General features: G+C 47.3%; 5 protein-coding genes and 1 long non-coding RNA gene across 19 annotated transcripts; 3 read left to right on the forward strand and 3 right to left on the reverse strand.

The window, feature by feature from the left end:
* Positions 1-25,628: 25,628 nt before the first annotated feature.
* Positions 25,629-29,058, forward strand: LOC112895458 (protein disulfide isomerase-like 2-2). Its single transcript, XM_025963408.1, has 11 exons — positions 25,629-25,864; positions 26,517-26,601; positions 26,768-26,865; positions 26,951-27,006; positions 27,304-27,421; positions 27,524-27,551; positions 27,674-27,765; positions 27,983-28,139; positions 28,224-28,348; positions 28,472-28,571; positions 28,659-29,058. The coding sequence occupies exons 1-11, from the start codon at positions 25,686-25,688 to the stop codon at positions 28,725-28,727; spliced, it is 1,107 nt and encodes a 368-aa protein (XP_025819193.1). The 5' UTR covers positions 25,629-25,685; the 3' UTR covers positions 28,728-29,058.
* Positions 29,059-29,989: 931 nt separating this feature from the next.
* On the forward strand, positions 29,990-31,535 carry LOC112892629 (developmental protein SEPALLATA 3-like). Its single transcript, XM_025959760.1, has one exon. It carries the CDS (start codon positions 29,990-29,992, stop codon positions 31,313-31,315), a length of 1,326 nt encoding a protein of 441 aa, XP_025815545.1. The 3' UTR covers positions 31,316-31,535.
* A 320-nt stretch (positions 31,536-31,855) lies between these two features.
* LOC112895886 lies at positions 31,856-35,239 on the reverse strand. Of its 2 annotated transcripts, none has more exons than XM_025963886.1 (3): positions 34,924-35,239; positions 33,658-33,755; positions 31,856-32,719 (listed from the first exon to the last, which is right to left on the reverse strand). In XM_025963886.1, exons 1-3 carry the CDS (start codon positions 35,059-35,061, stop codon positions 32,137-32,139), a joined length of 819 nt encoding a protein of 272 aa, XP_025819671.1. In that variant the 5' UTR covers positions 35,062-35,239; the 3' UTR covers positions 31,856-32,136. The 2 variants fall into 2 exon arrangements, with proteins under 2 accessions (XP_025819671.1, XP_025819672.1); XM_025963887.1 differs by having other exon boundaries at positions 33,658-33,765; positions 34,924-35,050.
* A 3,115-nt stretch (positions 35,240-38,354) lies between these two features.
* On the reverse strand, positions 38,355-42,783 carry LOC112895734. Of its 13 annotated transcripts, none has more exons than XR_003229257.1 (8): positions 42,348-42,783; positions 41,881-41,969; positions 41,656-41,747; positions 41,345-41,413; positions 39,970-40,251; positions 39,438-39,483; positions 39,148-39,283; positions 38,355-39,042 (listed from the first exon to the last, which is right to left on the reverse strand). It is a non-coding gene; the product is annotated as an uncharacterized LOC112895734 (long non-coding RNA). The 13 variants fall into 13 exon arrangements; XR_003229249.1 differs by having other exon boundaries at positions 42,270-42,783; XR_003229259.1 differs by having other exon boundaries at positions 38,355-38,873; positions 39,013-39,042; positions 41,881-42,783.
* A 2,509-nt stretch (positions 42,784-45,292) lies between these two features.
* Positions 45,293-46,267, reverse strand: LOC112892630 (ubiquitin fusion degradation protein 1 homolog). The gene is made up of 2 exons (XM_025959761.1): positions 46,063-46,267; positions 45,293-46,002 (listed from the first exon to the last, which is right to left on the reverse strand). Exons 1-2 carry the CDS (start codon positions 46,265-46,267, stop codon positions 45,293-45,295), a joined length of 915 nt encoding a protein of 304 aa, XP_025815546.1.
* A 6,967-nt stretch (positions 46,268-53,234) lies between these two features.
* LOC112892631 lies at positions 53,235-53,573 on the forward strand. Its single transcript, XM_025959762.1, has one exon. It carries the CDS (start codon positions 53,235-53,237, stop codon positions 53,571-53,573), a length of 339 nt encoding a protein of 112 aa, XP_025815547.1.
* The last annotated feature ends 16,934 nt before the right edge of the window (positions 53,574-70,507 follow it).

Raw genomic sequence — 70,507 nt, forward strand, 5'->3', positions numbered from 1 at the left:
GCGTCCATTACGTCATATCTGATCTCATCAATCAGTCCATCAGGCAAGACAAGCCGAAGTTAAGTTTAGGTACGAGCCGTGTGGGGGCTGTACTGCCCCTGCTTGCTTGCTTGCCCTTTCAGAGCACGCCCTGCACTTTTTTCTTCAAATGTGGAAAACCGGATGCCAAGCAGCAGGACTGAAGGAGGGATACGACTTCATGGTAGACTTCCTCTCATCACTTGAAGCGATGTATTATCATTTTTCTTCAATTTTTTCCTTTCGAATTTGAGTTACATTAGTGCAATGGCCCCTTCCTCAATGCAAGAGAGCCTGGAGATGAATTAAGCCATGCCCATTCCTGCTGTGCCGACATCGAGCCTGACCGGAGCATTGGCTGATGCATGTTGTTCTGACATTTTATATATGGCTTTGGACCTCATATTCTTTTTTTTAAGGGACAATGGAGAAAGAACCTCTACCTGAATTTCATTGAAGAGCCTTGAGCAGGCCAAAACATTACAACATTTTTAGCAGGGAAAATAAGGGAGCGATACAATCAGAAACAATAACTGAGAAGATACAACCAGACGCTTCGAAACACAAGCCATGATGACAACTGATGAAACGGCCACCGATCGCCTGATCGTAACCATCATTGAACAACATGCTCGCCAAGTAAGCTATGGTCATTGCACCTCCACACCATCTCTTGTAACTACGCCGTTCCGCTGTCACCCTCTCGATCTGAGGGTCAGGCCAGCGGAATGGGGAGTAAAGATGGTGGGAGGCGCGCACACCAAAATTCACTGGACATGATGATCTCCCTTGGAGCTTATTGTAACACCTTTTGCAGCATATCCAGGATCCACATGCTGTCGTCCAACGCCATACAAGGGTAGGAAGCCTTGAGGGGAACGGCAATATAGGTGGAAACACCACCCGGCATAAGATTTGATGGTACCATCAACAAAAAGAGTGCCAACGTTGCAGAGATGCCAAATGAGGGACACTCACCAAGCCACGATGAAAGTCAACAACCATTACCCGCTAGAATAAAGAAGTGTAGGAGCAATGGAGAACAGGAGGCACCCGAATGCATAAGCATCACCATGTGCGGTTGTTGTGAATGGTGGCATGAGGGGATCTTCGAAACGATGCCTTCACCAAGGGGATGACGTCGAATAGATACCACCATCGCTCGACCGGAAGACCGAAGAGATTTTCACCCAACCCTCAAAATAGAAGGTTCTACGATGACGCTTCCAGTGAGGAAGATAATGGCTAAGAACATATCACCGCTGCCGGCACCGGCATTAAGCCAGGCGAACCGGTTGCAACCACCAAAGCTCGCCTGGCCATGGTTGCCTTCTTGGTTGAGGAAGAGGACTCGAGGGAGGAGGGAAATTTGTGGGAGGAGACCCCGCTGCCGTCGTCCTTGTGCCTGCACGGCGGGGACGTGCTTCGGTTGCGGCAAGGTGTTGGGAGACAAAAGAGAGGGGCTATAGGTATGGCGGCAGCGAGAGTCGCCCTTGCGGGCGACTTGAGCGGCAGCCCCTCGGGCCTACTCACAAATCTTTAATTTTCAATTCTGTTTTATCTCTGGACCTCATATTCTGACTTTTTATTCTTTTCCATCCTATTTCTTAGGCCTTATGGTATGAATATTGTGTCAAAGTGACGGAGGCTGTTAGTAGGGATGTGGCAGGGGCGGAATGTGAGGTAAAGTTGCGTCGTTCATTGTTTGTTTGAGTATACAACTTTTTATATATAATAATTTTTGCCTCTACCTGAGAATGTAACCATTACTATAAGCCCGTTTAGCAAGGCTGCAGCTCATCTAAAAAGGGCTCCGAATCCAGCTTCTCTCGTGGAGGGGCTTCTTTGGTGGAGCTGAACCCGTTTTGAAAAATATTTGGCAAAACGGCTTCACCTTATTTTTCATGAATGGATTGAAGAGATCATATATTCAATATACCCTTAACTATTTGATGTGTTTGTGCAGCTAAATTCTATGTTTGCACTTAGTTTACGATTTTAGTTCATGTGAAAATAAATAAATGGTTGGCGAGGGGGAGACAACAGGAGGGAGAAGGAGCGGTTGGCGACGTGTGCGGGCCGATGCGGTACGCATCTGGGGAAAAGCTAGCGGTGGCCAAATGGTTGTAATTTCTTCGAAGTTCGGTGGTAAAAGTTAAGTGCTGGACGTGGGCCTGCGGGAGGAGCCGGTTGGAGCCACAATTCGTGGCTCCACCACCACCGTAAAAGTAGTTTGGGCTTCACTAGTAACTTTTTGCACGGAGCTGCTCCAAAAACCACTTCTTTGGCAGGACTTCCGCCGGAGCCGGCTTTGGAGGTGTTTTTTAGACCTGCCAAAGAGGTTGTATATTTATTACAAACATTTCTTATGATGAGACTCAGCCCATAAAGAGCATCCCCTCCCTCCAAGCATTCTAGTGCTACTGCTGACGACGGTTCAAATTTGCCAGAGGTAGTAGGTAGCACTACTAGCAGACAAGTGGCGTGACGCCAAGCACGCAAATCGCTCCACTACACCGTGCGGCTTCTTTCCCAGCACGAGGTGACACCAGCTCGGCAGCTCGGCGACCCGTCGAACAGACAACCAATAGGTCCCCTTCGAAAAGGGCACGCACGCACACGTCGGCCGGTCTCCGGCTACATCGGCATTGCTTGATGCCGGGGCTCCCTGACTCGCGCGTGCCGTCGGCGTGAACCACCCGCTCCCTGTAGAAACAACGTTGCGCACGCGGAGGAAGCGATGGTGTTGTGTCCGGCCAGTACTGTACCGAGGAGGCCACACCGGCGGGTCACTGGCCGGTGGGACCGAGCGTTGGCCGACGACGACGATATGCCTTCGCGGGCGGCAGCGGATGCCCCGCATGCCAGTCGTGGATGAAGCAGATGGCTGGCGGAGTCGGAGACATTAGCCAGCGGTGGCACCGTACTGTGGTTGTCTTGGCCGGGAGTGGCCGTGTGGGCTCGGGCAAAACTGCACGTACAGGCGCCGCGCGCGGATCGGAGCTAGTACGGATGAGTCATGAGTGAAACGCTATTCATGCATAATGGGTGGACGAAAGCGTCGGCCGGGTAGCGCTTGTCGATTCTACTGGGATCCTGCCAACCAACCTGCTCATCATCGTCCACCACCATGGATGTGGATGGAGGATCAGATACATTCAGTCACGTGAATCTTTTTGCTTGCATGCACAGGGCACGTACACACGGTATGCCAGCCCCTGTGTCGATGCAAATAAAATCCATCGTCTCGTCCAGCAGTCGTGTGTACCACGTACATGGGTTTCTGTGTAGTCGTGGCGCCAACTCCTCTGAAAAGCCGCGAAAGCGTGTGCCCTTTCTGTCAACCTCAGCGAGCTAGGCTTGCTATGCTCTTGCTAGCCGCTTGCTTGCACGCATGCATGTCTCATTGTCTCTCATGCACACGCAGAGACAAGGCACGCAACACTCGAGGCAGAAATTTACGAGCCCGAACAACCAACGAGGCCAGCTGCAGAAGCAGAGCTGCTGCACTCAACTAGTTTTGCGCGTCAACTGCTTTTGAGACACCCTCACCTGTGACTGCGACTGACCACAGTAAAAGTCGAGAGCTTCGGCTTTCACACCTTGCAAAGACCAATATCCCTCTTCAACCTCTCCGCTAGCTTTCACACTTCACCCCCGGCCCTGGCTGACCAAGCTTTGTACATTCTCCTCTCTTGGCTGCGCTGCGCTAGCTCTAGCAAGGTGGCCGGATCCATGGCGTGGGTGCTGCTGCTGGCCATCATCTGACCCCCTTCTGCTCGTGGCATGCATGGCCAGAGATGCCCAGCTCAGCCGCCGCGCGCGCCTTACTGCTCCTTTTCTTCCTCCTCGTCCTGCAGATCCCGTCGCTGCTCGGTTCTCGCTCGTCGGCGCAGCACGCTGCCGTCGCGGACCCCGCCGCGACCGCGGCGGGCGGCGGGCGGCGGCTTCTCCCTGTGCCCGCAGTGCACGAGCAGTCATCGGTGGAGAGGGTGGCGACGCATCCGCGGAGCATGGAGAGGAGAGCGAGAAGAAGCGGCGGCGGCTCAGCGTTCGTGGACGCGGTGAGCAAACATCAGGTGCCAAGCGGCGCCAACCCGGACTCCAATTAGCTTAACGATGTGTCGATTCAATTCGCCTGGCCGGCCGGAGACCTGCGGATTAATGTATCTCGTGTATGTATGCTTGTGTATACTATGTATGCTTTAATCTGTTGTATATATAGTTCAGATTTTTTATTAAAAAAATCGATCTTCGCCTCGTTAATTTGTCTTATATGCCCTCCGTTGGTTTCATTCAGGATTTGTAATTTATTTATTTATTTTTGAGGAAGAAAACTGGATCTTGTGATGTCTTGTTTCAGTTTAAGGGAACCGGCGGTTAATAATCAAATTTGCTAACAACAAAAAAACTAATTTTCCATAGACGCTTAATACGTTCTCTGCTATATCATCGGGACACCATACACTTACAACCCATCATGTCTTGCGTGAACTCCTATTAAACTCATTTTTTTCTCCACTACACTTACAACGCATCGTGTCTTGGTGTGAACTTCTATTAAACTCACTCTTCTCTCCATCTATCATATTTATTCTCTATTTATTTTTATAGAAAGATACCACCTCATTTGCAATGCACAACTTATAATGTCTAGCGTATTTACATGTTGACATTGGATCTTATATAATATAAGACCCAATTTGTTCCTCTCTCCACTCTCTCATTTATTATGGTGCCACGTAAGCTAAAAATTTTATATGATGGTATAATTAATGGGCAAGTTACCTCAATGCCACTGGAAATTTAAATCATCCCTTCAATGCCATCCCCCTCGATGCTATCAAAATTTTAACCTCATCCCATCGGTACAGCAAACTTCAGTACCATTGCTGTGATTGCACTATTACAGAGATGTTAAATAAAAATGAAAAAGACAGTACTACCCCTTAGGTAAAAGATGAAATATTCATGTTGTTCCCTTTTATGCCACTGTAGTTAGACAATCACATAATCCAAGATGCAAGAATTGAAGCTTCAAGCATGTTCCGGATTGACATTTTAGCACATTATGGACTACAGAGAGATAGTGAATCAATGAGTCAATGATTCTATCAGACCATCTCACCGTCGGAATAGAGACCGGAAGAACAAGGAGACAGCAACAGTAGATAATTTTCAGATCCAATCATTCAGTATAAGTAAAATCTTTTCCAAAGAATGCCTTAATCTGGATTGGACTTGGATTTTTGAAAACAATACGCGGCAACGCACCATGGCTACAGAGGCAGAAGGGATCGCCGATTCCGATGTAGCTCGATTTGTGGAGCTACAGCTGCGGCTTGGTGGTTGCTTCATTGCTTGGGTAGTTGGGTCAGCTTGCGGTTCTGAACTCAATGGCTATTGATGCTGGTCCTCATGCCACGGCGCTGCATCGCTGAGGGGCGGAGGGAGGCAGGGAGTGGCAGAGGAGGAGGAAACGAGGGACGGAGGCGCGTGGTTGCAAGCTGATGGCGCTAGCCGGCGGCGGAGTGCCAGGTGGCAGCGCTGGCACAATGTGCGGCGGAGCGAACGGCTGAAGGCCCGATGCAGATCCACCGACGCCTAATGCGAGCCTGAGCAAGATGCAGATCGCCGTGCGGCGACGCGGCGTGGGAGCGGGGAGCGGGAGTGGCGCCGGGACAGGATAAGGTAGAAGATGAGATGTGGCCGATGTTGAGATGAAGTTGGTGAGGGGTAAAAATGGAACAAAACATATCACAAATCTGGTTTAATAGTATTACACGGTGTTTTGCTCTAAATATAATGGTGATGGGCATGGAAGGGATGGAAAGACTAGAAGTGATAGTAGTAAAGGGATGGGCTAAATTTTAATGGTATTGAAGGGATGAGTTAAATTTTTAATATTATTGAGGGAGTTTTCTCATATTTAATTCTATGAAAACCATTCTACATGGAGAGTGGGATGCCTAAGTATATATTTTCTCTCGCAATTCATCATCTAACCATGGAACATTTATCATGGATCTATGTCCCAGGACCGACCTTTGATATTTTATTATATCGTCCATGATAGAGAAATAAGTATTTTAATATTTTCATGGAGCATGTTCTGAGTTCAAACATCATGTGCCTCGAGTGTAAGTGTCATTTTTATGATTTCGGTACATGGTTTAGATAGCTACTTAGTTGGTCAACTATGTGGCAATGGCTGACTAGTGGGTCGGTGTTATTGGCTTACTGGTGGGGTCCTTGACATCTGTCGGTGTTTTATCTGTAACCTATTGAGAGATACCCTGAGGTAGTAAATTGGTCAGCAGGGGATCGCTGGACCTAGAGTTTGATGGTAGGGTTCGGGCCGCTAGAGTGTTGTATATTATACCCTACGTTGTATTTTGCCTAGTTTAGGCTTGACGTGCTTCTGCCGATCAGTACTTATGCCCTCCTTTATATATTTCAGGTGGCGGAATTATTGGTTGGTTACAGAGTAGGAATCCTAATAGAATTATAACGTATGAGTGTTAGTAGAATTACAAAGTAATCCTATTAAGAGTAATTCTATTAAAAGTCCATCTTTTCCTTCCTTGCGGTACCAAGGATCTTATCCCGGTAAGATCCAAAAGAAATAAAGTTTTTTCTACCAATTAAGCTAATTTATGAAATTATCCACGAGCGCGGCGTGAGATACTTTTTTTTGAGAGATGAGATACCTGTTACAAAATACTTTTTGCGGTAATTGTAAACCATAGGTAGACACGCGGTGCAAAAAAAAATTGGCCACATCTGTGCTACAGTTGCTGTTACGGTTGCCAAAATATAATCAAGAAGTTATTGGATTGTAGGAGCGCAAGATGCGTTATTGGATAAGATGCTACAGACTACAGTCATCCTAGTGAAGCGGCACCATCCCTTTATCCTCTTTCGGCAGCTCACATCGGTGAAATTGCAGTGCGCCTGCTAGCTTTTAGCATTATATATGTTCATGCTAATTTATTATGACTTTTTTATCTATATATATGATCTTTGAGCTAAAACTTTAACAAAAAAATTATATTAAATATGATGTCTATGGGACTATGAAAGTGTTATTTAAACAAAACTACTCATATCTTTCTATTTTCAAACAATGTATTTTTTAAAATAAATTATACCCACCAACAACAACCGGATGGGTGGATGCATATTTGTCTGACGGTTTTGTAGCGCCGACTAGCAAATTTGTGTTGTATGTGCATCCGTATGGTTTAGCTCTCGAGGACATAGAAGTTATACTGGTTTGAGCACTAACGCCCTACGTCTGGTCTCGATCAAATCCTGTTACTGAACTCAAGGACTCGATATTTGCAGTATAGATTTACAAACGATATGTCTGGAAGTTAAAGACGACCCTCGATCGCTAGGTGGGTTTAAAGGAAATATCTAGCCTTGTCTCCTAGCGAAAAAAAAAGCCTCCTTCTAGCAGAGTCGAAGCTAGATCCAAGAGCACCCTGGTGCACTTCTTCTTATGTCTATAGCAATTCTATAATTATCAAGTAATGCACAACTAAGTAGCTTTAGATTTCCATTTGGACCCTGGTGCGTGCACCAGGGAATATGAATGTGGCGTCGCCCCTGCCTTCTAGGATGCTGGCTCTCCCCTTTTATACGCCCAAAGGAAAGCCAGTTACACAAATCGGTCTGGAGATGAGTGGGTTCTACTGGTTAGGCCATGTCGGTCTTCTTACATCGCTCTCTCCGGTCATCCAACCAGGCCACAAAAGTGTGAACGGAAGTTCGTTTTATTGGGGATGAATGCTTCCGCAAGCAATGGCAGAACCGGAAATAAAATTAAAGGAGGCGATACAAACATATAGAATAGTCAATTTAGTTGACGAATTTTGACACGAAGCTCAACTTCGCCACTAAGCTTTCAAAATGGCTATTTCAGTCCTTAAACTTCTCCATCCGGTTCAATTTAGTTCTTTATTCTACGAGGCATACCTTGTTCACATATAGTCAACTATGATTCATAAAAATATAATATTTCTTTAAATTTAATCATTATAAAAGTTTCACCTTGATGAAACTAAAATGATGTACAACTTTTACATGTACAAAAGTTTCAATTTTTTGAAAAAAATTTATGTAGACACAAATTAAAATTTTATTATGTCATCTTTAAGTATGTGTGAACCAATATTGCTGCTAAAAAATAGGAACACTTGGATGTTGATACGATATGCCAATGTGGTAAGACACGTGGAACGAAGAATTAAAATAAGTTGCATGAAGAAAGTTGGGAACTGAAACGGTTATTTTGAAAGTTTAGAAATGAAGTTGACCCTTGATTAAAAGTTCGAGAACGAAATAATCTATTCTGCCAAAGAAACTCGTGACTTTCTTTTAATTTTGCATTAAGTTTCTAAAAAATTTAATCAAACTTTATCAACAAAATAGATGCTATACATGATTTTCAATTGTTAGGGGGCCATGGCCCTTGCCAGCCCCTCGGTTCCACCACCGCAAGTGAACGGTTTCAATCCTTAAATGACTTAGCCAGGCTCATTAGGGCACGAGCAATGTATATTTTCAAGATGATCTTAAGAAGGAATCTTGTGTCAGATGGCTACAACTATTGCTCCTAACATAATGCTAAAAGATTGCTGCAATATACATGTGACCTCCTTTATAATTAAAAACTCATCCATATCCTATCTTGATAAGAGCGAGGAGGGAGGGGAGAGGGGAGAGAAATAATTTTTTATTTTTTATGGTCACACCTTAAGCTTGAAGCTCACCATAATAACTATTGCTCTAGCATTTATTGTTTAAGGTTACCTTTTTAAATATTGTGGCTGCCCTTAGTGTGAACTTGGCCAGAACTGCACATTGCCCTATCTTGTCAACTGTTTGACAAGACGGCTTTGAGGAAGCACGTAGGCTCTGGTATGGCGGTGATGATAGCCTACCACGATCAGTAGTCAGCGTTCCTGTTGCGGTTGAAATCATCTAGATCCCTAAATTGTATTTTGGTAATTAATGACAACTATAAGTGGACTAACTGCTTCATTGAGATTTATGAGAGTAGGATGGTCCATAGATGAATAGTTAAAAAGAAACAAATGGCGTAATGATCTAAGAAGAGACTCAAAATGGACAGCTCAAGGCAAAGGTATAATATAGGGATTTTATTTTTGCCGGTACAAAGAAGAGTAGAGAAGAACTCAACCGGATTTTTAGGCTAGATAGCTGTACTATTAAGAGGGGTCAATGTTCGTTTGGTCGGAAATTTGCTAAGTGCCTTATGATCGAGTCTTTGCATTGCATACCTTGAGAAACATCGCACATGAGAGAAAAGATGCACACATAACGAGAATTCCTGCACTTCACGCCTGAACCGGACAGTCCGGATCGTTAGACTGGACAGTCCGGCACCGCCGGACAGTCCGGTTGCTGACGGCGGACAGTCCGGTTTGTCTCCAGCATCTGAGGCAGAAGGTTTCGTCCAACCGGACTGTCCGGTTAGGCTGTAACGGCTAGTTCAGACCACGCCTTTTTTGCAACAGTTGACCGTTGGGGGAGCCGGCGGACTGTCCACCAATAGCTGGCAGACTGTCCGCCAGAGTCGCAGAAAACCCACCAACTCCTCCAAACGGCTAGTTTGTATTGGTAGGCTATATATACTCACCCCTTGGCTGCATAAGAACGAATTTAGCACTTGAGAAAGACACTAGAACATCCTTGAGCTCTCATTCACTCATCTCTCACTCACCATTGCTTAGTGATCGCATTCTTGTGAGTTGGAGAGTGTTTAGTGCATTGCATCAAAGAGGTTGATCATTGAGGCACTAGTGGGATTCCAAGCAAGCGTCGTTGGCTTGTTACTCTTGGAGGTTGCCGCCTCCTAGACGGCTTGGAGATCGTGTGTGCTACCGAGCACTTAAAAGGAGATTATGAAGTTGCCGTAGCCAAGTTTGTGAGATGTTGAGCTCGCCTCGCCGGAGCGGTGAAGAGCATCTTAGTGGAACTAAGGTTTGGAGAGGTTCTTTGATCGATTGGCTCAAAGACAGAGTGAAGACTTGGTAGAGGAGCAATCGAGTTCATTGAATCCACCTCAACGTAGATTAGGGGTGACCGGCAAGTCATCGACACCACGGGATAAATTCTTGCGTCTTGAGTATTGTTTCTTACCTTGCAATTCTTTACCGCATCTACTCTTGTGCAAGTTTACATTCCTAGATTCTAGCTTTGCTTGATCACCCTAGGTTGCAAACCCAACTTAGCTCAATTTAGACTAGAAATTTAATTCTCTTGCTGTACTAATTAAATTTCCCCTAAGTGCTTTGTTTTTAGTTAAAACCGTCTATTCACCCCCCTCTAGCCGGTGTCCTTGATCCTACAGCGGTCTTCTCGAGTGGCGAGTCCTATCCCTTGGTTGAGTGGCGAGTCCCATCCCTTGGTCGGGGAGATCGGATGATCGGATGAGGACATCACCCTCTCCCGAGGGCTCTTGCTACCTGGGTGGGTCAGTGGCGGTCGGACGTTCTAGGTCAGCCAGTTCCTACCGTGGAGGTGAGTGAATCTATGTTAGAGATATTTAGTTCCCTGAGATTTATTTTAAATCTTTATGACATCGAATGTTTCAACCCTAAAACTAATTCCACGGGTGATCGCTCAAAACCAATCGTCCGGTTGACAAACACGCTGCCCGGCTGTTATCACCATAATTTAACCGGGTCAGAAGTGGGCCATGGAGCAAGATGGGCCTAGAGGACAGTCACGATAAGCTTGCGAATCGAGCCCTGTGCGGATAATTAAGGCCAGAAAGGCCGTGTAAATTAGGAATAGGCAGTTAAGATTCGTGTCGTGTTAGGTTAGGGATAGTTAAAGAGGATAAGTCTGCGGACTATAAATATGTATAATGAATAAACAAGAAGGACAGAATCATTCATCAACAACTCTCGGCGTATCGCCTCCCCTGTTCTAGGGTTTTCATCGGGTAAGTGCCATGCGACCCCGGTCACGTTCTGCGTGATCGGGGTAGCATTACCCTTGCTCGTTCGCTTATATGTTGCTCGTTCTGAAGCCTTGTAGATGGCGAGTAGCATTAGTTATCCTAGCACGCATAGAGTGATGTTATTCTTTTCGCATCTTAACCTTGCTTTGTTCGTTGCTCTCGTGTGCTTGATCGTCGTGTTCGTTCGCGGATGCGATGGTTATATCTTGTTTCGTGTTTATCAGTAGATCCGATCTGTTATGGTTAGTTTCTATTTATTTACAGGCTTAGTTCAATATGTACATGATTAGGCCTTGCAAACGAGTTGAATGTTCCGGCAGTATGCTTTGTATCGGCTTATCGCTTGAATAGAGGTTGCTCCAGGAATCGGCTTTTCGGTTGTTTCTTTAATCTCTGTTTAGATTGTTTATCCCGATGCTTTTGTATATTTGTTAGGCTCAATCACGTGTAGGATGTTCCAATCGTGTAATGAGGGCTTAGTTATCGTGGGTTGGATTAGATTGATATTTATGAAGCAAGTCTTATTTAAATATACATATATTTGTATGTTACATGTTCCAAAGATCTGATCCGGTATTGATGCAATCGGCTCTCTATAGCCGATACCGGGGAGGAGGTGATGAGCCGATCACGGCTCGGACTAATCTTTACGTGTGTTTGAGTACGCAGGAGTTTGACACGTTACACCTTCCTGGTCGGGTGTAGGATCAGGTGGCACGCCTAGCGACTTCCAGCCAGGGCGCGCGCCGGATCACTGGGCCGTTGACCGAGGGACCGGGGCCCACCAGCTGTCCCGGAAGCCTCCCGGCTTCTCGTGTTGCCTGTCATTGCTCGCCGGCGGGTTTTAACCGACAACACATTCTGGCACGCCCAGTGGGACCATCTTCATCGACTTCGTCATCATCAACACCATCTTCATCGACTTCGTCATCATCAACACCATCTGCATCAATTTCATCATCACCGTCGACTTCGTCAATCACAGACGGCGGAATGGCAAGAGACGATCCGATCACCTACGAGGAGCTCTCTGCCGAGCATAAGCAGAGATATGACGAAATCAAGGCTCAATTTGAAGCCGACCTCATCGGCTCTTTCGAAAGGACTCGTAGCCACGGTGTCAGGTGGAGAGGGTTTTCACCTGAGGGTGCTCTCGATGGAGTAGATCTGTCTATCCCATCTGAAGATCGTACTAGAGCTTTGCGGCAAGAGGTGAATTATGCGGTGGCCCATTCATTGCACCGGCATTCTAAAAGTTTGGTCAACGCTTTCGAGCGTGTAGCTTTGCGAGTGGTCCAAGAAATTATGAAGCATCAGTATTCTCCGACAAGACCTACTTTGGGAAGCCACAAGGGAGAGTTGCCGTTCCAGACCAGACCTCCATTGCCTTATGCGCTCGCAGTGGTGGAATCACATGGTGCTCCAGCTTATGTGGTTTACAAAATGGGAGGTGATCCCATGGATCACCAGTTCTTCAACGAGCCACCCAAGGAAATCCCACACGGTTACATGGGTGCATACATACCAGACAGCAGTAACCCGATACATTCTACACAGAAAGTAGCTGGAGGGGTTTCCGGAGCCGACGCGGATAAGCAAGCATGGCTAGCAACTTATGCTACAGGGCCGAGTCACGACAGTATGCACTCGGCCCCTGGGTTACAAACAGCGGAGCAAATAAGCGCCATTCTGAGGGATCAGTTTGGCATATTACCGAAGAGGAGAGCGATCGGCTATACCAAGCCGTATCTAAGTGATTATAATCTGATTCCATTGCCGCCCAAGCATCGGCTCCCTGAGTTCACCAAATTCAGTGGGGCAGAAGGTTCTAGTTCCATCGAACACGTGAGCCGATATTTGGCACAGTTGGGTATGATTTCTGTATCAAATCCGTTGCGAGTAAGGTTCTTCTCGCAATCGCTCACAGGACCGGCCTTCGGGTGGTATACGTCATTAGGTCCTGACTCTATCCGTACCTGGAAGCAGCTGGAAGAACAATTTCATATTCAGTATCATTCAAAAGCTGCAGAGGCAGGGATTGCCGACCTGGCGCAGGTACGACAGAAGCGTGGAGAAACTGTGGCAGAATTTATTCGACGCTTCAGGGAAATGAAGAACAGGTGTTATTCAACACGGATCTCAGAAAAGGAAGCTGTGGAATTGGCCTCATTGGGCTTATTGAAGCCGATCAGAGATCTGGCTTTTCAATTGGAATTCACTTCCTTGGTGCATCTTGTCCAGAAGTTGACGACGCACGAGCAGCGTCACCCTAAGCTGTACCAAGAAAAATTTAAGTGCCAAGTAGCACTAGCTGATGCAGAAGAAGCCGATGACTCCGGGGAAGAGATGGAAGTATCGGTTGCAGAATGGGCTCGTGGTGCAAATCCCGTATCGTGCAAGTGGGTAGAGCAAACAGGGCCGGCGAAGGGGTTTGATTTTGATGTGAGTAAAGTGGAGCAAATTTTCGACTTGTTATTAAAAGAAAAGCAGTTGAAGTTTCCACAAGGATACAAACCCCCCACGGTGCAGGAGTTAAAAGGAAGATCATATTGTAAATGGCACGATTCTTTTACCCATGCCACCAGCGACTGTAAGGAGCTCCGTCGGCAGATCCAATCGGCTATTGAGCAAGGCCGATTGATCCTAGGCCAAACCGCTATGAAAGTCGACACTCAGCCGTTCCCTGGAGTCAACATGGTGGAAAATTACGATCGGACTGCAAGGCGACAACTAGACTTCGCGCTTGGCATCAACATGGCGGGGATGGCATCATGCCGCCAGGGCAAGAACGGAGAGGCTGATCCTAGCGATTGGCCCCAAAAAGAGAAGAAGGAGTACATTACAGAGAGATAAGTAAGGTACGTAAGGAATCAACGGCCGACCTCTTTTGATCTTCTCAAGAAATACGAATACCAGTACCAGCAGCGCCTCCAATGGGAATCTGAGGAGGAGGAATATGAGCGCCGCACTGGAAAGCGCCTAAGGAAGCATGAAGATGCCCGCGATCATTGGCACTGCCCGTTCTTCAGGTACTATTGGGATTCAGGTATGAGCCGGTTGCCTACTATCAGGGATTGCCCGGAGTGTGGATCAATGAAGTCAAAAGCAAGAGATTCGGTTTTCCAGCAGCTAGGACCTGCTCCAACCCGGCAAGTGCGGGTTCGGTCACCAAGAAGGGGAGATGAAGAAGAAGATAGGTATCATCGTCCATGTTGGTGCCCCGATGGACTTAATCGTTCCCAGAAGCGCAGGGTTCAGCGGCTGTGTAGCTTGGAGGAGGCCGAGGCCAGGTACATCGAGACTTTAAGGAAGGCGCGACCGGATCTGGCAGAACAAGTCCATTATGTGCAGAAAAAAGAGTCGCGCCCACCTAGGAAGGAATGGCGGCCCAAGTCAGCAAAAGCCGATAAGAAGGTATCGGCCGATGCACACATGGTTTTTGTACTTCCTGCAGAATTCCATGCTCGGACCCAGGAGGAGTCATCGGTAGCCCAACTTGATTTGGGACCACGGCCGGTGATATTCGAGAAGCCACAAGCCAAGAACTACAAGCACCTGAAGGCTTTGTATCTTAAAGGGTATATTAATGGTCAGCCCGTTAATAAAATACTGGTGGATACAGGGGCAGCAGTTAACATCATGCCGTACTCAGTTCTGCGCCGTTTGGGGCGGTCCACTGGAGATCTAATCAAGACCAACGTCACGCTAAGTGATTTTAATGGGCAGACTTCAGAAGCTCAGGGCATCCTCAGTGTGGATCTAACTATTGGAGAAAAGACCGTCCCGACTTCGTTCTTTGTCATCAACAGTAAAAGCACCTACAATGTTTTACTTGGCAGGGATTGGATTCACACCAACTGTTGCATCCCCTCCATAATGCATCAATGTTTGATCCAATGGGATGGAGATGAGGTGGAAGTGGTCCAGGCAGACGACTCGATCGAAATTTCGCATGCTGCTATGAGCATTTGGGATGCAGAGGATCAAGAGCCGATTTCAGGGATATGCCTAGAAGGGTGCGATCGCATCGAGGCTACAAAAAACGGAGTAAGGCTGGTCTTATCCACCGGCCTTACGGAGTAAAGGGGCCGCAAGGAGCGACACGCTGTAGCAGAGCCATAGAGGCCGATTCCTGCAATCGGCCCCAAAAAATCAAATTTGTGAGGACAACTGTTTTACATAGTTGTTATGGGATGGCCAGCGCTGGCAGCCGGCCTTGTTCTTTTTGTAAAAGCTTGGAAACTAATGGGATGCGTGGAACGGCCGATCTTAACGATCGGCTGGGATTCTGTATACTGTCTTCCTTTTCCATCTGCAGTATTGATTTAACGGAGGAAGGGAAGTTAGGGTATGGTTTTCACATCGGCTGATGAACTTGAGGAGATAGATATTGGTCCTGGGGATAAGCCACGACCAACGTTTATAAGTAGGAAGTTGCACCCATCTCTACGAGAGCCGATGATAACTTTGCTGAAGGGATATGCTGATTGCTTCGCATGGGATTACACAGAGATGCCTGGGCTGGATAGGAGTATAGTTGAGCATCGGCTCCCTCTTAAGAGCGGATTTCGACCATTCCAACAGCGGGCACGGCAGATGAAAGCTGAAGTCCTGGTTGAAGTAAAGAAAGAAGTAGAAAAGATGTTAGAAGCTGGATTTATCAGGACTTGCAGGTACGCTGAATGGATCTCCAGCGTTGTGCCCGTACAAAAGAAAGATGGCCGATGGCGGGTATGTGTGGATTTTAGGGATCTCAATAGAGCCACTCCGAAGGACGAATACCCAATGCCTATTGCAGAGACATTGATCAATGCTGCTTCCGGCCACAAGATTTTAAGTTTCATGGATGGTAATGCAGGTTATAATCAGATTTTCATGGCCCCTGAAGATATACATAAGACCGCGTTTAGAGTGCCTGGAGCGGTGGGCCTGTTCGAGTATGTGGTTATGACTTTCGGTTTGAAGAATGCTGGTGTTACGTATCAGCGTGCCATGAACCACATTTTTCATGATTTGATCGGCAATCTAGTAGAGATCTATATAGACGATACTTCTATTGCTTCAGTTGGCGATACTTCTATTGCTTCAGTGGTGGTACAATTATATGATGGCAAAGAGAGGGTGGTCTTTTATCTCAGCAGAAGGTTGTTGGATGCAGAAACAAGGTACCCCGATATGGAAAAACTTTGTTTGTGTTTATTTTTTACGTGCACCAAGCTTCGTCATATCCTGCTATCGGCTGAGGTAATCGTCATTTGCAAATTGGATGTCATAAAACACATGCTATCAGCTCCTGTTTTGAAAGGCCGATTGGGGAAATGGATGTTCGCATTATCAGAGTTTGATATCCGATATCAACCTGCAAAAGCGGTTAAAGGGCAGGCGTTGGCGAATCTCATTGCTGAAAGGGTCAATACCAATATAGCAGCACTTTCAGTACGAGCCTGGGCTATGTACTTCGACGGATTAGTTTGTGGGGACGGATGCGGTATTGGCGTCTTATTTGTATCGCCTCGGGGGGCAACGTATTCTTTCTCGATCAAATTACCTGTTACCTGTACCAACAACCTCGCAGAATATGAGGCAGTATGTAAAGGCATGGAGTTGCTTCTAGAGGCCGGAGCTGAAGCAGTGGAAGTCTTCGGGGATTCAAAGTTGGTAATCTCCCAACTTACAGAAGAATACAGGTGCGAAAGTGAGCTGCTGTTCCCGATGTGGGTCCAATGGCAGGAGCTAATAGCCCAGTTCAGGTATATAAATTTTTATTGGATCCCTAGGGCTCGGAATGCAGAAACCAATGATCTAGCGCAACTGGCTTCAGGGTATAAAGCCGATGGGTCAAATCATCAGGCGTACTTCCTGGACCAGGGAGATTGGAGAGCTGATATCTTCAATTACTTAAAGGATTCGGCTCGGGGGGTACCCAAGAGGATACGGTACAAAGCCATGAAATATGTCCTCATAGGGGATGATATGTTTTACAGGACCTTAGAAGGGTTATTGCTTAAGTGTTTGGGGCCGGTCGAATCCAATCGGCTCCTGCATGAAGTTCATGAAGGAACGTGTGGGACTCATCAATCGGCTCACAAGATGAAGTGGCTAATTAGACGATCAGGGTACTACTGGCCCACCATGCTTGAAGATTGTTTTAAGTATTATAAAGGGTGTCAAGCATGTCAGAGGTTCGGAAAGATCCAGATGGTGCCAGCGTCCGTAATGAACCCCATCATTAAACCATGGCCATTCAGAGGCTGGGGTATGGACATGATCGGCAAAATTAATCCTCCATCTAGTAAGGGTCATCAGTTCATTCTAGCTATCACGGATTATTTCACCAAATGGGTGGAAGCGGTCCCGATGAAGTCAGTGGCATCTAAGGATGTTATTCAGTTCGTCAAGGAACACGTCATTCACAGATTTGGGATTCCACAGACCGTTACAACAGATGGTGGCTCGGTTTTTATTTCAGAAGAATTCAGGAAGTTTGCTGCTGATATGGGAATCAAGCTGATTAGATCGTCCCCATATTATGCTCAGGCAAATGGACAGGCCGAAGCGTCCAATCAGAGCCTTATCAAATTGATCAAAAGGAAGATCGATGAATACCCCAGACGCTGGCACGAGGTCTTGTCAGAAGCACTCTGGGCATACCGTATATCATGTCACGGGGCGACAAAAACTTCCCCTTACCACTTGGTCTACGGGCAGGAAGCCGTGTTACCATGGGAAGTTACGGCCAGGTCAAGACGTGTGGAATTCCAGAATGATTTATCTGCTGAGGAATATGCTACTCTGATGAGTGACAATGTGGAGGATCTCACGGAACTCAGGCTATGGTCGCTAGAGAAAATCAAGGAGAATAAGGCTAAGGTAGCCCGTGCGTACAATAAAAAAGTCAAGCCGAAGGAGTTTCAAGTGGGAGACTTGGTCTGGGAAGCAGTATTACCATTAGAAACCAAAGACGCGGCATATGGCAAGTGGTCCCCGAATTGGCACGGGCCTACAGGGTTGACCAGGTCCTCCCTGGAAATGCGTACATGCTTGAAGAATTAAACGGCGTCAAGTTTCCGGTAGCAGTCAACGGCCAACATCTTAAGAAATACTTCCCGAGTATGTGGGCTGACGAACAGTGAAGCCGATGGCCCCCATCAGGCAACAAGCCGATGTGGCTAGCAAACTAAGAAGGGCAACACGGGCCGAATCGATGACGTATGGGCAAAACAAGAAATAAAGAAGAAGGCCGATGAGTATTATCGGCTCACAGAACAGCCGAGTCGTCGACTTTAGAAGTTTGCTTGTAGCAATTAAACATCACAAGTTACCAACCAGCCGATGCATCACCATCGACTTTAGGTTCACTATATAAAAGACAAAGTTTATCTGGAACAGTTCATCTGGAGCAGTTTTTCTGAAGGAAGTCATCAATGGCGGCAATAGCATCAAGCGAATGCGGTCAACTTCAGCAATTACTGCCTCATCTTCTTCATCTACCCCCGGCACCACTTGCTTGCTCAGGCCGCTTAACTCGGCCAAATCTGCTTGCAGCTCGGCGGTCAAGACTGCTGCTACCTGCTTGGAACCCGCGATAAGATCCTTCTCTTCTTGGATGCGCTGCTTGGTGGCTTGGACTTTGGCTTCGAGGTCTTCTAATTCTTTCTCCAGGAGGTGAAGCCGCTGGGCAGAGGCAGATGTGTCAACTTTGGCATCAAGTGCAGCTTTCTTCTTGTTGACTGACTGGCACATCTCAGCGATGATAGCCCTTAGGAGCGATTGGGAACGCCGAGTCTCAATCCTATGGCGAGCCTCTGCCACTTTTGCCCGGAAAGAAGGAAGGCGCCCGGCCGCAAAAGCTTGACCTGAAGGCTCACTGGGAGATGAGGGTTGACCTTATCAAGGACTTGCTTTACCGCATTGGAGTCCTGAGTCAGGGCGTCGATCGGACCCGATAGAAGATCCTTCATGCAAAGGAGTCGACTGGCGGTGCTGGCCAGGTCCAGGGGAGGGTCATCGGCTTCCAGTATGGTTGACCCGATCGAGGCAGGATCAAACGCGAGCAGCTCTGAAAGATTCAGGTTCTGAAGAAAAAGAGAGTAAGTAGGGTACTACAGGGAAAGACCAAAGTAAGTGCAAAGTAATTACAAAGACATACCCGTCCCGAAGAGGTGACGGTAGCCGACGAAGGGACGATTGGCTCCTGGGGGCGCATCCTTTCCGAGGGACGAACGCCGACGGAAGAAGTTCGATGAGCCACGTCTTCAGAAGAAGCAGCGACAACTGGCGAAATAGCGGACGGTTCCGCCGGAGTGACAGCCGATGAGACAGCGATCGGCTCTGCTGGAGGAACCCCTCGTGCAGGGGGATCGGCAGTAGCTGAGGCAGTGGATGACCCTTCCAGGCAAAGGCCAACAAGGGACGCGGCCTCGACCGGTTCCCGCGGACCTGGCGAAGCGACTGGGATATCGACCGATGCAGAAGGACCCGCCAGGTTTGCCGCACCAGGATCGCGGAGAGTGATTAGAGCCTTACTGGGCGCGTCCACGTCCTTTGGCACCTCTGAAGATGAACCCTTCTGGCATGAGGGTTCTTCCCCGCTGGAGACGTCCACAACGGCAGGCTATAGGGGGAGAGGGTATAATTAAAGAAGATATAAACAGAAGTCCAATCGCGAAAGCAGGGAAAAGAGCCGAGCCTGGTTGGCGACTGGAGACGCCGGGTTAGGGGAAGATGGCGCAGTCTCCTTCCGGACCTTTCTGACAAGAACCTTCCTCGTTTTGACATGAGCTCGGGGAGCAACAGCTTCAGAAGAACGCTTCCGCTTGGGGGTGAGCTTGACAGTGCTCGGCTGAAGTTGCATCACGCTCTTCGAAGTGGGAGGTGCATTCTTGCCAAAGAGAACCACAGGGGCAACTGGCAGGAAACAAAAGGGCGATCCATCATCGTTCAGCGGCTCTGGGCCATCTTCTTGCTGCGGAAACAAAGAAGGAAATTAGAAAGAGTCCAATAGAAGTCAAAAAAGGAAGTGTTAGCCAAGAAGCAATACCTTTTCAGCAGGAATTTCGTATTCGGGATGGATCTGTTGCAGCATCGGACCCAGAGCTCCTCGGAAAACATGAGTTTTCCACATCATCCACCACCCGTCAAAATCGACAGCCGAAGAAGTAAGGGTAAGATCGGCAGGGACAGATAAGGGGAGGTCTGTAAATAGGCTGTAACACCTCTGGGTGGTCAGAGCATCGGGGAGATCCACCCTGTTTGATGTCAAGAAGTGAAAAAGAAAATGGGGAGGCACTTGCCCGAGACCCAACTGCCGGGCTGCTACGACCGGCTGGTAGAACTCATAATCGGGTTTGATGATCCGATTAGAGGTACTCATGCCAACTGGAAGAAGGCAGGGCCGAACCATGATGGAGTATAGGCAAGATCGGCCAGCCGGAACATAACCGGGTTCTCAAAGAGTTCAGGATCAGCATATGGGAGAAAATTTGGGTTATCTAAGCCTTTGTAGAAAACCCTGAACCAGCGAGAAGCATCTGGGGGATTCAATTTCCCACGAGGGAGACTGTAGAGAGCTTGCCCAAAACTGGTACACCTAATCTGTCTCCCAGTCGGATCAGGAAAAGAATTGCGAACCAAGGTAGGGAAATTGGGAATGGAACTTTGGAAATACAGGTGAGCCCACAATTGGATGAACCACCACGGACCACCAGTTCTGAGTTTTTTCTGTGTAAGTAAGCTAGAAGTCATCAAATGAAGGTACCTGTAAAGTTCCCCAAGAAATAGTTTACCAAGGCCAACAGGGATACCTTTGGCCAGCTCGTAAGCCAGAGAGAGGTAATTTTTGGTTGGGGCAAGAGAAGGACCACAGAAGAGGAAATGCTCAAGCCACAGATTGAGAAAAGTCATGTGCTCCTTCTCCGATACAGGACCCTTGCTTTTTTGGTGTTGGCTCAAGTATGTGCTCCAGTTAGTACACTCTGCTTTGGAAGATAGTTTGAAGGGGACTACAGAGAGCCTGTAAGCAGAAGGGCAAGCTGATGATATGTCCAAGCCAGTGATCATCATAACATCTAGCAGTGTTGGGGTCATCGGACCATGACCAAAAAGGAAGCAATTCAAGGCATCAGACCAAAAGTAGCCGATAGTCTTCAGAAGGTTTTCATCTTTTTCAAGAGAAGAAAGGGACAAAGACAGAGCATCAGCTATCCCGATGGATTCCCATAAGGGCTGGTAGGTGTCTGCTACTCTGTTGTACCAAACTATCCAGCCTTCAAGGGGATTCGCCCAAGCGCGGAGGCTATCCGACCAAGATTCTAGGTTTATGTCTTGACTCACGAAAGGGATCCGATTGGCTTCAGATGAAATTAGATCTATGGGTTTTTCGTAGGAACGAGGCCCGAGGCAGAAAGAATTGGGGGAAGAAGGGTGCGGTAAGAAGATATCGGAAGTCTGAAAAACCCCAAGAAAATAAGATTGCCGAAGAAAGAGTCAATCAACCGCGCAGTAAATTTTACGGATGCTGCATTAATTTAATGGGGGTCGAAGTTTACCTTCAGACCGAAGCCGGCGGCGGCGGCGTTCGAAGATTCCGCCATCGAGAGTCCTGAATCGGGATTTTGGAGAATGGATCTAGGGTTGGTGATGCAAGATCAAATGTGCGCCTCGGGGATCAAAGGAGAAGCTCGCAGCTAGGGTTTGCGGGCAAAAAGGAGTTCGGATTTGACCTAGATCCCAGGATCTCCAGAAATCTACGGCGGTTTGGAGGACTAGTGGAGGGTAAAGTAAATTGAAAGGTTACATGAGATCCGGGTCAGTACATTCTAGAGCCGATGCGTTGCCATCGGCTCTTGAGCAGATTGTAGTGCACAAGAAAAGTCATGGATACAAAAGAAGATTTTATTCACAGCAAGGTAGTAGATACAAAAGAGGGATTAACTATTCCTTGAGGTAGCCTAATGGGGACACTACGGCCTACCACCAGTACACACCAGCGGTTTTGCGGCGCTTGGCTGGCGGTGCAACGCTAGCATCGCTACTATCGCCATTGCTGCTGTCGTCGTCGTCATCCCCACTTTCGCTGGCGAAGCCGTCATCGTCTTCGGCTTCTTCGGTGTCGTCGAGGGTTTCGTCCGATGACCTGCCAAGAAGGAAGGTACCTGCCATCGGATCTTCCTCAGAGGAGTAAGAATCGTCTTTTTCTTCCGAGGAGGAAAGATCTTCCCCCCAAGACGCGTCGTCTTCATCTTCCTCCAGCTCAGCTCCAAGGAGGAGCGCGAGGTCTTCACCGTCAGTCAGGGATTCGTCATCCTCTGACTGGGAACGAAAGTCCCATTCCTCTGCATCCCAATGCAGGGGGGCACGGACCTCGTAAGCGGCAATCGGGTCATATTCTGGAGTTGGTTCTCGGGAGGATTCAGATTCATAAGAAATAACGGAGGAAACAGAAGAAGAAGAGGCCATAGCAAAAGAAGAGAAGAAGCGTAATTGACGATGGCTGTGAGGGGAAAATGATTTAGGAAGATGCCGGGGGTAAGTTTATAAAAGCAAACAAGTGGGTGAAGTGAATCGGCACCATGACGGTTCCCTAGGAAACTGGTGCAGAGCCGTCACATCCATCGGAAGTCGAAAGGGTATGGCTGTACGGATCGGAAGCCGAAGGGTCGAGGCGGTGTTAAAATAAGGTGATTTCGGAATTATTATTGCCGAAACCAGAGAGGCATGTGTTATCACCATAATTTAACCGGGCTAGAAGTGGGCCATGGAGCAAGATGGGCCTAGAGGACAGTCACGATAAGCTTGCGAATCAAGCCCTGTGCGGATAATTAAGGCCAGAAAGGCCGTGTAAATTAGGAATAGGCAGTTAAGATTCGTGTCGTGTTAGGTTAGGGTTAGTTAAAGAGGATAAGTCTGCGGACTATAAATATGTATCATGAATAAACAAGAAGGACAGAATCATTCATCAATAACTCTCGGCGTATCGCCTCCCCTGTTCTAGGGTTTTCATCGGGTAAGTGCCATGCGACCCCGGTCACGTTCTGCGTGATCGGGGTAGCATTACCCTTGCTCGTTCGCTTATATGTTGCTCGTTCTGAAGCCTTATAGATGGCGAGTAGCATTAGTTATCCTAGCACGCATAGAGTGATGTTATTCTTTTCGCATCTTAACCTTGCTTTGTTCGTTGCTCTCGTATGCTTGATCGTCGTGTTCGTTTGCGGATGCGATGGTTATATCTTGTTTCGTGTTTATCAGTAGATCCGATCTGTTATGGTTAGTTTCTATTTATTTACAGGCTTAGTTCAATATGTGCATGATTAGGCCTTGCAAACGAGTTGAATGTTCCGGCAGTATGCTTTGTATCGGCTTATCGCTTGAATAGAGGTTGCTCCAGGAATCGGCTTTTCGGTTGTTTCTTTAATCTCTGTTTAGATTGTTTATCCCGATGCTTTTGTATATTTGTTAGGCTCAATCACGTGTAGGATGTTCCGATCGTGTAATGAGGGCTTAGTTATCGTGGGTTGGATTAGATTGATATTTATGAAGCAAGTCTTATTTAAATATACATATATTTGTATATTACATGTTACAAAGATCTGATCCGGTATTGACACAATCGGCTCTCTATAGCCGATACCGGGGAGAAGGTGATGAGCCGATCACGGCTCGGACTAATCTTTACGTGTGTTTGAGTACGTAGAAGTTTGACACGTTACACCTTCCTGGTCGGGTGTAGGATCAGGTGGCACGCCTAGCGACTTCTAGCCAGGGCGCGCGCCGGATCACTGGGCCGTTAACCGAGGGACCGGAACCCACCAGCCGTCCCGGAAGCCTCCTAGCTCCTCGTGTTGGCTATCATTCCTCGCCGGCGGATTTTGACCGACAACACCGGCTGCCTCTTCCCCTCTTTTTTTTTGTCGCGGCTCGAGCTTCCCGTCTCACTCACGGTCCCAGTCTTCTTTTCCATCCGCCCCGTCCTTTCTCTTTCATCTAGGCGGGTGGGCTACTGTGCTCCACAACGACGGTGAGATGGCCCCACCCCAACCTACCATTAAGTGGAGGCCCTTCCGCCGCCTCGACGTCATTGCCGTCGAATCCACCGGCGCAGCGCTTGATGATCTTGAAGCAGACGATCCGACGGCGCCTTCCTTTCGCGTACAGTTTCATGGATGTATCCTTGTATTCGTATGTATACTTGGTGGGCTTCGGAAATACTTGACGAAATGTATCCTACGCCTTCTATGAATGTGCAACTGTACTGCTCTTATTAATATTAATATATATTTAAATTATAAAAAAACCTTAATTCGTATTACCTCATCGGTAATCATGTCTATGGTATGAGTCATCGACAATTTTGGTCCAACAACTTGTAAATTGGGGCACTTACAGTAGGTGATATATTTGACTACACCGGATCAGATAGAGTGTATATGGTTTGTATTCTACCACACTTGTTTTGTTTTATTTTCTCATCTCATCTTGAGGGAATTAATTTCTTTCTGAAAATTAAGAAAGAGCCAAAATTGCTCAAAATAAATAATAACTGTTCCATTGTAATATTCTACTCATAATTGACTATTGATACATAGTATAAAGATAGCCTTAATGAATTATCTAATTTCTTTTACTTATTAAATTACAATTTGTAAAATACAAATCTATAATGAGACATGGTACCATTCTTAGGTAAACGGTATGTTTTAAATTTAAATAAAAGAAAAATATTTTGTCTAAACTTAAATCGTATAAATAGAGGTAAACAGGTCTTCTGATGTCCATAGAAGTTGTCCGTTAAACTAATTCTAATAAAGAAACAAATATCTCTCATTTTCCCAAGAAAAATATCTCTTATTTCTGATGCAGATATTTGTTTCAACTTTGAAATAGAGGTTCTTGTGTTGACTAAATACATTGCCTTGTGACACGAATACTAATATCTAAATAATGCTCAATTATTTATTCTGGCACGAATGTACCCTGCCCTTACGATCCGACATGTCCAAGTACATTACCGTCATTATGCTTGGACCGTAGATGCATCAATTTATGAAGTTGTTGTATTAAATTGAGCATTCTACAAATTCTTAGATCAACACGCACCCACCTACCAAATTGTCGTCACCTCAGGAACCTATAATATTCACACGATATCTAACGTGCACACTATAATTCCTTTGTCACCTGAGGAACCTATAGTTTTTTAGGTTTTCTCGTCGTGGTCTTTACATCTTTTCTTTTTTCACCTATACAATTCTATTAATCCTCTTCTCTGTCAATACATGATGCGTGGTAGTGTGCCGTTGACCGCTTAAAAGAAGGAAAATCCGAAAACGATGCAATTCCCTTGTCATAAGCTCATTTGTAATGACCATGATATGCAATAGCCGGAAAGAAGCTTCTACGTCTTGATATTTGCGAACAGACAGGTAAGAGATTTGTAAACAATTTGGAGTCAAATCCACTCAATCAAACAAGGACCGATGTGAAGCTGTAGATCTTCGCTTAAACGTTACTCTCCCTACACGAGGTAAGTTGGAGTATATTATAGGAAAAAAGGGCGTATTTCTGATTCATTTTTGAAGGATTATTTCCTGGTTTAAAACGACAAGTGAGGAGGAGACTTGGCTTCGCCAGTTTCGCCTAAACCTCGGGGTGCTTCCCAGACCAGAACACAGCCATGGCGATCTCCCAGATCTCCCGCGGGGCCCTGGCCCTCCTCCTCGTCGCCGCCGCCGCCTTCGCTGCCGCCCCGGCCGCGCTCGCCGACGGCGATGACGTGGTGGCCCTCACCGAGTCCACCTTCGAGAAGGAGGTCGGGCAGGACCGCGGCGCCCTCGTCGAGTTCTACGCCCCCTGGTTCGCCATCGTCCCCTCTCTCTCTCTCCCGGATCGACGCGCGATTTAGATGGATCGGGTCCGTGGTTGGGTTGGGCAGCGTGTTGCGGAGTCTAGATCTTCATGCACCTGAGTGCCCGGTCGGTTTAGCTGCGGCTGCTGGGATCGGGGGATGCTGAGGAGGCTGTAGTTCTCGAGTTGTTTCGATTTGGGCTCAGATAGTCTGGTGGGTACTGTTTTTTGGATTTTCTTTCTAGGAGGTCTTTCGGTATGAATTGATCGGGATGCGATTAAATTTCTGCACAATTGGTAAAACTAATCCTGAATTCAGTTGAATTACGAATCATGAAGGTTAGTTCACTTATTTTCGGTATCAAACATGAACCTGAGATCAGGATCTTCACTTCCTCACTTTGGGATTCGATTCATTGCCGGAAACTGGAAGATGTCCTTTGGGGTGTGCGTTTGATAGGTTTTCAGGGAGGGTGCAAGATCTAGCTGGAATTACTTATGGTTGCTCAGACACGCCATGCAGCATAGTGCTCACATGTTAGTGAATAGTTTAACCTTCTGAAAGTTAGTACTGCATTTGAATTTGAGTATTTCGGTGTATCAGCATTTCAGCACCTCAAAGAATATCTGATCTAAAAATCTACCTATTTTGTTTGTTCAGGTGTGGTCACTGCAAGAAGCTTGCTCCCGAGTACGAAAGGCTTGGCGCAAGTTTTAAGAAAGCTAAATCCATCTTAATCGCGAAAGTATGGAATTTTACTCAATCCCTGATATAAATTGTATGCTACAAACAATGGACTAGAAAGTGATAGGCACTTGGTGCATGCATATCATGACAATTAATTGCCTTCTGCAGTTTTGTGGTTTGATAATATCATTGGACTTATTATTTAACTCCAATTCTTATTTTAGGTTGATTGTGATGAGCACAAGAGTGTGTGCAGCAAGTATGGAGTTTCTGGGTATCCAACAATCCAGTGGTTTCCCAAAGGATCCTTGGAGCCCAAAAAGTGAGGCTACACAATATTAAACTTTTGGTGGCTTTCTCTGTTTTCCATGTTTCATGAGTCATGACAAATTTCTTTGACAATTTAGGTATGAAGGACAACGCACTGCGGAAGCCCTTGCTGAATTTGTTAATACTGAAGGAGGTGGGTATTTAACCCTCTCTAGATTCCTTTGAAATTGTTGATTTAACACGCACACCTCTTGATCTTCGCTCCACTCGTTGAGTCGTTGTATAGAAAGTAACACAACTATTTTCAAATTTCCAAAGTAACTATATACTCCCTCCGTTCCAAATTATATGTCTAGATACATAAGCAAAACTATGTATCTAGAAAAGCCAAAATGACATATAATTTGGATCAGAGGGAGTATTATGAATTATCAAAGTAGCCTCATTATGCTAAACAAATGTCTAAACTTATGTGGGTTCTGGCTTTCAGGCACAAATGTAAAGCTGGCAACCATTCCTTCAAGTGTTGTGGTGCTCACCCCAGAGACTTTTGACTCAGTTGTCCTTGATGAAACAAAAGACGTCCTTGTTGAGTTCTATGCCCCATGGTAGGTTTCTAGGCGTTGTTAACTTACACATGGTCTTCTGCATCATCAATCCCTGACCTTTCCTGGTGAATCTAATTGATTGGGTACTTTTTTGCTGTACAGGTGTGGTCACTGCAAGAGTCTTGCTCCGGTTAGTACATGAGTCTGCTTGAGTTTATGCTACATATTCTATTGCAATTTTACTGTTGCAAGCATCATTAGCGATCTTTGTCATCTCTGCAAGTCTAATTGTATTCTTGTATTTTTTTTCAGACTTATGAGAAGGTGGCTTCTGTTTTCAAGTTGGATGAGGGAGTCGTTATTGCAAACCTTGATGCTGACAAACACAGGGATTTGGCTGAGAAGTATGTTCTATCTTGCATCCAAAAATGATTTATCTGCATATATTCCCCTGTTTGTGCTATCTAGTATGTAGGTGTGATGTTGTTTTCCTGTGAATGCAAGTAACAGTATTCATATGCATCACAACATATAACACTTTCGTTACCCTGGCTTGCTCTTCTGTACTCAATAAATACTGTACTGTACACTATTGTCTATAACTTGTGATGCCACTTTCAGGTTTGGAGTTACTGGATTCCCTACGTTGAAGTTTTTCCCAAAGGGAAACAAAGCTGGTGAAGATTATGACGGCGGCAGGGACTTGGGTGACTTTGTCAAGTTCATTAATGAGAAGAGTGGTACCAGCCGTGATACAAAGGGTCAACTCACCTCAGAGGTTTGTGACATACTCACTGTACTGTATGGCTGCACATTCAGGCAAAATGCTAACTCTGGCCATGCTCTGTTTGTTATTTGTTAGGCTGGCCGCATAGCAAGTTTGGATGCCCTGGCGAAGGAGTTCCTTGGTGCTGCCAGTGACAAGCGGAAGGAAGTCCTCTCCAGTATGGAGGAGGAGGTAGCTAAGCTCAGTGGTTCTGCTGCCAAGTAAACTCTCACCTCAGTTATTACTTAATTTTAAGCTATTTAATGATCTCAATTCATGTTGTAATAATGTTATCAGTTCAGTGAGTAGAATTTCATTGGATTTCCCTTGGTTACTTAAATCAGGCATGGAAAGGTCTATTTAACCATCGCAAAGAAGATCCTAGAGAAAGGCAACGACTATACTAAGAAGGAAACTGAGAGGCTTCAACGCATGTTGGAGAAGGTGGGAAACAATTATCTCAATGCCCAGTTTTCGTTGATGTGTCTCATCGTCCAGATTAGGTTACTCATGTTTATGATCTTGTTGCAGTCCATCAGCCCCTCGAAGGCTGATGAATTTACCATCAAGAAGAACGTTCTTTCAACATTCTCTTCCTAAGGCAACGGCTGGCTCCACTTTCACGTTTCAGATATAGGCGAAGAAAACTGCAAGCTTAGGGGGATGTGATAATGAGAGTTGATTGTTGGTAGAACTAATTTTGGAGGCTTCCCTCGATCATACGTGATACTTTTATCATTTTGCAGCTTGCAGTTCTTTTCTTCGTGCTTACATGGATTTTATTTCGTAGCACTATAGTTTACTTTTGTGGATGGAGAGAAGAGATAGAAAACATTGTGACTACAGAACAGAGTTTTCAATTCCAATAATAAGGCTCACTCTATGGGCTTATATACGAACTGGAAAGCTGATGAGTGCGGCCATTATCCAGTTTTCCTATGAGTTTGACGCATCCTTGAAACATTTTCTGTAGAAAGGACGTGTGCCAACATCATCTCATCGAAGTTACTATTGTTTTCAGTGTATGGTGGTCGATTGGATGTTGTACAATCTAAACAATTTCGGTAAAAAGAAGTATAAACAGCACGCGTTTGAGAAAATTCAGTTTCCGCGGCCATAGTTTGATCGTTTCTGGATCTGGTTGGATTTGGTTTTTTCTCATTTCTGACCCGCCGAACAATGCCGATTACTTTGGTAGGCTTAAAAAAAATCAAACTTCCGAACTTCTAAAAGTAGGCGTCGGCTTCGAAGAACAAGTTACTAAGGGAAGCTGAGCTACTTACGTTCTTGCAAAACGGCTACTAGGAAGCTTCCTGCACCACCTCTCACCCTCAAATTCGCCACCCCGTCCCGCCAGGCGCAGCAAATCTGGGAAGGCGATCGTGAAGGCGCCGCTGCATTTGGAAGGACCCCCCCCCCCACCCCCCCCCCCCCCCCGAATCCATCCCGCCAGATCCCCTCGCATTAACTGCATGCGCGCGATCAATCCAGCCTCCGATTGCCGCTCGGATCGTAGGAACCCTCCGCCCCGCCGCGCATCGGCAAATCATGATTGCAATCTCGTTAAAGATCCTGAGACCCAACTGCAGTTCGGGCGTCCTTGGCGTCGGCTGGTCACCGGAGTATGGAAGCCTAGCTACGAGGCCTAGGCCCCCTACCTAGTCGTAGCTACCTGCGCCGTGCCCTCCCCGGCCCGCCGTTTCGCGTCCCGTCCGGTCCGTGGCACGCGGCGCCTCCTATAAATATGCCACCTCGCCTGCCTGCCTCGCCAAGAACAACCAACTGCTAGCCCACGGCGAAGGGGAGCGCGAGCGCAGGAAGCTAGCGTGCCGAGGAAGGAGGAGCTGAGGAGGAGCAACGCGATGGGGCGCCGCAAGGTCTCCATGGGGCTGATCCCCAACCGCCGGGTGCGGGCCGGCACGTTTGGCAAGCGGAAGGAGGGGCTCAAGAAGAAGGCGGGCGAGCTCTCCGTGCTCTGCGGCATCGACGTCGCGCTCGTCGTCGCCGCAGGGGACGGCGGCGCCGCGGCGGACGTGTGGGAGTCCAGGGAGGGCGTGCTGGCCCGGTACCGCGCGCTGGGCGCCGAGGTGCGCGCGCGGCACACTCACCGGGCGTACCTCGACGCCGAGCTCGGCAAGGGGGAGGCCAAGCTCGCCCGGGTGCGCCAGGGCGGGCCCGACGCGCTCGCCCGCTGGGACAGGGCGCTGGACGGCGTCGCCACGGAGGAGGAGGCGCGGCGGCTGCTCGACGCCGTCGACGCCGCGATGCGGGCCGCGGAGGACAGGCGGAGGGCGCTGGGCCTGCCGCCGGTCGACGACGCCGAGGACGGGGTCGTGCTCGACGAGGTCGCGCCGCTCAACTTCGCCTGCGCCGGCGACGACGACTACCTGCTGCACGCGCCCGGCAGCGACGCCAACAACGACCAACAGGCCATGTGGGGCAGCCACGACTTCCAATTCCAGCAGGGCGGCGCCGCCGACATGCAGCACACGGGATACGGCTTCCAGCAATACACCAGCGGCGCGGGCATGGAGGGCTACCACCTGCAGATGGGGCCGGACATGTACAGCAGCGGCGACAACAACAACGGCCACCTCGCCGACGCCTACCAGCAGTACCAGCCGCGCGATACCATGCGGCAGCACGGCTACGGTTTCCAGTGCGCCCACGCCAGCTACTTCGACGTGCCCTCTGGCTACGCCCAGCCCAGTCTGCCCACGTGGAGCGCCGACGAGCCGCGCCACGCCATGCTGCCGCTTGAGTACCTTTCCGCCGACGCCGGCCTCAACTACGCGGACACGCCGGCGTCACAGGGCGTCGGCGGCAGCTCCTTCACCATGGGCGCCGCCAGCGGCAACTTCTTCCACTCGCCACCAGCGCTCTCCCTCGCCATGGGCACCGCCAGCGGCGGCGGCGACGGCGACGGCGACTTCATCAACAACGCGCCACTTGCAGCAGTCCCCTCCTATACCATGGGCGGCAGCGGCGACAACTTCACCAACGCGATGACAGCCCAGCCCGTCGCCATGAGCTACGGTGGCGACCTGACGATTGCCGGCAGGTACGCGGCGCAGTGGCAGGCACCCCCGCACCCCCAGCGCGCCGGCGGCGACCAGAGGCCCAGCATCGAGCAGCTGCATTACCTCAGCGACCTGGAAGACACGCAGCTCCACCTCTCTGGAAACTAACCTTCCTTCCACTACAGTTAGTTAGTTGCACACTTTAGCAAGTACCAAGTAGTGTAGTCCGTCTGAAGTCATACAGAGTCGATCAAGTCACCTGATGTCAGTCGCCACCGCCAACGCCGCCGATCAATTTTGCCGGCCACGCCAGCGAGCAATGGGCAGTTTTGTACAAGTCACCTGATGTCTATGGTACCGTCAGTTCAGCTTCTCGGCTGGGTAGAGATCGGGCAAAATTCTGTCAGTTTTGTGCCGTCCGCTTGTTGGTTACGTTGATAAGGAGCGCAGTTCTTTCGTTAGCATTTATAGGGGATCGGTCAATTTAGGATTCAGGAGTTTTATGAGCCTGGGAAATTTGCCGCAACCATGTAAATAATCAACCATACTCTCGAGAATATAATACCTTCTCTCGAGGCTATCCTGGCAATCATGTAAATATAATACCTACAACCATACTCTGTCTTTCTTTCTCTAAGCAATCAAACATCAGATAAAAAGAAAACATATGATGCCACCAGAAACTATATCTGAACCTTGACGGTGCCACAGTGAAGCAGTCGTTTAAATTCTTGCTCATGTATGAAATGAAAATAATCTGTGATATGATCCACATCACATTGCATTCCTAGAACCGAGGTTAATTAGTCTCACAACTCACAGCGTGGTGTTCCCTAAGTCGAACACAACAGAGCAGGTCAAACACCATTACAAGACTCAAGACTGTTAACAGTTCCTAAGTTGACGCAGGATGTGAACAGATTATGTGTACGCTCATCCACATCAACTTAGTTCACCAGAGATGTTGTCATGGTTAATCTTGGCATTGATCACACCCTAATCTTATCCTCAACAAAATCCACATCACGGTCTGAACGCTGGCCACAGTTTGGAGGGCTTTTGCACTCAGCATCCTGGATCGACTTTGGGTAAGAGAAAGACCTTTGATCCAATTGAACACCCACAGCTTGTCTCTGATCATGGTCAAGCTCATCAGCATGCACATGACCACGCTCTTGGTCTTGTCCATGTCCACTGCTGGACAACAGATCACATGGATGGGGGCTCTGCACCCTCATTTGCACTGATCTCAGAAGTGCGGTTCGCCTCAGGTCTCCACCATGGCACATGTCGTTAGGTGAAGACGGGATTCGACCTTCATGTTCAGTGCCACTGCCACGGCGAGCTTGCGAGCAGACCACTGCTGCGAGGGAGCAGCTTGGGAGAGGATATGGATTTGCAGAAGAAAACCAAGTATATGGCCTCTGGAATCGATGAGGAGATGAAATTGGACTGGTTGAGGGGCTGCTTGTTGTATCAGTCTGATTCCCATTGGTATTTACCTGAGTGTCAGAGTACCGGTAATCATCTGACTCTTCTGACATAGGTGAGTACTGTGTGCTCATTTCATCCCTGAAAGGATGCAAATACAAGAGTCATGACACAATGCAATCCAGAAAAATGTAATAGAAAGTGGTAGCATATAACAAGACCATTCAAATGAAAAGGAATTGGCGTGCAAAGTCCGGATAATTTAATGTTGCTAACACGACCTGAGATACATTCCCCTAGTGTATTGTTTTTTTTACACTTTTACTCTACAATTTTCTCAAATGAACAAGGGTGTTTCTACTTTCTAGTGCAATTTGGACAATTTTCTGCGGTGAAAACAAATCACAATGAAATACTACAGCCAAGCATTAGCGACAAGGAATTCTTAGTACCAAAAACTGTACGACAAATGCTCTACATTGTTTTAAGGAAAATGTAATCTAAAAACACATGCCTCCTTTTCTACATACCATTGGTAGTATGACCGTCAGGTAATATCGATGACTCGGCCCAAACACAAGTGACAAGTCTCTCCTAAATTCAATGCAAGAGCAATCTGGTCTAGACCTAGAAAAACCCAACTCAACCCCAAGTCTTTACCCGAACTGATTTTGTTTTCTTCAAAGACATGTTAATCTGATGGATAGTATAAACCTGCAGATGGCCAAGCAGGGCTGAAGATGACTAAGGTAAAATCTGCCAAGTCTATCTTGGCTGCTTGTTATCTCAGTTGCATGCGACATTCCATCTCACCGGTAGCATTTAGATATATAAAGCAAACAATACAACTAGAAGGAAGGTAGACAGAAATACATTGACCTGACCTGAATCATTTGCTTTTGCATATGAAATTAATTATAAGTTTTCTGAGGTCACAGGAGAAGTTGAAGACCCCACCAAAGAAATATAGTATGTTATGTTGCCATCTAGTTACCATAAGAAGCTGTAACTTTTCATGCATATCAACTTTTATGGACAATGTGCATGAAAGGATGTATGGTGAATGAAGGTATGAATACCTGAAGCAAGAAGCAATCTCCAGCCTCACTGGGGAAACGATGATATCTTCAGCAACTGAATCTCCAACAGACAACCCATTCATGCTGGATGCCATTATCTGCAAGGGCCTATTCAGCAGTTAACAGATGAAAACTAAAACTGAAATGATGGGAGAAAGAGTTGAGGTTTATCACAAGTAAAAATAAAGGAATAAGTAAAGTATCCTCAGGACCTATAAGATCTCTTGCTAACGGAAAAGAAAAGAATCATATACGAGCAACAGACATACATAGCTCCAGCCTCTGGAATCCAATGTTTACCTCTGCTGTTTGGCAGCTAATGGATACATATAGATGCTGCCTCCAGAAATTCGATCTTTGTTGACTTTTAGTGATACCGCGAGTAGTCTGAGACATACCTTTGTATATAAGCTAAATCTTATCTAGAAACATGCCTATTCTATGGTGCTTTCAACATGACAATCCCCTTCATTGGTGAATTAAAAATGGTATATTATCTCCATCCATCTACTCAACCTAATTAGTATTTTAGTACAAATTCCAATCAGTGCCACACCTCCAGTATTCCAGGAATATAATGTGAGATAATCAGTACGAAAGCATCTCATCATTTCCGATCATTTATGATACTGGCACAAAATTACACTGAATGAAATGCGCAAGTGCACGCACATACCACTCAATTGAGAGGACCGGAATCAACTGAAACGTTCTGTATCTCCGCAAGTCCTTAAAAGAACAATGGACAGCCTAAAAGACCCTCAAATTGAGGAATTCAGTAACCACCCTTGAACTAGAGAGACCAAGGAGATACACGTCTGGGCGTGTTCTGCTCATTCTGATCAAACACCCTCAAATTTAGGAATTCAGCTCAGGAATCAAGGAAAGGAAGCCAGAATTTCGAATCACCCATTGAAAGAGCTACCCTGCACCCATTTCTTATCAAAATGTGCGCAAATCGGGGCAATCTCTTTAGTTGGTTCTGCACCTTCTTGTGCAAAGATAATAAGTTCTCCTGCCTAGTATCGAAAAAGAAAAAGAAAAAGGAAACGTTAAGCTTAATTATGTATCACATCACACAGCTCCTAAGCAAGCAAATGAGTCCACGGCTCGTGCTAATCCAAGAACATCTTTCCACATTACCTCCGATGGAGCCATCCGTACACCCGGTTCAGATCGAGCCAAACCAACATGAAGATCAGTAGATCACCCACCTATCACGGAGCCAACTGTGTGTGGGCAACAGGGAGCGAGAGAGAGACGGACCTCGGTGAGGTAGCGCTTGTGGAAGTGGAGGTTATCGACGTAGACGTCGTCCTCGGGGCCCCTCCCGCGCTTCCCACCGCCGGGCGCCGGCGCCATTGCGGCCTGGCCTCCGCCGCCGCCGCCGCCGTGGCCGACCATCTGTCCAGTGGGAGGGAGCTGTGTCGAAGGGTGAGCTCCCGGACCAGGGGAGAGTTAATGCGGGGGAAGGGGAGCGAAGGGAAAGCGACGCGGACGGCGGAGGGCGGCGACGCTAGCGAGCGAGCGAGCTCCGTAGCTTGCTTTCCTGCTACAGCTACTGTTTTCTATCCTGTTCCCTCTGACGTGTCGACCCGCGTCGGGGTCGAGAAGAATCTCGCTCGCTTTGGCTTTTCTTTTCGAGTCGTGTCGAGCAGAGCAGATGAGCAGAGATTTTCTTTCTTCGTCGGCAACTGGGTTTGGAGAGTTAAACTTTATCCTGTAACCTCAAATGAAAGAAAATTTTATTATTTAGAACTATTAAATAAAATTTAATTATAAAGTTAATTACAGAATTTCTCAACTAATTCGCGAGATGAATCTAATAAGATATATAAATTTATAATTAACGGCAGTTAGCTAATAGTTGTTGTAGCGTCACTGTTGCAAAATATAGATCAGTTAGGCTCGTTAAATTCATCAAACGGATCAGCACCTGTCTACTTGTATGACTTATATTCTACTTGGATCTGGTCTTTGGCTTTTCAACATATGTGATGCAAGTATGCCTCATCTTCATCCCTATCTTGAGCTCCACATAAGCTGTATTAGAAGTAGGGTGAAGAAAGGCAAGTTAATTCCTTGGTGAGGATTATACATATTGAGTGATCTGAGAGAATCATTTGAGGAGCTAGGTAAGGTTGTGTTTTTTTAAAAAAATACATTGCCAAAAACCCAAGTTACTTAGATAGAAAGAGTGGAGGGGATTTGGATCAAGACCATTCCAACCATCAACCACCCAAGGTAACATGATAGACACTTCAAAAGTTCACAAGCTCAGATCTGGCTTTGAATATCTACATGTTGATCCTTACCATAAGAAATCATGCTCCACGTTAGTCCTTTCTCCTTCACTCGAGGACGAACAAAGGCTAAGTATGGGGGTGTTGTTGACGGCGCTTAAGTACCACATTTTAGGCCGTCAATTCCTGCATAAACACCGGAAAGACAAGCATCAACATTAATGGTAGGGGTTATTATTAACAAATTCCACAAGTGTTGGTGAATATTTGTATGCAGGTCAATTAGATGAGAAAACACACCTCAAAAGCAAGGAAACGCATCTCTTAATTGAAGGGAACACCCTTCCGACCAATCAGGTGCAAGCACAAAGATCCATGGGCCCAGCAGAGGGGGTAAACCGACTCAACTTGGCTCGTAGCGTCCAGAACCGACGTAAAGATCCACTAGGACGCCACCCTGCCAAAGGATAAGGAGGTGGGAGCCAAGGCCAGTTCAGCCGAACCAGGCTGAGCTCCACCGACCTTCCCCTTCCACGTGGCGCCTCCACAGCTCCTCCCAATGTCGGTTTCAGGTGACTTCACCTATTTCGCCGTCCAAAACCCCCCATCCACACCTATAAATATTAGAGGAGGGGGTAAGAAGGAGGACACACCATCCAAGAGAGCCTTGAGCCTCATCCCAAAGGCAAAGTCTTGCCTAGCTTGTGTTTAGAGTAGGGAGAGAGTGAGGGGGTAATTTGGAGGGGCGCCGGGCTTGTTGGCACTCTTCTCCAACTTGTACCTCTACGGATGCTGCTATATTCTTCAGAGTTAAGTAAGCGTTCGTGATTCCTTCTTATAGTGCTATACTTGGTTGCATGAATAGCTATATTCCCTTGCTATCATAGTATAGGCTTGAGTGCTCTCATGTATGTCTATAATATACGTTATTAGTTCTTATAGTTGAGTGAGATCAGTTTTCTTACTTGCGGGTTCATTGCTCCGTATTTATACGGAGTGTTGTAGTTTGCTAAGGGACGTCAAACGTAGTTAGACTGCAGTAGTAATCAATATCGTAGACGTGGTGTCTAGGCTAGGGGTTATCCTTCCTTTGCCTTATATCCTACGGATAGCTAGAGATAGGCCGTAGGTGGTGACAACCCTACTGGTTTTTCGTAATCCTCCACGTTCGGATATAGCGTAGATGTGTTGGCCAGAGTCTCCTGGAAGACCAGGGGTAAGCCGGTGCCCGAAGTGAGTATTTTGCCTGAGAGATCGACCTTTAACTCATCTATATTGTTACCTTAGGAATCTTCTTTGCTCTCACCTATCTTGGTGTGTCCTTGGACCGACCTATCTTGGTGTGTCCTTGGACCGATTAGAATGGAAGTTAGTACACACTAGTTGCCTCAAATTCGATAACCCTTGGAATACTTTAAGGTGAAAGCTACAACGATATCCGTGCACTTGCTGATTTATTCGTTATCGCTAAAATACCCAACACCCCCGTCAATAACCCTCCTCGTTTGGGTAGTGGATATAGGAGGTTCATAAAGTAGCCGAGTTGTCTGGTGGCTCCTCTGCCAGTCATGTGCGGTTCTCCCGATAGTGCCTGGAAGCCTAAAGTCAGGAGGTTCATAGAAGTACATATGTCCCGAATAGCTTTTTGTTTCTTTCTCCCTACCTATGTCTTTGCTTTAGTTTGAGCTTGAGTAACTTACGTGTCACACCATCTCATTATCAATATATATTTTACCCCTGTTTGTACAATCGAATACTCAAAACCACTATTTGTACAATCGAATACTCAACAAGGATTTGATCATAAACTTACTTATTCTATAACCGCCGCCTTCCCTGCAGAAATACAAATACGACACCCGAAATTACTCACGGATAAAATGCTACAACGGTATTCTTTACGCTTGCGGATTTATCTATGATGTAAAAAATATCACACGGCGTTTCAGGCACCGGCGTTTCAGGCACCATTGCTAGGGATCAACGATCCTAGTGATGACACTAACAACCGCCAACGGTTACACCCCCACCCACCCTTAAAAATATTTTTCTATTTTATTCCAAAAATTGTTTGAATCTTAAAATATAGCAAAACAAATAAAAAAGTGAAACTTCTACACTATAAATATTGTGAACTATAGATATAGAAAAAAAATATGCCAAGCATATTTTATTATATATAAATGTTAAGATTGTGAAATTTCAAAGTATAACTTGAGTTGCATGAGATATTAGTGTGGAAACTCGATGAGTTTATAAAGAATGTACATCAAACTCTATGCATAATACTTTGAATCTTCTACGATAAAAAAATTTATTTAAAGTACGACACCGTGCTAATTTACGGAAGATTTGGACCTCTTTTATATAACTAAGTCATACCCGTGCCTTGCAACGGGAAAAATAAATTTCTTGTATGAGCAACAATTTTCATAATACCAAATACCTGTAACATAAATTAAATAGCAATAGATGCATATTTTATTTTAAACAATATTCATGCTCTGCGTACATGATCCTCACTATGCAAATGAATTGTTGGAGGTGTGTGAACATAACACAACTCCGCATTGGCGTGTCAACCACTCCTCGCCACCACCTCCTTATAGTTGAGCATGCAACATCTTCAGACCACTTTTTTAAAGAAATGCGGCAATAGAACATCAGATTCAGATGAATGATCAAACAAATATTTGCTACCACCAAGATTCTTATATATAGATCCATTTAGTTCATCCCCAAATCCAAGATGTGTGTCTGCACCAAATAAGTCCATAGAAAACAATGCTCCCTATATTTCAATTGAGAGGGAAGGAACATGTGTGCTTTGATAACAATGACAACAATTTTAGCCAAACTCAGTTCCCTTACACCTTCTTACTTCCTTGACGCCCATGTGGTACTTTGAGGTGCTTAAAAACTGAAAACTGAAGCACCACATTAAGAGCTGCTTAGTATAAAAAATAACAATACCTGGATGAGAAAATGGAGTTGTTGAATAGAGATTTAAGCCACATCAAAATACACAAAGGACGATAACAAAAAATCGTTGCAATTATATTGAAGCGCAAAAGCTGATGTTCTAAGCTACTCTCAGCAAATTATGACCTACATGATCTTATGGTTTGGCCAGCAAATTTACCTGCAACATTTGGATGCTAGGATTTCATGACTCAGAATAAGAGAAATGGTAACAAATTTGATCACATCTGGTAAAGAAGAGACGTGTAGGAGCAAAAAAATTTACCTTCACTATCCTGGACATACCGATCATGCTGACCTTGTCAGCCTCCAAAGTTCGGTTTGCCACAGTTCAGGGAAAGCCATTGCCAGCTGCATTTTGCAAGCAAGTCCCTTAGCTTTGGCCTCTAGCACCCCTCCAGCTTAGATGATGAACGCACAATGATGTTAGCTCCAGAATTGGAACAATAATTCTGCTGGTTTGATGCCACTTGATGTACATACATGATTAGAGGAGCCGATGATACAAAAAAGACATGAATCAGTCAATTAACTTGAAACTAATTTTCTTATTACCTCCATGTCACTGCTGTTGTCTCTATTCAGCACGCCTGATTGCCATCTGATTAAAGCATCCACAACAAAGGTAATGCTAGTTTAGTTCAGGCAGCCAAAATAAGTACAAACGGAAAAGGCTAAAAAGATGCTAGAATTTCATATATAATTATGGTTCCTCACATAATAAGAACATTAAAAAATTTCAGTTTATGCAACTGTGTAGATTGTTGTAGGCTTGTAGCAGGGTACTACTTTCACTTAAAAGGTTAACATTCTGCACTCAATATACATGGAATACAAGAATCAAGAATGTCCTTTCATTTTTTTAATTGGTCTGATGGAAACGAATTGTTATTACTTCTTTCTGAAGTGCAAGCAGCAATGCGCAATATCATCAAGAAAGAGTTGGTATTATCATTATTTTCCAATTCTCTGTTAAAGCAGTTTTGTGCACAGAACACATATGAGGAGACCATGCAAGAAAGATCTACAGAATAAAGCATGGCACAATCAGGCATCAGAAACAAACACAGGTCAGTCAAAGATGGACCTGAATGGTTTGCATTTAGCCACAGCTGAATGAAGAAGTTAGAAGCAAATATTTTGTGATTCTGTGAGTCAGACTTCCATTGGTAGACTTTCTGTGTTCTGTGAATCTTGTCAGCTGCATCAAAGTCCAAAAACTTCAAATATCATCAGAGCTAGGCAGCTAGCAGGTCATTCTGAAAAATTCCATGAACGATCACTGGTCACAGCTCATATGGCCATCACGAGCAATATACATGTTGTCAATTTCAGGTCATTGTGAATCACATTTATGGAAAACATGAACCTGCAAACAGAAATTAAATGGCCATTGTTCAGAATTTCAGAAAAAAAAATGCTCATGATATCACTGCTCACAGCTCATATGGCCCTCACCACCACCAAAAAAAAGGTATACGCTAACAGATTACTGGACCAAGAGGAATACTTCATCTACATGTACATTTCCCAGATCATTCGGGAGTACAGGCAGACTTGTACAAATAGATTAAGTATGTAGTCTGTTGGTGAGTGGGTGACTGTTGAATATTTCAAGCCACAATATTCAGCTCCAAAAATTTCTATCTATCTTTCTCCTTATTGCTTGACATCAACTTCAATGCCGCAATATAGAACTCCCATCACAATTTGCCTTTCAGTTTGAATAATTCTTCCACAGCAGGATCCAAGCTGGCACCTCGCTAAAAAAGCTGATATCTATTATGTTTTGGTGCCACATTCAGGCTAAGCTAAACAACTAACCTCAATCTAGGTGAGATCCTAAAAAGTAAAAGTATAATGCCGTGCTAACGCTACGGCAACATTTGGTAATGCAAGTCATACAACCAAATATCTTGTAATCAAGCATGAATGAAACAGATTTCAGACCCATGCAAAAGAAAGACACAAAAGCAGAATAGCATAGATTTCCAACAACACACTGAAAACTCTTTGGTCCATGAAAAAAATCACCTGCGTATGAAAAAATAGCATAGATTCAATTTCCAAGAGCCCACTCCAATTGTTCTGATAGCATCTTTAGCTTGGACAAATAAATATGATCAATAATTATTGAGTTTAGCATATTAAAAAAAGGAATACAAAGGCGCTATACATGAATAGCTCCAAACTGTAGCAACACACTGATACGACAGCAACAGAGCAAGGGAGCAAGAATAAATGAAACTGGCACAAGAGAAGTGACAAAAAGATAATGTGGCAAGAGCATCAGCACTGCAAATGCAAAATTCAAGGAATCTCTTCAAAAATTGAGGCACAAAATAACCTACATGGAGGAAAACAAACTAAATGGTCTAGTTGGCAGGAGGAATCAACTGAGAAACAACATCATACACAAAGTAATACATAAATAGCTAGGATCAGTTTATCTGAAGTAAAACCTTGGCCGTTTGGGAGCTGATCAGTTGCCTCCTTGGGCTGCTCCTGCTTTCTACCATCAAGAAGTGACCCTGCTGATTAAAAAGACCCAAACATAAGCTAGAGTTCAATCAATAAATCTCCCATCATGTTTATTTAACCAATAGTAGATAGCTAGTGGTGCACCATGCAGGTAGTTCGACAGAAAACGTATTTGAGTAAAGTTCTGGTATCTCAATGTAGTTTCACAAATTGGTACTTGGACACTCTGCAAAAATATGAGAAACTACAGAGCATACATGCAGAGATGGATCTTATAAATGGACGGTATTACCTGATTATTAGTTGCCAGATTCACTGATCCATTCTGTAACTTATTTTATCATCTTGCTGCAGGCACAAATCAAGGAAGTGAAAAGTAATAACCTGCAAACAGTGAAATCATCAGGTGCATAACTTGCTTGTTACTACCGCAGCAGGCATGCATTATTTGACATATAACAAAGAGCAAAATGATCCAGCTTGCAGCAGAACATAGAAAAGGGGAAAAAATGGGTACCTCAACGACTGCATGTCCTGACTCCTTAGTTTGTTCGGAAGGGGTAGATGTAATTAGCCACCTCCCGTACATGCTACCTGCACCACCATCTGAATAAAACCAGCACTCAGCATATGGCATCACTTGCATCAGAAACCCTAGGCCTACCCACGAACGTGTCCAAATCAAGGATACAAAGGAAGGAAAAACTAAGTCGCATGTCCAAATCAAGGATATAGAGAAAGAATAGCATAATTCCAGATTTCGCCAGGGGCTAATCTGGAAAAAGCTTCGCAACATAGCCATGCTGGTCGCCGGCTACTGTTGGCCGGATTCCCGGCGTCTCGTAGAGCTCGGGATTTGGGGGGAAAAGAAAGAGGACGACGAGGGGAATCCATTTTATACCATACCTGTGCCGGCGACGGGAATGGCCGGATTTTTTTGGCCGGAAAAGAGGCGGCGGCGCACTGGTTTCTTGGCGAGCATACCTGGTGGCGGCCCTGACTTCGCAGGAGGACGTTGCAGGGGCGCCAGGCGGCATGACGTGCGGGTGCGGCGCCAGGGGAGGGTCGCGGGGAGCAGCAGGGGGCGCCGGAAAGACCTAGGCGCACGGCCCAGGTGCCTCGCGAGTAGGAGGGGGTGCCGAGCACCGGGGCCGCGGCTCGCGGCGGAGGTGGGGGGCGGCATAACGTGCGGCGCCAGGGGAGGGTCGTGGGGAGCAGCAGGGGGCGCAGGCAGCAGGGGGCGCGGCGAAGACCTAGGCGCCCAGGTCCCTGGTGCCTCGCGAGTAGGAGGGGGGTGCCGAGCACCGGGGCCGCGGCTCGCGGCGGAGGAGGGGGGACGCCGCGATGTTGGGGCCGTGTGGGCGGGCGATTTTAGCTGGCGGTGATCCCGGATCATCAGGCGGCCGAGATTTCTGAGCGGCGGGACTAAATATGGCAATGGATATCCGATATCCGCGTACCGCGGATACCCGATCTCATGGGTACGGATATATATACCATTTTTTACCTGTGCGAACAGGTATAGATTTGATTTCATATCCACGGGTAAAATAAAAATAGACATAAAAAGTCATATCCATACCTGTTAGCCGAAACCCGAGACTCACGCACGTAAGCAGGCTGATTCCAAATTTTTGACGTGCGTGCCCGGCCTGTTTGAAACCCACTGCTGCCCTGCCGCATGCAAGTGGGCATGTGCCGCGATAAAAAATCAATTTGTCTGTACACTGCAGCCCTGCTCCGTCCAAGCAATAAATAATTGCACGTATCTCTTTTCCATGCGCGAGCAGTGAACCCCACCAAATAAAACCAAACCACCACCAGCCACCGTGTTGCCCAATCTTATCAGCTTTCCCGTGCTCCCGTCCCCACTCGACTCTTCCCTCATGCTAGCGGCAGTGCTGCTGAGACGCACGACCGGTGCCGCGGAGGAGCGAGCGCGCGGCGTGGCGCTGCGTGCGCGGCAATCCCGCATCCGACGCGGCTGCCGAACCTTCTCCAACCTCTAGTCGTTGCCCGCGCCGCCCATTCTCCAACCTCCGTCGGCCGCCCCTCAGATCCGTCGGTGCCCCCGAGAAGCCTCTGCCAGCGGACGAACGGATGTATCCGCGGATATCCGTTACCCGCAGGTAACGGATGCGGGCAAAGTTTTCTATCCACGGCGGATATCGGGTATGGGTTCGGGTATGAAATATTAGTTGCGGGTACGGATGTCGGGAGTGAGTATCTGCGGATAGTTTATCCGTTGCCATCTTTAGGCAGAACGTGACGGAGTGGAGTGGGCGGGCGACTTATGATGGGGAGAGAGAGGTACACGACCCAAAAAATTGTCACCTTTAGCTTTCTTTAGCTTTCTATTATTTTATTATAGTTGAGATTGCACTATTCGTATCTAGTTCTTAAAATTAGAAAAATTATAATAATTTTTTGAACTATTAAATAACCTTAAATGAAAAAATTATCAACTAGAAAATTTTAGATCTCGTCAATCTCTACAATTTTAATATAAAGTTTGACTTCACCTGATATCATGTGAAAAAGTTATGAATTTATTTACGTAGGATCATTGGAGGCGGGTCATGCCATTATCCGCCCCTAAAAATTATTTTTAGGGGCGGATGACGACATCACCTATCCCTAGAAATGCATTTTTTCAAGAAATTGCCACCATTTCTAGGGGTGGGTAATGGTGTCACCCGCCCTAAATACGCATTTATAGAGGCGGGTGATGGCATCATCCGTCTCTAAAGATACATTTTCAGGGGCGGCTTGGAAGCTACAGTAGCCTCACTTTTTTCGAGTGGATTAACTTCTGGGCCGTCCCTAGAAAAAAAGAGTGTTCCTAAAAATTATTTTTGTTGTAGTGCAACAAACTCGATCCGAGCAGGGCTAACATACGTGGAGGGACGGTGCTAAGGCGATAGCACTGGAGAGAGATGAATGAGCGGTCCGGTTAATTTTTGAAAAGTCCAGTTTACACGTTCGAAATGCATAAAAGTTCTATTTTCAAATATCGATTACAAAACCGGATAACAAGGGCTATCCAATTGTCGAATCCGGACAAGTTTGGTTGCTTGGGTGATTTCAAAGGTGGCTTTGTATTTTTGAAGAAATTTAAAATTTTTTGTTAGATCTAGAAAATAAAAAATAATTTATTTTAAATCCGAAAATTATGAAACTAAGTACCAAACATTTTCTAAAAATGTAATTTATTTGTTACTGCTCTATTTGAATATTATTTATTAAAAACTAATAGACATAATTACAAGCAATAAATACTAGGAACATGGAAAATTTGAATCCGAATAACTGACAATTAGAGCGTCAATAGATATGTTGCATTTTTAGAAAAATGCTGGCATCCGTTTCATATTTTTTGATTTAAAATGATTTACTTATGAATTTTTAAGTTTAAACTTAAATATTATTAATTTTACAAAATAAAAAACCTCCTTTGAAACTACTCAAATGGCTAAATTTATCAGGTTTCGATATTTGTATCAACTACGTTATCCGGTTTTATAATTGAAGGTTGAAAATTAGATTTTTTATAATAGTTTAATGGTGTAAATTGGACTTTTCCTTAATATTTTAAGGACTAGCGTCCAATTTTCTTATTTGCGTCGGACGTCCTTGTACAGGCAATGCCGTTAGTTTTGAGAAACAAATCTGACATCTTTCTTAACAAAACCGATCTACTGAACACCGATTGGTGTGGCCCAACAAATCACTGTTCTGATGGCATTAAGCAACAATAAGCCTGCAGTGGAAACGACGATGAAGTGATATATTTCTATATCAGGAACCATTTACATGATTCAAGTCATACCTACATACATATAATGAATGGCGACCACTGTAATCAGAACACATGTACGTGGTCAGTGTATGTAGTATCTAAAAGAGTAGGAATGGCCAATGGCTAGCGGCTATTTTTTCAAGGAGTAACTCTTCCCCGTGAACGCTTGGAACTTGGGCTCGTCCTTAGCCTTCTGTGCTTCTTTGTTGGTGTTGCTGGCACTCGAACCAAATACAAGCTTTCCTGTTTTCTGACGAGCAGATGAACAGCTCGCTCCAGAAGCTACCGGTGCCGCAGACGTTTGCTGCTTTCCTCTTCCGTTTGAACCTGAAGGTGCTCCAGAGCGTGCTGCAATCCCGGAACCAGTGAACGGTTTGAACTCCGGAGGCTCATCTTTAACCTCAGCGTTATTGTCTTCTCCAGCTTCAGCAGGTGAAGGTTGCTGTGGTTTCTCGGTCTCCTTGTCGTCAAGCGGAGGCGCGAAGTCCACCTCGCAGTCCGTGTCGATGATGCTGACCGCCGTCGCCGGCCTCGTCTCGACGATGTCGATGAGGTAGCTCCTGTTGTTGTAGGCGACCACGATGGTGTCCCCCGTGGTGAAGCACGAGAAGGCCCGCAGCGTCTTCTCCAGGACGGCCTTGAGGTTGGAGACGTCCAGGAAGGCGGCCGCGTGCGGCCGCAGCTTGACGTAGGTGCCCTTGGGGAGCGCGGCGCTCCGCACGCGGACGGCGTCGCCCGCCTGGAGCCGCAGGTTCTCCATCATCCACCCCGGCATCACCACCGTGCCTTCGTCGGCCACGAACTCCAGCACGCCGCAGTGCGAGGCCCGCGGGGCGGATGCTTCGGCGCCCGTCGCGCCGCCGCCGCCGCCGGAATCGTCGTTGGCGTCGGCGTTGCTGCAGCTGCGGAGCTCGAATTGCATGGGGTACTCGATGTGGAGGGACGCCAGGCGGTGGAGCGCGGACGCCGGCAGGATCACCTTGTCGCCGGCCTCCAGGTGCGGCCTGGCGGCGGAGGACGCCGGGTAGCAGCGGTAGGTCTGCTCGAACCTTCCGCCGCCGCCATGGTAAGCGGATCGGCGTCCCCCGAAACCGAAAAACGACATCATATTGCTCTGCTTGGATGACCTCGGCTTTGGTTCGACTCTCGTTTTGCTTCAGGTTCGCCTCTTGACGAAGAGATGCATGAACTCGACCGGATCGATCTCGGCTGCTTCCAGGCGGCAGGCGCGCTTCCGGTTGGAGGTTGGGGAAGGCGGGCGGCGGCCGCAGCACATATATATCACGGCCGGCTCGACGCCGATGCCGAGTCGGAGTGTTATCGGATTCGGGACAAGCTAGGAGTACGTAGTCCACACGACCACCACCGAATCCGAATCACGTGTTGCTCTGCGCCGCCAAACAACGTGTCTTGCCGACGGACATGGTTAATCACATGTCGCAACTCGCAACCATCTCCCATCATAGTCAGAAAGGTGTGCCGTGAGATTCTCCGATCCGGACGTGATTGGCCACAAAACTTTTGTCGAAAAATAACCCTCGCGCAAGTTGCATTCCGACTTCTGCATGGTGATTTAATTTGTAGGACTTCCTTGCTACACCAGTTCGCGTTGCTTTGGATTAGAGCCTTACATGCCGGACTACGCCGCCAACGAGCCCCAGAAGAAGGCCATCGTGGCCACTGACGACGACGACGACAAGCCTGCTGGTGGTGCTGACTCGCCGTCGTGGAAGAGCCTCGTGGACGGCGTGCACCCGCTCCGCCTCCCCGGGCAGGACCTAGAGTACGAGCTATATCCCCCGAGCCAAGAGCCAAGTGGAGTATGCATGAAAGAGTCAAATGTTTTTTCTATTTTTTTTCCTCGCGCAGCTGGGCCATCCTGGACTTGAACAAGAGACCTCACCTGTGAAATAAATCATTGCCCTTACGATCCAACCAATTGGGAGAGAATCAATAGACTCCTTTTCGGGAGCGATTCATCCTTCCCGAACGTAGCGTACAACTCCCCATTGTACTGCGCTCTTCAAGTGTGCTTATTGCCCCTTCTCCCCTTACCATGGCAAGTACTTGGAAAATAACTCCGATGGGCAGAAAAAGGAAGGGGTTAAGAGACCCTCCTAGCCCAACCCTAGATAATGGAGTCAGTCCATGGATTTTCCTTCCTTTTGCCACATTTCGCTTAAAGGGTTGAAAGAAGATAGTCCATCAAGCTATTCGCAAGGGCCAACTTGATCCTCTTCCAGGGATCCTAGGATTTGAACTCAGAGTATGCTGTTCGCTGCTGCCGCCGGCCAATTGCCATTCGGCCCCTTTAGTCTCCACGGCAGCATACGAGCTAGCTTCATCTTCCAACAACTGATGTACCAACAGGAATTCCCTTTTTTTTACTAATGGACTATGCTGATTCTTAGAGTATGCCATAGCCCATATGGCATGTCATGTAGCTCCGGCACTGGTACCACGACGTGCTGCTCCCGTCGCCGTCGACGGCGCGTTCGGTCTTCGACTTCGAGGAGGTGGGCATGACCAGCTGCTATGCATCTGCGCGGGACCTGCACCAGATGGACATCGGCGAGAAGGAGGATGATGATGATCCGACGGCGGAGGGCGGAGACGGCGGCTGAGGCTGCCCCCACGCCATCGTCATGGAGGCGGACGAATTCATCGCCAAGTTCTATGAGCAGTTCAAGTCGGAGTAATCCATTGATCGATCCGCCTCACAGATTGCATGCATGCAACATTTTAATTTGATCCTGCATTGCAATTACATTTGTCTCGGAGACGAGGTAATTCAGTGTGGGTCACGTTCGCCAAACTTCTCCATTGCACCATTTTTCCTTTTTTTTTCTTGGAGAAATAAAATTCCTTCACTACTGTTAGCAGTCGCATCAATTTATCATCTCTTGTCACAAATATTAGGTTGTGTGCATCTCATGATTGCACTACTGGAAAGCGGAATATTCATGTCGGTTAAAAACTAATAGGGAATTAAAAAAAATACCGACATTTTGATCCCCAGACAAATCTTGAAATTTTCTAAGAATATTTAGGTATTATTATATTTTAGAAACCATAAAGTGACTATAAAAATTATAGTGCAAAGTAGACACATATTTGAAATTTTACTTACAAATTTGCAAGTGATATTGAAATGTAGTGACACACCCACATATATGCTTGTTTATAATTTAGATATCATTTTTATAACACATGTGGTTCAAATGTGAAGTAATTTCCATAAATAGATAGAAATGCATTTATATTCTAAAAAGGTATATTATTGCATAAAAAATACAATTCATGATAATTAATTTATTTTCATTAAAACATACTAAATCAATATTGTATTAAAGTTATTTTATTAGAGAAAGATAGAGTTTATTGTTGATCACCTTTGCCTTGCTTGAGAGTACAGAGTTTACCATAGACATGTGCTCTCATATGAGTACAAAATGAAGCACACCATCATCTCCTTTCGATTTTCTGAATAACCCTTTCTGGTGATGTTATTTAAATGTAGCTTGGTTCGTAGCCAAATTTCACAATTTCTTGACAAATTTAGTGTAATATAAATTTTAAAAAATATTAAGTGACAAAGCAAATTACTTATTTCTTTGTGCGTGATGTGAATTTCCTTGTGTGTTTTACTTAACACATAGGGAAATGTAAACTTTTTCTATTGTTGGGTGAATTTTCTTGTGTGTCTTGCCTATCTCACAAGGAAATGTATAATTTTCTTGTGGGTTTAGATTATTTCATTTTACCTAACTTACACGAAATGCATAATTTTCCTATGGGTTCTAGTTATTTTCCTGCATGTTCTTTTGAACCCGACAAGAAAATATGAACTTTCCTATCTGTTCGGTTATTTCCTTATATGTTTTTCAAAACCGACAATAAATGTGAATTTCCCTATGCATGCTCGAAAAACATCTCAGAAAAATTGAACACCCATAGGGAAAAATCGGTTTCCAGTAACGTCGAAAGGCTGGAAGTTCTTTATTGTTTAATATAAAAATTGGTCTTTAATTCCTTGGACATATTGTACAGATTATAATTTTTAAGTGGATAGGTTGATCCCTCTAAGTTTTAACGAAAAGGTTGCTATGTGCAATATACATTCTATGGTTGTTTTTTGCTTTTGAAGGAAAAATAGGTACCTTTTGTCCCTCAGTTGTCATTCCAGAGCTGAGTTCGTCCTTCACTTCGAATGGAACCAATTAGTCCTCTAACTTCAGCTTTCGGATCAATCTTGTCCCTCGTACTAGGTGGACATACACGTTGGTGTGTCACGTCACCTAGAGGTGTGTTATCCTATATACCTCTTGTTTGTATCCTCTCTTTTCATTATCCACTGTTGAGAGCACCGACACCATCACCTCTTTATTTTCTTCAAAAATATGGTTTGCTCTCCAATAAACAGAGTGTCAGGCTTAGCGGGAGATAAGAGAGAATAAGGTGAACAAAGTTTAAGTACCCTTTAATAGATGGAGTAAGGGGGATGTAGTCGAATGAGACATGGGACATATAGGATATTTGGTAGCAACGACTCAGAGAAAGGAATTGATGCTCGTATAGTCTAAGAAGGGGAGAGGATGAATTAGGAAAAACTTAAAATCTTAACCAATGGCTTCCACTATTTTGCACAAAATATAAATGTTGGGTATTTTAAGAATGCAAATAAATCCGCAAGCGCACGGATACCGTTGTAGCTTTCACCCTAAAGTATTCCAAGGGTATCGAATCCAAGGGAACATGTGTGTATACCTACGACTCTAGTATCCAAGTACAACCAACCAGATACTGTCAGACCTGGGGTCATAGGACTGCGCACACGGCGTACATATTTTAGGATAAGGGATGGAACATAACCCACACCCTACACTAGTTGTAACTACTTGTATAGAGTAGAACTAGTCAGAACAGAAAGAAACTATCCGGGTAGTACTCGAGTAGGACTTCTAAGCTCGTATTTGGCTAGGATTTCCATGTTTTGTCTCCCTAGACTATATAAGGGTGGGCAGGGACCCCCTTCAAACATCACATCATCTAAGGCAATACAAACTACTACACAGGACGTAGGGTATTACGCTCTCGGTGGCCCGAGCCTGTCTAAATTTTCATGTTCGTTGCACCTTCGAGTTCCTGATCTCGGCGACACCCCACCTACAATCTACCATCTCGGGGTATCCCTTGGTGGGCTTGGAGGTTAAACACCGACAGCTGGCGCGCCAGGTAGGGGTGTTCATCGAGCATCCACTGGCGAACTCGATGGTATTTTTCAACTTCACCAGCGCCGTGCTCGTCGAGGGCACAACTTTTGTCTTTGGCTTGTGGGTCTGCGTTGCGGGCGGCTTTCGTCGGCACCTCATCAACGACATGAAGCTGGAGGCATCTGTAGCAGCTCAATGTAGTGATCTCGACAAGTTCATCGACAACCTAGCCAGGGAGATCGAGGAGGACTCCGCCGTCGATGCAACTTCGACTCATGCTGCACCAGGACTTCTCAGGTCGAGTTCAATCCGATCTGAGGAAGAGCGCACCCGACTTCCATTCGGGCTATGCAATGCGGCTTCTGTCTACCGGGAGCTCACTCAATCTGAGTTCCTCTCCGCGTTGGAAGAGGACCTGGATAACCTACTCAAGATCGGAGATGAGGGAGCCACCACCTGTCAGGAGGCCCCCGTTTTCGACAAGTACTTGGACTCGGATGATGATTCCGAAACCTCTCCGGGTTGTCATCTGGGCCTGACCATAACCTCAACGCAACATGGCCGGTTCGTGTACTGGAAGGGCATGGAGCCATCCGAGCTACTCGAATTTGACTCCCGTCTTGTGGTCTTCACACAAGAACTGCCTTTTCAGGAAGTCAAGCCCCTCTCTCCTATCATCGAGGAGGAAGGGGGCGGGACAGTACTCGTCGACTACAGCTCTAGCGGAGAGTTTTCCCCACAACATCACGTCTACATGGCCTCTCTCTACGAGCGTGATTACGATGACGAGTTACTCGCGGATGTCTCTGCTGATGAGCGCACAACGGACGCTCCTCAAGACAAAGACAAGGAGCACAGAAGGATGCGAAGGATCAAGAACGCCAAACATGCCAAGCGCATGCGGAACGCAGAAGCCAGAGCACGGAACCCACCTCATCGCAGAAACCTCAACGGTGCCTTTGCTGCGGCCGATGATCCCAGTATAACACGCCAATCAGGAATATCGTTGAAGCAGCTTTGTTAATTCAGCGGTTACCCCAAAACCCAAAGACCGAGAGGCTGCTGCAACTGACGTAGCGCGCCATTGTTCAACTGGACCAGTGGGACCCCATGCCCTCGCCGCAATGCACCCGCTCAAGATTGGAGCGTCACGAGAGCTCCATCCCCCAGGTTGGCCGTACCCCAGGAGGAGGACCCAACCCTCGAGGGAACGACAACCGCTACCACAACCGAGACAATCGGAGTGGCCACGGACACCAGCACACCCAGCAATCTGCACGCAGCCACGCTGACCAAGAAGTCCAACAGCCTCCACGACAGTCGGACAACCATCAGGTCGCAAGGCTCCAAGCCGGCGGTCACTCTGTAGGAGGCCACAACCACTGTAGAAACCTCCGCGACTTGCCCACAGTTGATATAAGGCAGAAGATCAACGAAGGTCGTGATGCTCGAGATGTCATCGACTCGAGGCATCGCGGGCGCGGTGGTGACCCACGTGACGTCGACAACAGTGATCGCTTCCAGCCTTAACTCGCAACATCACCTCCCGCGACTGCCCAAGGGAGCTCAAGCTAGTTGGCATCACCAAGTATGATGGCAAACAAGACCCACGATAGTGGATTCGTTACTACTTCACCGCCATTTAAGTGTCAGGCGGCTCCAACACGATCAAAGTTATCTACTCCCCGATGGCGCTGGAATCCACACCGCTCACCTAGTTCGAAAGCCTCAAACCCTGTCTCCTGGGAGGACCTGAAGAAAACTTTCATCGACAACTTCCAGGGTTCCATGCTATGCGTAGGTACCCGCCATGACTTGTCATAGGTCAAGCAAGAGGAGAACAAGACCCTGAGGTCCTACACCAGGCGCTTCTTTGAGATACGCGCCACCATCGCCAACATCACTGACGAGGATGTCATCCACTACTTCCAAAACAGCCTCGGCTCAAAGAACATCTACCGCAACTTCGGCCGCAACCACCCCAAGACTATCGTGGAGCTCCACGACATGATGCAGTGATGGGCTGATCAGACAAGTGAAACAACGGCAACCACCCCGACAAAAGCTAGCGGCTGTGGGCAACAACGACAAGTGAACCCTCCCGAAAGCACAAGCCAGACCATGAAGTCGCGGCTGTGGAGCGCAACTCGTGTGGCAAGAAGTCGGGGAACCAACAGGATCAGTTTGAGAAGATCCTGTACAAGCAATGCCCGATGCACCCGAAGTCCAAACACACACTCTTCCAGTGGATTAGCTTCCGCAAGTCTCTCAACGCACCTCACCTTGATCAGGATGACAAGTGAAAGGACAAGGATGACAAGGAGGGAGACAAGCCGGGGGCCCAAGGATACTAGGATCCCAAGAACGTCGTCAACATTATCTTCGGCGGCGACGGCGGCTTCCCAACCAAGAGCGCAGAAGCTTACTCTATGGGAGATCTTGTCTGTTGAGCCTTCTATACAGCGGCCCTTGAGATACAGCGAGGTCCCGATTTCTTTCTCTCGAGTGGATCAGTGGAGCAGCTTCTCCGAGCTGAGAAAGTTCCTGCTCATTTTGGACCTTGTAGTGGCCGGCTCACAGCTTACCCGAGTACTCATCAACGGCGGGAGTGGCCTCCACCTGCTCTTTGCAAGTACTTTGAAGAAGATGGGGATGGACATCTCCAAAATGCTCACTCCAAGCAAGGCTCCATTCTATGGCATTGTTCCAGGAAACACAGCTACATTGATCGGTTCTGTAACACTACTAGTTACCTTTAGGACAAAAGAAAACTACCGTACTGAGTACATCAAGTTCGAGGTGGCAAACTTTGAGTCCTCATACCATGCCATCCTCGGCAGACCTATTCTAGCTAAATTCATGGCCGTACCCCATTACGTCTACCTGCTCCTCAAAATGCCGGGCAAGACAGGGGTCCTCACCTTCTGCGGCGACTTGAAGAAGTCCTACGACTGTGATCAGGAGGCAATCGAGTACGCCTTGACTACACGCGTGCCAGAACCTTCATCTGAAGTATTCGCGGCCGCACAGCAGCTCTCCCAGTCGGAGATGGTGATTCCAACCGTACCTCCACAGACGAAGTTGGGCCAGTCGACGGTGAAGCCCAACACCAACAACGTCGGTGTTGAGACCATCCAATTGCAAGAGGGTGACTCGTCTAAGACAGCACTCATCAGTGCCGGGCTAGATGGCAAATAGGCACACACGCTCGTCGACTTCCTTAAAGCTAACCAAGACATATTTACATGGAAACCAGCAGATATGTTAGGGGTGCCCAAGGAGTTGATCGAGCATTGCCAAAAAGTCGATCCGAAAGCCACCCCCAAGAAGCAGCGACTGCGTCGTTTCTCCCCTGACAAGAGGGAGGCCATAGAAAAGGAGTTAGCAAAACTACTCGTGGCTAGTTTCATTAAAGAAGTCTACCACCCAGAGTGGCTAGCTAATCCTGTACTTGTTTTGAAAAAGAATAGTAATGAATAGAGAATGTGCGTGGATTATGCTAATCTCAATAGGCACTACCCGAAAGATCCTTTCGCACTCCCACGTATCGATCAAGTCATCGACTCAATGGCTGGCTGCATCCTGCTCTCTTTCCTTGACTGCTACTCGGGCTACCATCAGATCGCCCTCAAGGATGAAGACTAGATCAAGACAGCGTTCATCACCCCATTTGGAGCATATGCTTACAAAACTATATCGTTCGGGCTGAAGAACGCAGGGGCTACATATCAGCGAGCCATCCAGCTTTGCCTTGCTAATCAGCTACACCACAATGTTGAAGCTTACGTGGATGACATGGTTGTCAAGACCAGAAACCGCGACAAGTTCATCTCTGACCTCGAGGAAACCTTCAACAGCTTGCGCGATTATGGTGGAAGCTCAACCCAACCAAGTGCGTCTTCGGCGTACTGCAAGGGAAACTACTCGAGTTCATCGTCAGCCACCGGGGATTCAAGACAACCTGGAGCCATCACCGACATGGGGGCCCCACAGATGATCAAAGACATCCAGAAGCTCACAGGGTGCATGGCAGCCTTTAATAGATTCATCTTCGGACTTGGGGAAAAAGGATTACCTTTCTTCAACCTCCTGAAGTGACAAGGCAGGTTCCAATGGATAGAGGAGGTTGTGCAGGCGCTGGAAGATCTCAAGCATCATCTCCATTTGCCCCCTATCCTCACCGCCCCATTACCAGGCGAAAACCTTCTCACATCGCCGCGACTACTCACATCACAAGTACAACCATCACGGTGGAGCACCCGAAGGAAGGCCATGCATTTGGTGTGCAGCGATCGGTGTATTTTGTCAGCGAAGTCCTCTCTGAATCTAAGGTTCGTTACCCATCAATTCAAAAACTTCTCTATGCTATACTCATCACTTCCAGTAAGCTTCGTCACTACTTCGATGAATACAAGATCTCAGTTGTCACTGATTTCCCATTGGCGGATATACTCCATAATCGGGACACCACTGGATGCATCTCCAAGTGAGCAGTGGAACTGGGAGCTCTCAGCATCGATTTCAAGCCTCGCACCACTATCAAATCACAAGCACTAGCCGATTTCATGGTAGAGTGGCAAGAAAATCATGTCGCAGCTCCAGCCAACATGCTAGAGCATTGGGTTATGTACTTCGACGGTTCTCTCAACCTCATAGGCGATAGCGCAGGAGTTCTTCTCATCTCACCTAAGGGTGAATAGCTCATATATGTGTTCCATATATTATTTGAGGTCTCCAACATTGAAGCCGAGTACGAGGCGTTACTGCACGGGCTACGCCTGGCTATCTCCCTCGGCATCAAGCGATTACTTGTCTACAGCGACTCTTTGCTGGTGGTCCAACAAGTCAACAAGGAGTGGGACGTCAACAATGACACCATGGATGCATATGTCGCGAAGATACGCAAGCTCGAGAACAAGTTCTCGGGATTCAAGATCCATCATGTGGTTCGGGACAACAATGTTGGGGCAGATGTGCTCTCAAAGCTGGGGTCCGATCGAGCAAATGTCCCACCAGGAGTTTTCGTTCACAAGTTACGTCACCCGCCCATCAAGGCACCATAACAAAGCACCATCGTTCCGAGCTCTTCTGAGCCCGACCGAGAGGTCATAATGATTGAGGCTGACTGGCGGACACCGTTCATCGATTTCATCAAAGATCAGAAGCTACCCCCTGGCGTTGATGCAAAAAGCGCCGAGGCCGCACGCATCATCAGGTGAAAAAGGGTTATGTTCTGGTCGGTAGCAAATTGTACAAGCATGGTTCCGCATCAGGCATCCTTATGAAATGCGTTCCAATCGAGGAAGGCAAAGAAATAGTACAAGAAATTCATGAAGGAGCCTGTGACAATCATGTACTATCAAGGATGCTAGTCAGGAAAGCATTCAGGTCAGGTCTAGGTATTACTGGCCAACAGTTTTGGTCGACGCTAAAGACCTCATTCGTCGGTGTACAAATTGCCAATTCTTCGGTAGCCAGGCCCATGTTCCGGCACATAACCTCATCACCATACCACCATCCTAGCCTTTTGCTTGCTAGGGTCTGGACATGATTGGGCCTTTGACTACGGCGCCAGGAGGATTTACCCATGTGTTGGTGGCTATCGACAAGTTTACAAAGTGGATCAAGTACAAGCCGATTACAAAGATCTCTGCGGATCAAGTAGTCAGTTTCATCTGCAACATCCTCCACCGCTTTGGCTTCCCCAACACTATCATCACAGATCTTGGATCTAATTTTCACTCACAAGAGTTCTGGGACTTCTGCGAGAATAGTGCCATGGAGGTAAAATACGTGTCGGTTGCTCACCCGCGGGCCAATGGCTAGGTTGAACGCGCCAATAGTTTAGTCCTCGATGGGCTAAAGAAAAGACTCTACGATGAGAATAGCAAAAAAGGGGCAAGTGGATTCATGAGCTCTCTTCAGTTGTCTAGGGGCTTCGCACTCAACCAAGCAAAGCCACGGGTCAATTGCCGTTCTTTCTCGTCTATGGGTCAGAAGCTATCCTCCCTGTGGACATCATGCGGAAATCTCCAAGACTCGAAACGTATGAAGAAGGCGAAGCCGATCAGGCAAGATATCTGGAGCTTGACTCAGTAGAAGAAGTCAGATGCAACGCCTTGCTACAGTCAGTTCGCTATCTACAAGGTATCCGATGCTACCACAACCGCAATGTACAAGATAGGTCATTTAGCATCGGTGATTTAGTCCTCCGTCGCATCCAAGACAAGATAGGGCTTCACAAGCTCAACTCGCAATTGGAAGGGCCCTTCATTGTCACCAAAGTTACAAGATCAGGGTCGTATCGACTACTATACCCTGATGGCCAGGAGTTCTGAAACTCCTAGAATATCGAGCTCTTACAACGTTTCTATCCCTAGATAACTTGTATCCAAAGTTGTCAGCTGCAGTTCAGCATCTGTTATAAATAAAGATTGGTTTTATTCTTCAAACGTCTACTTTCTATCTCTAAGCTAGACTACCTAACTCGGGGGCTTCGCCACAAGTACTAACAATGCATTAACTATGCCTAGTCACTTGAAGTACTCGGGGGCTGTCGCCACGAGTCCTTTCTGAATGACTACTTTCACACTTGCCCTACGGGCCGAAGTGCAAGGATTACTTGCGCCTGACTCCAACTACTTTGAGTACTAGCCTAATGGTTTGTGGGAACCAACGACATGAGTCACTGTGAAAAATTCAAAGAGGCTCCCACACCTATAAAAGCAATTCAGAGTATAGCATGGTGCGAGTAAATCCTGATTCGCTTATTCTCCCTGTATGGGACATTACGCTGGACACAAAGTCATCGACTACCTCTAGAAGCGTGGCCTTCTAAGTGGTTCTATATTGGGCATCTCATATTCTTTATCTAAGTCCTACGATTTTTGGTATTGCGCTACGAGTAAGCACACGAAACACATCAACACGCAATAAAAAAATAACACACATATACATGTTTACATACATGGATAGGTTGTTTAGTGATTACATATCATGTTTACTCCTGCTCCAAGCTATCTATCAACTTTGAGCCACTGGCTTTGCTTCTACGACAAATTCTGAGAATTCCTCCTCAGAACAGTCGGCTGCCATGCCATCTGCCGGTGGACTTAGATCCGTCTTCGGCTAGTAGGATTTTACAAGCCCAAGAATGTGCACTACATAAGTTTTGGTGGTCTCCGAGATGTACCTAGAAATTTTCTATGGGGCTTCAGGGAGTCGTTCCAGCAGCGTCCTCACGCTGATTACTCCCCCTTTTGGAGGATCCATGTCTACGACTACTTGTGCTACACCCTTGAGCTCTTCAAGTTCTTTATCTTTCAGCTCCTTCTCAGCAGCCATGTCCCGGATCTATGTCGCACACTCTATGAGTTGCATGTCTGCGTCTTGGAGCCCTTTGATCAGCTTCTCTGCATCATCTGAATGAGGGTATACAAGATTCTTCAAGTTAGTGATCTCATCATCCTTAGTTCTTATGATATTATTAAGCTCTGCAAGCAAAAGGAGATGAAGAAGTACTTGTACAAGTTTAGATACTACTCTACACGTATGTCAAAAAACAAGATAAACCAGTCGACAGAGTATTACCTCGGTGAGTCTTGGCTTGTAGTTTGTTCTTTTTCTTGAGCTCTTCAATCTCTTCCTTCAGCAACTAGACTTCTCGGGTACGCTCCTATTTGAGGGTGTTGAGTTGATTCCTCAACTCAACGTTCTTGTAAATTTGCTCGCCAATTTGGCGATCTTACTCCTGCAACTGGTGGAATCCATCTTCGACACTCGGAAGTTGTCCGACTTCTTCCTGGAGCGGTTGGCCAATTCCTGCATAAGGATAACAATTAGACAAGATCAAGCTAGCTAGCAAAGGCAGTCATCTCAAGTCCAGGACGCTTACCGTGGAAAACTTATATAGATCTTTGAAGGTATCTTGGAATTGCTTTAGGGTTGCCGATGTAAGCATCGAATCTTTAATCAGCTCACGTGGAATGACATACTGCCACTTTGGCGGAGTGACCAATATGCCGCCCGAAGAAGTTCTCGCGGCACCTTGTTCCTGAGGTGCAGGTTGTTGCTGCGGGATCTCTGTCACCTCACCCATAGTGATTAGCAGAACTCAGGGAAAGAAGATCATACGGGCGAGGGCGGCTTCATCAACTTACCAGTGGGAATCTCTAGGGACACCTCTTCGACTTCGGTCCTCTCACCTATCGGTGTTTCATCTCCAAGGTCGGCCCCTTTGGCTTCTGCGATGACAGTTTCTGGGGGCTCGTCTGGCACTGACGACTCAACAAGCATGGTTGTCACTGGTACCCCACTCAACGTTGCGACATCTAACTCCTTCTCTGGCTCGAGGGCTGGAGTTTTCATGGCGTTGCTAAGCTCCTCCAAGCCAAGAGTAGAGGAAGGGCTACATACAAGAAGCAGCAACATTTTCTATCATTTACAACAACAAAACTTACAATTTACAAGTGAAAGCACTCGGATACTTACAGTGCGGACTTCTTTATTCCTAACTTCTTCCTTATGAGTGGTCTAGGTGCTGGGACAGTACATAAAGCACTCGCCAGTGCAGCTTCGCCAGCCAAGGGCAGAGTCTGCTTTGGCGGGGCAACCGCGATGGTCACCTTTGAGCTCAAACCAGCCATGGGCGGTGATTGCCCCGGCGTGGCCCCAGCAGAATTCGATGATGGGTCCACTGTGCTGGAGGGCATGCTTTGCTCCCTCACAGTATCATCCCCGGCTGCATCCTCGACACTTGACTTTGAGTGCTTGGGGGTTTGAGGAGCTACCAGAACATAATTAAGAAAATGGGAAATTCAACCAAACTTAGCAACTACACATCGAGCAAAAGTACTCACCAAGGTCAAGGTAAGAATGCTCACCTGGGTATCTCATCTTCAGCGCTACCTAGATAAGCATTAGCCCTGCGCTTCCGAGTGGCGGCCCTTGGTCCCTTAGGGTGATCCGGCAGGAAAGCACCACCAGGAGAGGTTGCGCTTTCCTGGGAGATCTTCATGGATTTGCCTTTGATCACCTGAGACAGGGGGCAGTCATTGTTAGTTTCATCACCCTCCTCTTCCTCGCTTGTTGCTGCGATGGCAAGAGGACGGGTGGAAGGCATCAAGTGGCTTGGGCTATTGATGTCTGGCATCGGCGGCATGCTCCTATACACATTTATATCTTCCTATAATAGGTTCAAGATATTGTCAGTACACGTCAACATCAAGGACTGAGAACTACTCGATAGAAAGACACGACTACTTACCCTTACCTGATTGGGAGGATTTTTTATGGTAAATAACTTGGATAGCATATAGGGCATCATCCTGACATCAAGAAGTACTTGGCTCACCCGCCTTAAGGCTTCAGCTTGATGAATCTGCTCTGCAGAGAACTGAGATGGATCTTTGAGGCCCATGTATTCGAATCCAAAGCGAGAGCGCTGTTGCAGCGGTTGAATTCGCCTGCCTATCCAAGAATACATCACCGACACTCCGGTGATTCCTTCATCCCTAAGGATTTTAATTTTGGCAAGCAGCTCGTTGACTTGGCTTAGCTCAGGGACTTTCCTCGTCCATCCTCCGGTTACTTTTGGGACACCAGCGGTCCTCTATGGGGGTGAAGGTGCGTGGTTCCCAATGTAGAACCAGTGTTCTTTCCAGCCAGACAAGCTAGATGGAAACTTGTAAGGGATGTACACCTTTTCCATCCCTTGCCTCAGTTGAAGACCAGCTTCTCCTACTACTTCTATCTTGTCAACATTGGGTTGAGCTCTCAGATGGAAAAGATGACAGAACAAGTTGAAATAGGGTTCTATCCCTAAGAAAGCTTCATAGAAATGTACAAAGATGGCTATATGGAGAATTGAGTTGGGATTCAGGTGGTGAAGTTGGGTGCCATAATGAAAAAGGAGGCCGCAGAAGAAGTTAGACGTCGGCAACGCCAGCATGCGCTCGACAAAGTGCTCGAATAGTACTATTTCCTCAGCCTCTTCATATGGCCTCTTATCCTCAGTGGCGGCGCACCACTGGATGATTTCCTGGGACTGAAGTAGTCCCTCATCTACAAGTGCTTTCAGATCAGCATTGGAGCACTTACTTTTTCTCCACCCATCCCTAGAGGTGGCGGCGGGCTTGGTTTCCTTTCCTTTCCCCTTGGAGGCGCCTTTCTTGCCCACTATTCTTGATGTCACAAGCGTTTTCACTCGTATGCATTTGGGGAATGAGGACGGAGGTGGTGGAGATGCGCTTGGGGAAGCAGGCGCTCTCAGCGACTACTTTCCGCACAAGGAGGAAGTAGGGTCTAACCTAGATCCAACCTCGGGAGAAGATTCAACCTAAGGCCAAAGCAATAAGGGGTTTTCAAATTTCTGAACCAATTTACTCAATTTAACCATCAAATCAAATTCTTACTTTTTCCACAACCTATACCACGACTCTTTGTATCCTTTTTTTCCAAATCTTAGGATTTTGATTCAAGGCTCGGGGGCTGCGGGACAAGTGTCATCAACAGCTTATTTTTCAAATTTTTGGAAGATAAGAGCAGAAGATTCAAGATTAATTTGACCCTCAGCCTGATTCTTTGATTCAACCTAAGGCTGGAGGGCTACTCCATATGGAATGCAACTTTCATCGCATCCCATATAAAAGAAGATTTGAAAACTACTCGGGGTATGAGAACTCATAGCCTTGATGCAGCTAAGGAAGTACTCGGAAGACACCTTCAAGATGAAGTTCGGAATAACTCGAAGCCACCTTCAGAAGTACTAGAAAGCCTGCAGTACTCGACTACGAAGAGCTCGGGGACTTGTCAGATCCAGGGTCACGGAACTATGCACATGACTTACATATCTTAGGATAAGGGATGGGACATAGCCCACGCCCTACACAAGTTGTAACTACTTGTATAGGAGTAGAACTAGTCGGAACCTCTGTTCGCCTAAACAGCCATTTAGTCCGTTTAAACAATGTTTAAACGGTAAACAGAGGTCACCAATGTTGTTTAGGCTCTAAACGGTGAATTAAACAGTTGGACCGTTTAAACCGTTAAAAACCGTCTAAACTATCTAAACAGGGTCAAGTTAAACGTGATTAAATGAGCTAAATGACTATTTAATTTATAATTTAGTCAATAGGAATATTACAACTACCACAATCAGTACTGAACTATTTAGCGTCGTAAGTATATGAAGTGTTGTGGGATTTAGATTTCTTCCAAAAAGATTATTTGGTAGCATAATTACTTTTACATGTGCAAATATGTAGACTTTCTAGCATATTTGACATTTACGTACATAAATATGTATATTTTAGTGTTACTGTGCCAAATTGTTTAGGCTGTTTAATTCCATTTAAACCAACGCTAAACAAAGGGTGACCCACTGTTTACCGTTTAGCATTTAGGATAACATTGGTCGGAACAGAAGGAAACTAACCGGGTAGTACTCGAGTTGGACTCCAAATCTTGTATTTGGTTAGGATTTCCATGTAATCCTGTCTCCTCAGACTATATAAGGGCGGGCAAGGACCCCCTCCGAACTTCACATCATCTAAGGTAATACAAACCGCCACACATGATGTAGGTTTTACGCTCTTGGCAGCCTGAACCTATCTAAAGTTTCGTGTTCCTTGCACCTTCGAGTTCTTGATTTCGGTGACACCCCACCTACAATCTACCACCTCGGGGATATCCCTTGGTGGGCTTGAAGGTTAAACACCAACATATATGGTAGGCGAAGGGTAGAGAGGATTCCTAGGGATAGCACTTAGATATGTTAAAGGTCGATCTCTCGGGTAAAATACTTGATTTGGGCACTAGCTTACCCCTAATATGGTCAGGCGACTCTGGCCAACGGCTCTGCTATTTTCGAACATGGAGGATTATAAAGGACCAACAAGACTGTCACCATCTACGGCCTACCTCTACCATCTCGTGGGATATAAGGTAAACGAAGGATAACCCTTAGCCTAGACACCACATCTATGCTACTGATTACTACTGCAGTCTAACTACGTCTGTCGATCTGCATCAAACTACAAGACTTCATATAAGTAAGAAGCGACCAGCCCATGAGTAAGAGAACTGATCTCACTTATACATAAGCACAAAACCAAAAAAGGTATCCCGAATACTTAGTTACTCATACCAAAAGAAGTCAACATCCGTAGAGGTATATGGCTGGTGGCTACTCCCTCTCTCTCTAATAGAGTGCTGAGGAACTCAGCACTACTCCGAGCTACTCCCTCCTTCTCTCTTTCTCTCCCTATTCTAAGCACTAGTCTAGGCAGAGCTTCGCCATGGAGTAGAGCACTACATCTTCAAGTGAAGGTGTTAGTATTGGTGGTGTATTGAATGGGGGTCTCTCCTCCTCCTTATATAGTTGCTAGAGGTCAGTTCTAGCGGGTATTAAGTAATGGAAACTCCCCAAACTGCCATCAGGAGATCAAGAGCAATCGCCATGTGGAAGATGGGCCCGAGGGGCGCTAGAGGCTGTTTGGCCGAACTGGGGGTTCGGCCGACCCTCCAAGGCCTCCCCTCGCACCACTTTCATCTGGGACACTGCCAGGTGGGTCCCCAAGTCGGTACATTGTGGTTGGCATTAAGTTTAGGTGGTTTTCTCCTGTTTGTGGGCCCATGAGTTCGTGTGCCTGTCTCTACAATTGGGGGTGCTGGGATCCAGCTTAGGCAACACGCTAGTGACAAATACATTTCGTACAAATTTCCTTCCAATGTCCCTGGGTGGAAACACCAATGGTTCTACATTACGAACCATGCCCCCCAACTCCCTGTGCGGTCCGGCAGGCCTCCTGTTCAACGCAGCGAGTGGACATTGGAGCCCAGTGAAGCCGAGATGGACCAAGTAAAAGAGCTGCTTGAGTTTATTGCCGCACACAAAGAGATGGGGGTAACCGGGGCGTCTGTGATGTTATCATTCTTCAAACGTCGAATTCAACCCATCCAACAGCGCCATACCCTAGGATTCGAGTACATGGGTACTGAAGACCCATCCCGTATGTGCGCAGAGGAGCTTGGAGATGATGCTGCGCTTGTTCGCGTTAAGCGAATTCTACTGGATGTGGATGCTGTCCCGTATATTCCAGCAGGGTTTACGGCCCAGAATCGACCACCAGCAGTAAGTGTTCGACTTCTCGACTTCTTCCCTTGAGCTGAAAAGTTGATACTAACTGATTGTCGATTTGTCTTAATACAGGATTCATCAGCATTGTATCGGAGTTACCCGCCACACCCTGATCTGCCCCGGCCTTACCATACGCTGCCCAGTGCCGCCAAGGCACAGAAAGAACAAATTGTTGGCAGCGAATCAGCCACGGGCAGCTGGGCGGCTGGGGAGAGGGTGCAAGCCAACGACTCCTCCGGATCATCCGTGGACTGGTCGGACGACGCACCTCTCGTTCCCCGGCGACGTCAGGATATGAGGAAACGCAAAGCTAGCGCCACTGACCTTGCCGGGTAAGTGTTTGTCGAACTATAAAAATTGTCGAGTTGTTTTGCTGAACACTGATGACAACCCTGTCTTGCAGCCCCTCGTCTTCATTGCCCAGCCCCCAGCGTCAAAGGGTAGCTGAAACGCCCGCCACCGGAAGTGAGGCTCCAGATGCCAGACCTGCAGAAGCCGATAGAGTAGACCCAGCACCGTCTCATGCCGATGAGGTAACGATTGCCGTGTCGGGCCCTTCCTCAAGAGAACTCGTGCCCTCGACTGAGGCGGCCCTGACACCACCAGTAGAGGCCGCAGCCGTTGCCGCGCTGGCGCTGCCAGCCTCATCGACTGGCACGCCTGCACCTCCAGCCACGAGCACAATGGCGAAGAAACCCTTGAAGCTGATGTTGAAAAGCCCAACCATGATCCGATCCCGAGTGTAAGTGACGCTCTCAACTCAGCCCTTGGCCATATTTGGAAATCACGGTAAAGATGTTGTGCTACTGTTGTGAACAGATCAACAGCAGCAGTTACCCCAGAACTCGAGTTGGCTCCGCCAGCCCCCGAGCCTTCGCCCGAGCAAGTCGACGCGCCAGAGCCAGCTGAGAGGGCAGATGTAGTCCTGCCAGGCCCACCGCTGCCCAATCTCCAGCACGCGGAACCCGAAACCGCTGGCGATGAGCAAGTCGAAACCGCCGTTACCAGCCCCGCTGACGTTGCAGGTAAAGAATCCAGCTGCTTTCTGCCGTAATCGGCGCTTTGTTAAACGCTTGTCCTTTGCAGAAATCGCACCGCCGCCAGTCTTGGAGGGTGCGGGTGCTTTGAACGCAGCAACTGTGCTGCCAACTCCTGGAGGGGAGAACCTCCCAAGGGATGACCTGAGCCGCATGCGTCAAATGATCAACATTGCGATCGATAAGTTTGCCCTGGTAAGTCTTGTCTATACCACTGGTAACTGTATGCTCAAGTTGTCTGTTCCTGACATCCGGAATCGTGCAGGATATGAGCCAAAAAGCTGATGAGCGGGCAGTGCAGCTGGAGGAGTCCACCAGGCACATCGACGAGCTAATGCAGGAGCGAGTCGGCTTCGAGCAAACCATCACCGAGCTCCAAGGCCGACTCAAGGAACAGCGGAAAGCCCATCAAGGTACGTGGAATTTGGTTCTCGAAATTGTACCCGCAGTCGATAACTCCATTGTCTGAAACCTGTTTATCATCGCAGAACTTAAAAAACTCATAAATTATAAAGAGGAATTGCTTACTGATTTGAAGAACATGTTGTATCGCCGCGCAGATGAAGTCGAAAATCTGCGGAAACTGATGGCTGACACGGAGAAGCAGTTCGTCGACTGTCTCCAGCAGGTCAAGACTTTGGGCGAAGAAAGAGAGCAGCGCCAGAAAGAACTCGATGATTTGAAGATGGCGGCCCAGGAACTTGTAGAGATGGTGGACCCTCGGGAAGACGGCACTGAAGACGGGCCACCACTACTGGATCGACTTCGCGGGGCACCGCAAAAGATCCTCACCTTTGTCACCGAGGCGGCCACAACATACGTGGGTCATGCTCTGGGCCTTGTGAAGTCCTTCTGGCCAAAGGCTCGGCTAGAAGTACTCGCGGAGGGTGCAGCTGCTGATTGCACTGACGAAAACTTCCGCGAGTATTTGCTAGAGGTCCGGCCGGTGGCTGAAAAGATTGTGGGAGACATGGTCCAGGATTGAACCGTTAGTCAACATGACTTTGTAATATAAGAAACTACCTCTGTTCTCTTGTAGCCTTTTGTATGAAGTTTAGGAGCTCCGTCTGCTCCGTAGTGGGAACATATTACTTCTAAGTGCAACGACTTAGAGAGTGGTCGATTTGGCTCTTCACACGAGCTCGTCGGGTGAGTTAGGTAGGATCCCGCCAAAGGGATCCACTCAAGCCCGGATTGCGCCGTCTGTGGCGCGACGACTAGGATGCCCATGGCAAATAGTCGAAGACTACCCTGAGTGCAACGACTTTAGGAGTAGTCGATATAGCCCATCATGTGGACATGTCGAACGAGTTAGATGGAAACCGAGCCGGACGGCTCTAACCAGTTTGACAAAAATGCGATTATCATCGCGACGACCTGTATGCCTGTAGCAAGTAGTCGATTTGTATAGAACTTGAGCGTGGCCAAAGCCCCCGCTGTGTAGTCGAGAATATACATTTCGAGTCATGTGGCACGAAGCCGCCATATCGACCCAGAAAAGGAAGAACTTGCCCCTTAACGCATAGAGGAATTTAAAAATGAGTATGCTCAGGGGTAGAACCATCGCAGGTGCTGGATATTCCATGAATTGGGTACGTCCTGGCCGTCGGGGTGCTGTAGTCGATAAGATCCTGGTCTTGTGACCCTCCTGACGATGAACGGCCCCTCCCATCTTGAGTTAAGCTTGTGTAAACCCGACTCATCCTGAACGCGACGAAGGACGAGGTCGCCTGTGCTGAACGACCGGTCCTTAATGTTGCGATCATGGTAACGCCGTATTCCTTGTAGGTAACGAGCTGACTGAACGAGGGCAGAACAGCGAGCCTCTTCGACAGAGTCCAGCTCTAGCTGTCGTGCTTCGTCTGCCTCGCCTTCTTCGTACATCTCGACCCTTGGGGATTTCCACATGATGTCTGCTGGGAGAATCGCCTCAGAGCCGTAGACCAGAAAAAATGGGGTATGCCCTGTGGCTTTTGAAGGTTGAGTCCGAAGCCCCCAGATGACATGTGGCAACTCGTGAATCCACTTCCCGCCCTTCTTGCTGTTGGCATCGTAGAGTCTCTTCTTGAGGCCGTCAATGATCAAGCCATTTGCCCGCTCGACTTGCCCGTTTGCCCTTGGGTGTGTCACCGAAACGTACTTGACCTCGATGGACGAGTTCTCACAGAATTCCCAAAACCGGTTGGCCGTGAAATTTGAACCCAAATCGGTGATGATAGTGTTGGGGAAGCCGAACCGATGCAAGATGTCGGAGATGAAGTCAACCACCCTGTCAGGAGTGAGCTTGGCGATTGGTTTGAACTCGATCCATTTGGTGAACTTGTCGACAGCCACCAAAACATGAGTAAAACCTCCTGGCGCCGTTGTGAAGGGCCCAATCATGTCGAGGCTCCAGCAAGCGAACGGCCAGGAAGGTGGTATAGTGATGAGGGTGTGGGCCGGGACATGAGTTTGCTTGCCAAAGAACTGACAGTTCTAACATCTACGTACCAGGTCCTCGGCATCAGATACGGCGGTGGGCCACCAGAAGCCGGCGCGAAACGCTTTGCCAACTAATGTGCGTGATGCTGCATGATTACCGCACACGCCCTCGTGTATCTCTCGCAAAATGTCCAGGCCTTCTTCTGTTGTGACGCACTTCATGAGTACTCCAGATCGTGCGCCGCGTCGATAAAGTTTGTCTTCGACTAGGACAAACCCCTTGCTCCGTCGCATGACGCGGGCGGTAGCGGCGCTTTTAGGGTTTATCCCTGCCGGAAGTATAAGATCTCGGATGAAGTCGATAAAAGGTCTTCTCCAGTCTTCGCCAACTAGCATAATCTCCCGTTCTGGCTGTACCGGGCCAGTAACGGTGGAGACCCGCGGTGAAGGGTTGATGGATGGGTGTTTTAACTCTTGAACGAATACCCCTGCTGGGACTTGTGCTCGTGTTGATCCCAGTTTAGATAGGGCGTCGGCAGCGACATTGTGCTCCCGCAACACATGATGAACTTCTATACCAGAAAATTTGTTTTCTAGCTTGCGGACCTCTTGTACATAGGCTTCCATGGTCTCCTTGTTGCAGTCCCACTCCTTGTTGACTTGCTGAACGACCAAAAGTGAATCGCCATATACAAGTAGCCGCTTGATCCCCAGTGATATCGCCAAACGAAGCCCGTGAAGCAAGGCTTCATACTCGGCTTCATTGTTGGATACCTCCCAGAGGATTTGAAGGACGTACTTGAGTTGTTCGCCCCGTGGAGAGATGAATAAAACTCCAGCGCCGCCGCCATCGAGCTTGAGAGAACCATCAAAATACATGGTCCAATGCTCTAGCTTGTCAACTGGACTTGGAACTTGATTCTCCCTCCACTCTGCCATGAAGTCGACTAGAGCTTGGGACTTGATTGCAGTGCGTGGCTTGAAGTCGATCGACAAGGCCCCTAGCTCTACTGCCCACTTTGAAATACGCCCTGTGGCGTCCTGGTTATATAGGATATCCGCCAGCGGGTAGTCTGTGATAACGGTGATCTGGTACTCGTCAAAGTAGTGACGTAATTTCCTTGAGGTGATCAATATGCCATAGAGAAGTTTCTGGACCGCTGGGTACCGCGCCTTAGACTCCGAGAGTACTTCACTGACAAAGTACACAGGCCTTTGCACGCCAAAGGCATGGCCTTCCTCGGAGCGTTCGACAACAATGGCACTACTTATAACGTGGGTAGTTGCCGCCATGTAAAGTAAAAGGGTCTCACCCGGTAATGGAGCCGTGAGGATTGGGGGCGACTGTAGGTGTTGCTTGAGATCCTGCAGAGCCCGCTCGGCTTCCTCTGTCCAGTGAAACTTGTCCTAGCGCTTTAAGAGTTTGAAAAAAGGTAATCCTCTCTCCCCGAGCCGGGAGATGAATCTGTTGAGAGCTGCCATGCACCCTGTAAGTTTCTGTACATCTTTGATTGTGGCAGGTGCCTCCATATCAGTGATGGCGGTAATCTTTTCAGGGTTGGCCTCAATGCCCCGGTTACTGACTATGAACCCGAGCAGTTTTCCTGACGGAACACCAAAAACGCACTTAGTCGGATTAAGCTTCCATCTGTACTTCCTTAGACTGGCGAAAGTTTCCTCCAGATCCGCGATGAGGCCCTCGGGACTTCGAGTTTTCACAACTACGTCGTCCACGTAGGCCTCCATGTTTCGGTGTAGCTGATCAGCAAAGCACATCTGAATTGCCCGCTGATAGGTGGCGCCAGCATTCTTCAACCCGAAAGACATCGTCTTGTAGGCATAAGTCCCAAACGGGGTGATGAACGCGGTCTTGATCTGGTCTTCTTCCTTGAGAGCGATCTGGTGATAACCTGAGTAACAATCAAGGAAACATAACAATACGCAACCTGCGGTTGAGTCGACTACCTGATCAATGCGAGGGAGCCCAAAGTGATCCTTTGGGCAATGCTTGTTGAGATCGGTATAGTCGACACACATTCTCCATTCTTTGTTCTTTTTTAATACAAGGACGGGGTTAGCCACCCACTCTGGGTGGATTACTTCTTTAATGAATCCAGCCGCGAGGAGTTTAGCTATTTCCCGTTTGATAGCCTCCCGTTTATCGGGGGCAAAACGACGAAGTCGTTGCTTCTTTGGTACAGCTTGTGGGTAGACGTTAAGGCTATGCTCGATCAGCTCCTTGGGCACCCCTGGCATATCCGATGGTTTCCATGCGAATATGTCTCGGTTGGCCCGCAGGAAACTGATGAGCGCGAGTTCCTATTTGTCGTCCAAGCCTGCGCCAATAATGGCTGTTTTGGATGAGTCCCCTTCTTGGAGCTGGATCGTCTTGAGAGCCACATCGCCTGTCGACTTGACGCCCGATTGGCTCGCCTTCTTTGTCGGAATGTCCAGCTCGGCTTGAGAAAGTTGCTGTGCGGCCGCGAGTACTTCTTCGGAAGCATCTGGCACGCGGGAAGTCGATGCAAACTGGATGGCTTCTTGGTTGCAATCATAAGACTTCTTCAAGTCGCCCCGGAGCGTGAGCACGCCGCTGCGTCCTGGCATCTTGAGAAGTAAGTAGACATAATGTGGCACCGCCATGAATTTGGCGAGCGCCGGCCTTCCCAGTATAGCATGGTAAGAAGATTCAAAGCTGGCCACCTCGAACTTGATGAACTCGGTACGATAGTTCTCCCTCGTCCCAAAAGTGACTGGGAGAACGACTGTTCCAAGCGGGTGCGCGGCATTGCCAGGGACAATACCGTAAAAAGGAGCTTTGCTCGGAGTGAGCTTGTTGGTAAGGTCCAGACCCATCTTCTTCAGCGTGCTAGCGAAGATAAGATTGAGTCCACTCCCACCATCGATAAGAACCCGAGTAAGCTTGACTTCTGCGACTACGGGATCCAGCACCAGTGGGAACTTCCCAGGCTCGGAAAAGCTGGTCCATTGGTCGTCACGGGAAAAAGATATGGGGACCTCCGACCATCGGAGCGGTCGTGGCACCGCCGGTTCAACCGATAGAATTTCTCGTAGCAGCAACTTTTGTTCCCGCCTGGAGCAAAAATCTTCGTCACCGCCAAAGATGACATTGACGGTTTTGGAGGCATCCTGGAACTTGGATGTCTCTGATTTATCCTCCTGTTCCTCATCTTCGGGCTCTTTGCCCGTCGACTTGTTTTTCTTGCCGTTTCCAGGAGAGCCGAAAGTACGCTTGAGCTGAAAGCAGTCGATCGCTGCGTGTTTAGAGTTGACACACCACGGGCACTTCTTCTGCAGAAGCTTTTCAAACTGCTCCTGCGTGGTCGACTTCTTGCCACGCGAAGGGCGTTCCACAGCCGCGACGAGATCGTCTGGCTTGCGTTTGCGGGATGAACCCGAAAAGTCCTGCCGGTCTTTGTCAGCCCGGTTGTCGTTGTTGCGCTTCTGGTTGAGGTCGGTGCGTCTTGGGAACCTCTCGCGCATCTTTTCTTCTTGTTCGGACCAGTCGTGCATCA

Source organism: Panicum hallii, chromosome 5 (genome assembly GCF_002211085.1).
Source record: "Panicum hallii strain FIL2 chromosome 5, PHallii_v3.1, whole genome shotgun sequence".
Taxonomy (NCBI): domain Eukaryota; kingdom Viridiplantae; phylum Streptophyta; class Magnoliopsida; order Poales; family Poaceae; genus Panicum; species Panicum hallii.

Coding starts and splice junctions, on each gene's coding strand:
- LOC112892630 (XM_025959761.1), bottom strand. CDS start 46,267: ATGTCGTTTTTCGGTTTCGGGGGACGCCGATCCGCTTACCATGGCGGC. Junction 46,003..46,062: donor GCAATTCGAGCTCCGCAGCT/GCAGCAACGCCG, acceptor CGGGCGCCGAAG/CATCCGCCCCGCGGGCCTCG.
- LOC112892629 (XM_025959760.1), top strand. CDS start 29,990: ATGGGGCGCCGCAAGGTCTCCATGGGGCTGATCCCCAACCGCCGGGTG.
- LOC112895886 (XM_025963886.1), bottom strand. CDS start 35,061: ATGGTCGGCCACGGCGGCGGCGGCGGCGGAGGCCAGGCCGCAATGGCG. Junction 33,756..34,923: donor ACAAGCGCTACCTCACCGAG/GTCCGTCTCTCT, acceptor AGGCCCTTGCAG/ATAATGGCATCCAGCATGAA. Junction 32,720..33,657: donor GAGATTGCTTCTTGCTTCAG/GTATTCATACCT, acceptor GCATCCTTTCAG/GGATGAAATGAGCACACAGT.
- LOC112895458 (XM_025963408.1), top strand. CDS start 25,686: ATGGCGATCTCCCAGATCTCCCGCGGGGCCCTGGCCCTCCTCCTCGTC. Junction 26,866..26,950: donor GGATCCTTGGAGCCCAAAAA/GTGAGGCTACAC, acceptor TTGACAATTTAG/GTATGAAGGACAACGCACTG. Junction 27,007..27,303: donor ATTTGTTAATACTGAAGGAG/GTGGGTATTTAA, acceptor TCTGGCTTTCAG/GCACAAATGTAAAGCTGGCA.
- LOC112892631 (XM_025959762.1), top strand. CDS start 53,235: ATGGCCGTACCCCATTACGTCTACCTGCTCCTCAAAATGCCGGGCAAG.